Here is a 60,948-nt window from a genome sequence, read left to right as displayed (position 1 = left end):
GTACTCTTCAGGCATGTAGGATTTGATTGCATGTAGTCTTTAACTCTGGGAGTATCTCTTTGATGAAGTCTTTGACAGTTGATTCTTCCTAGAGATCTCCTACCTGGGTCTCTGGGACTCCAATGATTCTTATATTGTTTCTGTTGAGTTTATCAAAGACTTCTATTTTCATCTGTTCGCATTCCTTGAGTACTTTTTCCATTGCCTTTTCGTTTGTCTTAAGGTCCTTTTCCAATTTCTTCTGTTGTGTTGAGTTTTTCTGTATCACATCTTCCAGTACTCTGATTCTCTCCTCAGCTGCTGTTACCCTGCTGGCAAGGCCATCCATTGAGGTTTTCGGTTGAGCTACCGTGTTTTTCAGATATGTTATTTCAGTTTGGAGTTTTCTGATTTCTGTGTTTGTGTTCTCTTCAGAGCGATCTATGCTTTTTTGAGTTCTATGAACATCTTCCATATTGCTATTTTAAGTTCCTTATCCGAGAGGTTAATGAGGTGGTTGGAATTTATTAGGTTATCCGAGCTTTCGTCTTCATTCTCTTTGCATGGTGTTTGCCTGTGAGGTTTCCCTATTGTCACACTTGTAATGTGGTTTTTCCTGCATGTTGTTTTGGAGTTCATTGGTTAGAAAGAGTGCGCAGCCACGAAGCAAAGCGGAGTACTCTTCTGCTGCCTCTAGTTGACAGTTTTTTGGGGGTGTGCTCCCTAGGCCTCTGAGGAGACCTTCAGGTATTCAGAAACACAGACAGGCACAGGAGAAGTTTCCCTTGAAGTCTTCAGAATGAACAAAGGCACAGCAGGGAGGAGCCTCCGCAGGCCAGAGAGCTCAGCTTATTGGACAGCGACCCCAACAGCCAGAGTTTACTCACTGGGCAGCTTCAAAATGCAGGTTTTTTGGGGGTGCGCTCCCTAGGCCTCTGAGGAGACCTTCAGGTATTCAGAAACAGACACAGGCACAGGAGAAGTTTTATGCTTATGATCATAACACATACATAAAATTCTCAGATGCATTTGGATAATGCATCTTAGTTTTGTTTATAGTCTTTAATCCCGGCATCCTGTCTTCAAATAAAACATTTAGAGGTTGAAGGTATGAAAAAATATGCATAACAATGTTTACCTAATTAGTTTGTTTTATTATAGTTATATCACTCTTTATAACAACCATGATTTACTTATTTAATGTTTAACTATCATATCACCTTTAGAAAAAGAGAAATAATATTTCACCAAATATAAGTAGAGGAAAAAGGTATGTTTTCTTCTCAGCTTTAATCTAAAATTGAAAGTAGAGGGGCTGGATATTAGTGGGTAAAGTGCTTGTTTTGTGCAAGGACAATCCTGATTTGATACCTGATACTCCACATGGTCCTCCAAGCATGCCAAAAGTGATCGATCCAGGTGTGCCTCCCCTAAAAGTTTTAAAATTAAATGTTTAAAATAATAATAGTAGAGGTTTGCAATAAATCTTGGTTAATATCAACTCATAGGTTATAACTTGTTTCATGAGGCAAATTTTTTAACTAATTTCAGTGGTATAGTTTGAGTTGAAAGAATGTGAACTCTCAAAACAAATAAGGGATAATATGCCTCAAAATAATGTTCTTTTAGAAGCATAAGGCAGTATACAGTTGCATTTGATGCCATCCACAAACAAAAGAAAGTAGGAATTTACCCTCTAAAAGTACAGTTAGGTACAGTGATGTCATGAATGTGTTAAGTGCTATAGAAAAGATACTGAAAGGCTTCAAGACAGGTAAAATCCTACAAATGTTGACTGACAAGACCTAAATAATATTCAGGGAAAAGGAAGTGTATGAAGTTGCTCATGATCTGTAATAAGGCAGAAGTGAGTGAAAAAGATGACAAAGGTTTACCTTTTAGATTGAATGATCTTCAGTTTGAAAATGTTTAGTTTTTTAGTTTCTAGATTCAGGTCTGAATCTAAAGATTAGCTAGTAGTTATTAATATCTGTTCATAATATCCAATTAAAGTAAAAACCTTAAAACAATTTTCTTGAAATTATTTTAACTTGAAATAGTTTAAAATTGTTGAGCCATGGTTCTAAAGACTTTATTCAATAATTAAAACAAATATTTGACACAGATAAAATGACAATGAAAAACTGTACAATACTTAGTATATTAGGGCAAATGTATACAAATGGATACTTCAAAAATAATGCCTAGGATAACTGATATTTTCAGTAAATTTTATGATGAGTATGCACATTACATATTATGTTTGTCTAATAAAAAGACTACACTTAAAATTCCATATGCTCAGGTGACCAATGGAAGGGACAAGCATAAAGTTACAGGACAAGAGAATCTCAAGTCAATGAAGCATTTTCTCGGGTAAAAATAGTTCTTCTAACTTGATAATGATTCAGGACTTCCTATAGCCTGAATTTTCCTACAGAAATAGAAAGATACTTGATCAATTTATTGAATATTAAGAACATATATCCTTAAAAAGTTGCCAAAAGAGAAACTTATTTGGTTAGTTTATGTGTTTTTTGAGCACCTACTATGAATCAGGCACTAGTAACACAGATGAGTACATTGTTGAAATATAAAGTCAAAGTGGTCTTTAGAAATGCTTTCTTCCTTGCCCCTGGGGCCCTTCTGTGGAAGTAATTCTTATGCCTTAATGACTAAGGAAGTCTGTTAAATAAAGGAGGAATTTGTATTTCTTCTTTAAAAACAAAAACTACATCAGGAAACAGTGGTTAGTGGGGTTTTTGTTTGTTTGTTTGTTTGTTTTAATTAACTGTTGTGATGCCTATTGGAATAGGGGAGTGGAGGAGACTGGATTAGGAAAGAAACTTAATTCTAGTCCTATTATTAGTTATGTGGCCTTGGGCAAATTACACATATCAGGATCTAAGTAACTAAATAGGAAAAAAAAGGGGGGGGCTACAGCTATAAAAAAAATTAAGAATGAAGTTTGGGAATAAATATCATCTAGTCCTATATTTTGCAAAGTCCTTGGTTCAGATGCAAACATGTCGATGCCTCCATGTAAAACTAATGAGAACAGTCACTTTAAAATAAAGGCAGAATCCAAACCCTCACTTCAACTTCCTATCTGACCTTAAAGTGGCCCAGGAGTTAGGATGCACAGAACACCATTTGAAATCCACTTTTCTAATCCAAACCTTCACTTTCCAGATGAGTAAACCAAGATGTAAGAGTAACAGTTTTCGTGTCCACATTTGATTTCCTAACTAGGAGAGCTAAATAAAACAGTTCATAAAATTTATTAAAAACACACATTGTCAAGAAGGAAGTTTTCTATTTCAATTCTCTCAGAGTAGCTCCTTTATGAAAGGGAAGTTGGAAATAGATTTTTAAGGCAGCCAGCCAGCAAGAGGCTGAAATGAACAACTACCAACCAGCTTGCAGGGCCTGCAGAGGATTGATGGCAGAACCACACAGACCTCATGTCATTGGGCATGAGACCATGCCCCAAAATCTAGGCCCTCAAAATGCAAGCCCTAGCAGTTTCAAGAGAAATACTTAGAAACTTAGGGATGAGTACAGATAAGTGTCCCACTCTCAGATATTCAAGGAGGAATCACCATCTTACTCAGACATATTAACAGAAGAGGACATATTGGACCTTAAAGTGAATAGTGCAGTTAAAAATCACTAGTTTGAAGTTTTTCAAAAGCATCATCTTCATAAAGGGAATTCCTCTTGACCACTTAATATTACAAATTTGATATTCAATGAAAAAATGTTAAAGTACATGTCCAGTGCCAGATCTATATGTTGAGTTCTGTAATCTCATCTGATTTCATGGCATCAGAAAGGAAGCTGAGCTCATTGCATAAGGTCTCATAGCGGAATGCCATTCGGATCTGAGCAACATTTGTCTTTCGAATATCATTTCCTTCAGGTCCTTCTTTGTAATAATTTTGTCCCAGAAATTTTTGCTTTTCCTGAGGAGCAAGAGAAATACAAATAATAAACTTTAGATTCCCTTTATCCACATACCAGTTTAACATTAGCCATTAGCCACAGCAAATCAGACAAGTCTTTCTGAAATAGATCCTCAGGACACCTTTCCCAATTGACCCATTACCAAATTTAGTCAGCTTATCTGTCCTCAGGGCTATTGCCCTAACTTTCACATGCATTCCCTCTTTTCTTACATTCTTCTGTGATCAGAAAGAAAACAGGAATTATGAGATTTCTGGCAGTGGAGAAAGGAAGGAGAAGGCATTAAGTCTACAAAAATCCTCCTTAGAGTTGACAAGGGCAAATGGGCAATCCATGTGCTGATGGACATCATCAATATTTTGGTCACAGACCAGTGCTAAATTATTTCCAGATCTGTATCCTCATCAGAAGCACCCTAGCTGTAAAACAGAATTCATGATACCCAGTTCTCATCCCTACAGTGCTTGATTTAATCTAAATGCTAGTAACCTACTCAAGAATTACTGAGTGACAATTATTTGTCAGTAATTACTATCCCAGTTTCTAGAGTATAACAAAAAAATCAGTCTTGTATTAAAGGAAATTATTTTCTAGAAGGAAAGGAAAAACAAAAGATCAAACACATAGCTATATATCATTCATAATGTTATGTAGAAAAAGAGATAAAAGGAATGGAGAATAATGGCAAGTGTGTTTCTTTAGTGTGAATGATGAGAAAAGAGACTACTTTTGAGTAAAGACCTAAAAAAGAAGACAGCAGACATGTCTCTGATACCTTTCAGAATTCTTACCAAGGATATATCATGGAGACAAACCTATAGACCCTATTTGCTCTATTCAATTTAGGGTCTAGGCAGTGACTGACCCACAACAGGTCACAGGTATTTGCAGGGCAGGAGGGACTGGGGACACCTCAGGCACATCCTACCTTATGTGAAAGGCCACTCTGGAGCACACTGTTCCTTGCGATTTCACACAGGTCACAGGTGCTCAGCTTCCACACCTGAGCTGCGATTGCATATTCTTCCATAAGTGCCTCCTAGACACACACACACCCCAAGTCAAGCAAATATATTAGATGGCAGAACATCCATTATCCTATTTCACAGATTCCCAAAGAGCTAGAAACGTCAGGCTGGCAGATTTTATTTTTCCCTAGTACCTAGTTCCTGAATAATCAAGCCTTCAAGAGTGCTATCAAGCATACTGACAACTCTTTGAGGGCCAGCACTGAAAACCCATCCTGGGATCCCTGGCTATTAGCAGAGCCTCGCTTACTTTGGATAATCACCATTTTCATAAGATTGTCCCAAAATTAAAGATTTAGTAAAGAACAAAGAGCAAAAAAAACACTAAAGAAGACAAATCAGATGGCATCAGTGTCATCCCTAAAAGATTGGGTATCAGTGGTGCTTTTGGTTTATCTTTTGAGATTAAAATATATATATGAATCACAAGCCATTTTTTTTTACTACCTTTTCACTACACCAGTGCCTCTAGAGCAAATTGTGGTCCAAGGATCCGAGGAGATTCCCAAGGCCTCCTGAAAGATCCTCCCTTTTTCTTTTTTTGCTTTGTTTTGTTTTGTTTGGGGGCTATACCCAGTGACACTCAGGGGTTATTCTTGGCTATCCACTCAGAAATCACTCCTGGCTTGGGGGACCATATGGCATGCAAGGGATCGAACCGAGGTTCATCCTGGGCCAGCTATATGCAAGACAAACGCCCTACCACTGCTCTACCACTCTGGCCCCAGATCCTCCCTTTTTCAACTATGTATCTTTGGGAATCAAGGTTTTCTTTCCATACTAGTATTATATTTTTTAAAAACTTTTTCCATAGGCCTGAGAGATAGTACAAGACTCTTGCTTTGCATATACCAACCCAGATTTGATCCTCAGCACTGCATATGGTCCCCCAAGCACCACCAGGAGTGAATTGAGCACAAAGCCAGGAGTAAGCCTTGAGCACCGCTGGAAGTGACCTCAAAACAAAAACAAAATATGTATCCCAGAAGATTTCAGAAACAGATATGGAATTCAGCTGTCTTCTATTAAGCCAAATAATAAAAAGATACACAAAAATCTAAAATAATACCATTCTGGGTCACAGAGATAGTACAGCAAGGAAGATGCTTGCCTTGCATGCAGCCAAAATGGATTTGATCCCTGGCACCACATATGGTCCCTGAACCCCACTAGGAGTGATCCTGATAATGGAACCAGGAGTAAACCTCATGAGAACTGGATATAGTCAATAAACAAAACATATTTAAAAAGCAATGTCGGGCCGGAGATAGCATGGAGGTAGTGCATTTTGCCTTGCATGCAGAAGGATGGTGGTTCGGATCCTGGTATCCCATATGGTCCCCCAAGCTGCCAGGAGCAATTTCTGAGTGTTGAGCCAGGAGGAACCCCTGAACACTGCTGGGTGTGACCCAAAAACCAAAAAAAAAAGCAATGCCATTCTCTTTTCTTTGGGAGGTAGCTATTTTTCCTAAGAGTTGCTGTTTGTGTTAACATGTTAATATTATTGTAAATTAAATTTAATAGTAACTATGTAAATATGTATATGTAAACTAAATGTTAATATTTGTATCTTAAAATTTCTCAGTTACTACCAGTTACATATATTTTCATAAACCATCAATCTATGCGGGCCTCAGTTCTTAAGATTATATAAATATCCTGACACCATGAGCCTGGCCAACCTATTGCAGAAGACCAACTCTTCTAAGTGTGCAAATCAATGGCTGGGCTTCCAATCCTCAAAAATTTACTGGAGAACACAATGATTGGTCCTCGTTCACAATATCACCCTTTTCTGCCCTGTTGTATATGTAAACATTTTTATGGGATTATTATATTACTGACCCTACCCTGTTCGGTGATTGTTCCCTACCCTAGGTGTGACCTGGCATTCTGCTCCCACCATTGGGTGGTATCTGATCCCACCATTGGGTGGTACCTGATTCTGGGGCATAAAAGCAAGGGTCTGTGGAAGGTGAGGGGCTTTTTTCCTGGGGCCTATTCTTAGGCCTTTTGGCTTCAGCCTCTTCAAGGAATAAAGAGCTGTTTTCTTCGGAAGCCTGACGGCCTGTTGGCTTTCTTCCCACCGCATTCCCTCAGAACCACCGGCTGAACAGGGTAACAGACATGTGGTCCGAGCTGGGGGAGAAAGGCCTCAGCCTCCATCGCTCCATCAGTCAACCTCATCAGGGGCTGATTTGCAACACTGCCCCTCCCCCATGCAGAGATCCAAAGTATAATAATTGTCTCAATAAAGACAGTAAGTAGTTAGCATTTGAATATATATATGTCCTCTGTAGACTCTCCATTAGCCTCAGTTTTCTTTTCTGAATGCAACCTCACAATGAGAAATTGGCATAGGGACAGTTGTGTCCCCAGTTAGATAGAGGAGTAAGATACAGAGAAGTCAAGGTACTTTCCAGCACACAGATGTAGTCAATCACAAAGAAAGGCATAGAGGAATAGACGAAAGCAAATGAAATGGTGCCTTCATGAATTCCCAGTGAGGTGGATTCTCCCAAGAACACTGTCTTCATGTAACCTCCAACCCACCCCCAAAAGCAGGCCCTCCCTGTGTTCAGGTTCCTGCATAGGGAATGGAGAGGCCAGGTGACACTAGGATGGTGTGGGGCTATCTCACCTTCGTGTAGTGGAACTGCATAGGGTCATCAGTGGAGAGCGACACATGCAGCCCCTTGTGCAGGAATTCCCTGAGAGGGTTTTTGGAATATTCGAGGAACAGACTGTTGTTGCTAAGAGGAGACATGGCAATGGGGATCTGAGCAAGGTAGTAGAGATACTGCAACACGGGACTCTGCAAAACAATCACCAAATCAATGTGACCAGCGTGGAGGGGCAAGAGTGGAAAGTGGGGAAGCAAGAGCAGATGCATCTTTCAGACAAAATCAGGGACCTGGGCAGGGTCTGTACAAACCTCCAAGCAAGGTGGGGGTCCCCAAAGCCAGAATCCCAGAATCTCTCCCATTCTCACTTCTCTGTTCACCTCCCTGCTCCCTCACACGCTCATATCTTCCTGGGACTGTCCTGTCCACCCCTGGCATGACTTCCTCTGGGCTCCAAACTGCATGCCCTGCTCAAGGCAGAGTGCCAAGGCCTGGAGATGACCCAGCCTGCATGCCATGTCCTTCCCCCAAGGCCCTAATTCCAGTGGGCCAGACTACAAGGTCGTGCTTAGACTGCCAACATTCAAGCCGAGACTGTATACACACCCCAGCTCCTCAGAACTGAGAAGGGGTAAAGGTGACCTGGCTATAATGGTTTTCTAAATTTATTTTTATTTTATTTTAAATAAATTTAAATTGTACACAGTGCAGAATATAGGGCTCCTATACAGGTGAAGAGGTTGGTGTTGAAAGATTGTATTCCTAAAACCCAGTCATGAAGATCTTTGTCTTTCACAGTAAATTCACTTTTAAAAAAAATTCAAAAGAATTAGAAGTTAAAAAGAAATTGGGCTTCTACTTAGGCCAGAAATAGGGCCCCTAGTTAGACCACTCTAAGATCAGGTGGGAAACAGATTGAGCAAACATGGTTCTGGAAATGATCCAGCATGAAGGAGACTGGAGGCACGGTTCAGAGCCACACTGTACATGGAAAAACTGGTTTGTCTCTGCCCCACACAAGTGCACTGAACCAGCTTATAGCAGCCCAGCCAAAGTCCAGAAAATATGCCTTAGGGACCAGGAACTATTACAGCATTTAGGGTACATGCTTAGCACGCACCAGACCCAGGTTAAATTCCAGGCAGCACATGGTCCCAACAGTATGTCTGGATGCAGCCCTGAAGAATCCCAGCAATACAGGGCTGGGCCTAAGCAGTAGCAGATCTTTGGGGTCTTGCATTGAATTGCAAGCCTAGCTAGCAGAGAATCACTTTTGGGGTCACTAAGACTCCTGAGCACTACGCGAGAGCTGTCCTCCTCTCCAAAACACCATGTTAGGGATAAAGCAGAAGCCATATTTCTGTGATCATTATGATATGCAAATTGTGAATATGTTCTGGGAAAAATGATAGGAATTAAAAATAGTAAAATGAGTGCCGGAGTGATAGCACAGTGGTAGAGTGTTTGCTTTGCAGGCAGCCGACCCTGGAAGGACCTGGGTTTGATCCCCAGCATCCCATATCGTCCCCCCGAGCCTGCCAAGAGTGATTTCTGAACGTAGAGCCAGGAGTAACCTCTAGGTGCTGCCATGTTTGGCCCAAAAACCAAACCCCCTCCCCCCCCCCCAAAAAAAGAAATACTAAAGTGATAATACTTGGTTCTATTAAAGTAAATAGCAATACAGGGCTTTTTTTTCCTACTCCTTTTAATTCAAATTATGGTATTTGATGATATTTCTTTCAGAATTAAATATGAAATCTAGATGAGTGCAGACAGCCTGGCTCTGTAGTATCACTGGCCTTAGATTATTGAGATGGAACAGGTGGCCATCACATGGGGAACAGAGAGCCCAGGGCCCACCCCTAGCAGGATGGCCTGATAGCAGCAGCCCAGTTACCTTCTTGAGAAGCAGCCCATGGGAAATGTTGTCGGCAGTGAGAAAAGCAGACACCAGATGGGTGATGGAGCCCGCCTCCCCGCAGTGCGGCCGGAACAGAAATGTGCTCAGGCCTCGCTCCCTGCAGGAGAAGTAGAGTTTGTCAGGAAGGATCCCTGGTATACACTGCCTAGAGCTTAGGGCCTCTCCAGAGGAGACAGGACAGCAGTGTCAGTACCATTGATGGGGCATTCTGGAAACAACTCAGCCCAAACCTCAAAATGTAGAGACAATGCAGAGACCTAGGGTTCCTCAGAACAGAACAAAGAGATGCCACCTCCTGAATACAGGGGAGCCTCCAAAGAAGAAATACTGCCTGTCCTGCCTCCCCACAAACTACCCTTTCCATACTCTCCAGGCTTTTCAGTCTGGATCCATGGACCTTCAAAATCATTTCACAGGACTAGAGGACATTTGATTTGCACATGGTCAATCCAGATTCAAGTACCTCAGATGGTCCCCTTAAACCAGCCAGGAGTAATTTCTAAGTATAGCCCCAGGAATAACCCTGAGCACTGCCAGGTATAACCCCCTCCCAAAAATAGAAATCACCCACCCAGGATCTCTGGGATAAAAATGGGCACATCTGGAGTATAGCCAGAGGGCAACACTGAGCATGGGAACCCCATGATCTACCAAGCGGAAAGGACACAGATGCTTAGGGCAGAGAATAGCCTCAATCTCCCAGGTGTGCTCATGTTGAGGACAGCAAAAGCCAAGCCTGTGTGACTACTGCATGGAGGCTCTAGGAGGACTTGGGTTTTGTGGGCTCTATTCCCTGTCCCTATCACAGAGCAGGGAGGGTAATTTGCAGAGTGACTGGAGGCCCATGGAAACAGTAATGGATCATAAGAAACAGTGCATGCAAGTGTATGCACATCCCACATCAGGTGTGAACAAGAACATATGGGTGTTGATGGGCAGAAGCAAGTGTGCAGGCAGGGGGAAGAGCTACAAGCAGTAGCTCATCTGTTGTCAGTGACATGCCTGCATGTCCTGTGGCCTCTTAGGCACCCACCTGCGGAGGTTGTTGAGCACCATGATGTTGGCATACATGTAGTACAGGTAGTAGCTGTAGGGTGGGTTCTGTTCACTGGTCCAGATGTCTGGGCTGGGGCTCTTGTCAGAGAACATGTGGTCGCTGTGCTTAGACTCATCATCGACACTGTCGAATCCTGTGACCTTTGCAGGAAGAGGAGTCCATGTCAGCCCAAAGCAGATGAGCTGCCAAAGGCCTTATATTCAGGCCAGCCAGCCATTACCCCCTCATCTATCTCTCTGAGGCCCCAGTCAGGGCAGCACAATAACTGATATTAACTGATAGCTTTGAGTAGGGAAGGAACAGGCACTGCTCATGGACCTACCACACATCAAGCCCTATACATAAAGCCCAACTACAAATACAAATACAAAAATAAACAGTCAGCATGGGCCTTGAGAAGGGCAAGAGACAAACCAAATCACAGTGCTTTGAGAGAGAACAAGGGGGTAGGCCCTGGATTCTTTGGGCTATAAATGGAGGCTACCCTTGGGTGAAGTCCAGGTGTGGCCACAAGAAACCAACTGGGAAGCTCTACAAGCAGGCCACTGTGAACAAGTGGACCTGAGGACCACTGCGGGGTCCAAGCCTGGTTCTGGAACAAGCTTTGTTCCCCAGTTCCTCCCTGGGAAGAGCCTTGAGAGGGGCAGGGACACCTCAGGTTATTCACATCTTTGCTGCAGCTACATCCCAACAGAGCCCCAGGGGGGGCAACTTATAATTTTATAAACACATCACAGAGACAGAGATGTGGCTCAACTGGCAGAACTCATACATGACCAAGAGCCAGACAGGCCCCAGGCTCATCTGCCATCATCACATATTCCATTCCTATCCAGCACAGGACGGGGGAAGCCCCAGAACTGTAAGAAATGGCCTCTATAACAATATGGAAATGGAAACTTAGCTTTCTGGGCCGACATGCATCCATGCCTGAGGCCCAGTGGCAGGTTCTGAGAAGGGAAGCTTAACTTGTCTGTGTTCTTGAGTTTCCCCTCCTTATTCTCCACTATCCCACTGCCTGGGTACCCCAGCCCTGAGCTTACATATTTGAGGAAGAGGTGAAGCTCTCGATGGTCTTGGGGATTGATGGTAGCCTCGAAGAGGGGCAGGAAGATGTTCTCCAACATCTTTCCAAAGCTTGATAGCAATTTCTTAGACCTAAATATGTCACTGGAAGAAGCAAAGACTAATTAAATTAAGGGAGACCCCAGATCCTGTAGTCTGTGATAGCTGAGTTCTAGTCATTTTTTCAGGCCACTTGTGTCCTCACTTAAAACCCCAAGAGAGGAGTTGGAGATATGTCTTGAGCCCAGATCCTTCTTCCTGTGCACTGCCAGCTCCACCATACTCAGTGCAAACTCAGATCTATCTCTGCCTGTCCAGGGAAACCTTTAGCCTGAGACCACTCTGAGGGTGAGCCAAGGGAATCAGATAGAGGAAGGCTCTGAGAGAAAAGTCAACAGATGTTCCAGCAACCAAATGCTTCTGGCCATCTTAACTATCCTTGGTGCTTGTTGGTCTTTTTCATGTCTACAGACATGTAGACATGTCAACTGTCAACACATTGGCCCATTTACCAGGGGCTTAAACCTACTGCAGTGAGGGCCAGAGAGGTAGTACAGCAGGTAAGGTACTTGCTTTGAATATGGCAGAAGGGTGGAATTTGATCCCCTGAACCAAATATGGTTCCCAAGCACTGCCAAGAGTGATCTTTGGGCACTGCATCAAGAGTAAACCATGAGCATGGCTGGAAGTGACATACCACTCCCACCCCAATGCAGTTACTGCAGTAAACCAATGATTTCCCATATTAGACCTGTCAACCAGTTATCAAAAATCATTGTGATGCCCCAGGCACCAATCTACCCAAAGATTACAATACTCCCCTCACTCAATGTATTGGCAAGAGAGCCAGCGAGGACAGTAATGGAGTGAGTCACATTGGGATAGCCACAGGCAGGTCACAAGGTTCATCCAAAAGGTCATCCTCCACCCCCAGTGAAAAGAAGGCAGACAGGAGCAGATTGCCATCAGGCCTCATATATATTCTTCAAAGAACAGGATTTTGACACCAAGACCTCTTGGTCGAAGACCCCTGGCTGTGAGAAATCCCAAGAGAATAAAGGCCTATGCTGGCATAAACCTGCCCGCTCCTCAGTAGTGTAGACTCAACATCTCCTAAAAGTGGGGCTGTACCCTCCAAGGACAACCAAGACAGGCCCCTCACTTACTAGATTCGAGGCACCTGGATAATCCAGCGCATGTTGGGTGAGTAGACCTTGTGCTGGATGAACCAGCGCGCCAAGTTGGGCCACTCCTCAGGACTGCGGCCATAGATGGACAGGCGGGGCTCTGAGTACTGGTATTTGCTCTCCTCCAGCTCCCGGGCCACCTCCTGATACCAAGAGGAGTTCAGGTCAGTCTAGGAGCTTTCCAGTCACAACCTCCCCTCAACCTTACCCCCCATTCTCTCTCTCTCTCTCTCTCTCTCTCTCTCTCTCTCTCTCTCTCTCTCTCTCTCTCTCTCTCTCACACACACACACACACACACACACACACACACATCCTTCTACAATCAGCTAGATTCTGTATCTCCTTCTCTCCCTACTCTAGTCTGGGAAGATCTGATCTTTTTTACTCTTATAATAGTATCTTTATTTAAGTACCATGATTACAAACATGTTTGTAGTTGGGTTTCAGTTATAGAAAAGAACATACCCCTTCAAGTGCAGCCTTTCCACCACCAATGCCCTCCATCTCTCTCCTTCCCAGCTCTTGCCTGTATTCAAGACAGGCATTCTACTTCTCTCACTCACTACCATTGTCATGATAGTTGAGTGTAGTTATTTCTCTAACTGCACTCACCACTCTTTGTGGTAAGCTTCATATCAAGGGCCAGTCCTTCCAGCCTTTATCTCTATTGTTTCTGGGTAATATTACAATACTGCCTTTTATTTTTCTTAAATATTACAGAGGAGTGAGGCTATTCTGTGTCTTCTGATTTATTTCACTCAGCATAATCATTTTCATGTCTATCCATGTAGGAAGGTCTGATCTTTATCTCCACTATCTGGAGTGCTCAGCTGCAAAGAAAGCTCTTTTTCCTAGGAGGAAGGCCTGAAGTTTGCTCTTCACTAAGCAGATCTAGACTTGGCAACAGAAGAGTCTCTAGGCAAAGCTGTCTGTACCTCATAATGTTCCAGCTTCAAGAAGAGAGAGGAGAGTGCCCAGATGCCTTATACCAACCATATTCTGAAGTCTGATGGTCAAGGCACCAGGATACCAAGGCACTGTCTAAGCTATATGGGGGGTTAAAGATTCAGGGAGGAGCAAAAAGAAACAGACCACACAGGGGCCTGACCACCAAACAACACTGCTGCCCAGTCTTAAAGATGGGGTTAAGGAGACTGGGGGCCCACTCACCTTGACCATCCGAGCAAAGTACTCTCCTCCTAGGTAGTTTTCTGTTTTCAAGTACAGGTCACGCAGCTCACTGGCCCCCACAGGGTTATATTTGGAATTGAACTTGTCAAAGCGGTGGAACGTCTGCCGACCCTAGAGAGAGAAAACCCCCAATTCAAGTAAGTCCCTTGTTGTCCTACATTTGTGGAACTGTCACCTCTCCAGGTCTTCATTAAACATTATATAAGAAGTGCATAGAAGTTTTAGGGCCAGGTCCATGAGCCAGCACTGGGCAGACTAGGGGTCCCTTTAGGAGACCCCTATATGAGAACATATAGAGGCCTGCCCAGGAGCGTAATGGCTGAGTAAGCCAGCAGCAAGATGCTGAACAATCAGTCACAACCCACATCCTATCACTGCTTAAATTTTGTATGGCCCCTTTTTTACACTCCCTCTTCACTGTTTTGCTTAGTGGTTTTACAAAGATTTCCCTATTGTAAAATAGATGAAAAAACAACATTTACCACCTGAGTCATATTTAAGCACATAGTTCATAGCAAGAGCCTATTTCTGACATTGCTCAACCATCACTATCTCCAGAGTACTTTTTATGTTATAAAATAAAAATGTGTACCTCTGGGGCTGGAGAGATAGCATGGAGGTAAGGCATTTGCCTTGCATGCAGAAGGTCAGTGGTTCAAATCTTGGCATCCCATATAGTCCCCCAAGCCTGCCAGGAGCAATTTCTGAGCATAGAGCCAGGAGTAACCCCTGAGTGCTGCTGGGTGTGACCCAAAAACCAAAAAACGAGTGTGTACCTCCTAAATAATCACTTGCTTCTTTTCTTCCCCCTGATCACCCCAATTTTCCTTTCTATGTTGTAATACTAGAAGAATCATATTACATTTTCCTTTTGTGTATAGATCTTTACTTAGCATTCTTCATAGTTTTTCTATTTGGTAGTAAATATCAGAATTTCAATTCTTTAAGTAACAAAAATTCTCTAACATATACTTAAAAAAATAGCACTAAAATTTTAGGTATCTTAACATTGCCTGTTGTGCATGCATTCATTCATTCATTCATTCATTTCTACCTTTTGGTCATGGCGAATCACATATTAAGTTATGCAGCTCTGCTGAATTCCAGCTTTCAATTCTACCTAGAAACAAAACTGTTGGAGTACCTATTCGCTACTTAACATTTTGAGTGTGATACTACTGTTTTTCACAGTAGCTTCACTATGGTTCAGTATTATAATGTCTTTATAATGTCAAGGACATTCTGGCATTCCCAACTTTACAAACAGAAGTGAGTTGTTTCAAGGTATATCACACCTACAATGGAGATTTTAAAATAGAATTCTGAGTTCTCAGCTCAGTTCCTCAGTTCCATCCTCTAGCCTACTTCCCTAGCTGCGACCAACCCCATTAGATTCTGAAAGAAAATGACCTACTACCCCATGCATAGAAGAGAAATAGCTACACAGCCTTGTATCTCCAGCCATAGACATGACTGCTCTCTAAGAGGGTTCATGCCCCAGTCAGAATTGCTTGAGATACCTTATTCTGAGATACTGAGGCAAAAGCTCACTCACCGCATGGACATCAAGTGAGTCCACAGTGAGGTCATAAGGGTCCATGTGCAGGCTGTCAAACACCTGGCGCAGGGTGATCTTCTGGCCACGTTTCTCTGCCACTGTCCTGTCTGGCTCTGTTTGGTATGTGTGTTTGATGAAGCGTAGCAAGTGCTTCTGATTCATGCAGGCGGCGGCATGGATGTGCGTGTCTACCTGCAATGCAGAGCCAACTGGGCCCATTAGATATGTACCTCTCCCAACCCAGCCATCCCATAAAATGAAACAGCAGAAGATCTTTCCAAATGTAGACTGAATACCTTGTTGCTAACAAACGGTAGCATCCATTTCTTCAGGATAAAGCCAAGCTCTTCAGACCTCAACTCTTACCTGACACTACCCAATACTACTTACCAAATACCATTTCTTTGTCTATGCATTGCATCAGTCCAAGACGCTTTTCTGCTTCCTCACCAATCTCGTCTTCCTGGACATTTCCTAGCCCCCACTAGTAGGAATACAGTCCCAATACACAACGATCCCATGCCCACGTGGGAACCAAGCACAGGGTCTCTTTTATCTAAGTCCTGACCCCTCTACTTTTCTCCACTGGGATCAATTTGAGGTTATATTCCATGTCTGATACTCCTAAGCCCCAGTTCCGACCCCCGAGCCTCATACCTCCATACCAAGTGGATGGATCAAGGAACAAATCAACAGGAGTGGGATAGGTTCCAACAGTTTTCATGACACACAATCCTGAGAGCCCTACAAATTTTCTATAAAAACCAACTTCCCAGGACTGAAGCGATGGTGCAGCGATTGGGTGATTGCCTTGCATGTGGCTGACCCAGGACAGACTGCAGTATGATTCCCCAGTGTCCTATATGGTCCCCCAATCAAGAGGAGACTTATGAGCACATAACCAGGAGTAACCCCTGAGTGTCACTGAGTATGACACCCCCCCCAAAAAAAAACAACTTCCCAATGGTCCCCTTTGAAACCCCTTGAAATCCCAAAGCAAAGTCCCAAGGAGGGACAATTATGGGGGCATGGGGAAGCAGCCACCGACACACACCTTACCCTGTTACACCACTACACACAAAGTCCTCAGGCCTGGAATAAAGCAGGACCTTAAGCCATATAAGGATTCAAATTGTGGGGACTAAGCCAAACATTTCGAACCAAATCCTGAAGAACAGAAATGAGCCAGCCTTGTCCCTACTTTCCCTGGAAAGGCACCAGAGAGAGTTCCATCAAATTTCACTATTTCTTATGTGATCTCTTACAATTATTTTTCCCTAAGTTTCTGGACACTAAGAAGAGACGCAATACATTACCTCACAATTGGCATGTAGATCATTTTAAACTAATGGAAACCAAACCCTAAGGAAATAATTTTAGCCCCTACTTCCACTCCCCTCCTGTTCCAGGAATCATGCTATCACCGAGTTCATTTCTAGTGAAGAAAAACTGATAGGGCAGAACACAGACTGAGAATAATGTGGCAAACAAATCGTGTTATTCAGGTTTCTGGGTCCCACCATCATTGCATACTCAGCTCATATTTGGTTATCAAACATTTGCTCTCTTGGGGTCAGAGCAGTGACATAAGAGGTAAGGCATCTGTCCACCTTGCCCCTGCTAGCCTAGGACAGACAGTTCGAGGTTCAATACCCCTGTGTCCCATATGGTCCCCCAAGCCAGGAGCGATTTCTGAGCACATAGCCAGGAGTAACTCCTGAGCATCACCGGGTGTGGACAAAAAAGCAAAACAAAATAATTTGCTTTCATGTCTCTATTAATTGTCTTCCATGCCTTTGATGTCCCAGACTCCAACTCCATTCTCAGTCTCAGATGGTGTATGCTCCCTACAGTGCCTCTTTCTTTAAGATATTTCATGCCTGTGTAGCGAATATACTGCTGGTTTCTCCTATTACTCTATGGTTGACTTAATCCTTTATTCTGGCTTAAAAGAAGGGTAAAGGAAGGTCAGGGAAATTTTTCCTCACCAACTCAAGTGATACTGTTTTTTCTCTTGTCATCTTGACCTCTCCTTTCAGTCCCCTCAGTGACTTGAAACTACCAATCCTTTCAAAGCCCCCCCTTAAGGTTTGGTCTGGAACTTCTTATACTGTCACTTATGTTCTTATATCTCTGAAAGGAAACTGACCCATCTCTGTGCTATTATCTTCCTTCTTCATACCAACTCTCAATTCACATCAACAGCCCATAGCATTGTATTCCAACCTGTTAGATTTTGCAATAATATTGGATTGGTAAAGATAAATTCAGCCACATCCTGGACCAAGTAAGGATTTAAAGTTCCCCTGAGATATAGGCTCACTGACTTCACCATCAAATACCTGGACTGGTTCCCTGACAAATTGTGTAAAAGTAGTCTCTATCCCTGATCAGTTTAACCATATCTGTTCCCCTTGATGTGGGGGTGTGGGGCAATGTTTTGTTTTATTACAAATTGACATTTATTTTGTATGTTCTTGGCTGATGCACTGAACTGTAGTTTAGTTTGAGGATATAAATGTGATCATGGTCTTGAGTTCTGGGTTGGGGATTTGAGGTCCCAATCCACTGCAGTGTAAAGGGAGCATAAATAAAATTTGTTGTCCATCTCTCCTATTTGACCTCAATGCTCTCATGGATGCAACAGTAGTTCCATTACTCTGGCCAGGGATGTGATTCAGCGAAAGCTTGAATGTTTGTTCCCTAGTACCACAAAGAATAAAACAAAACAAAAACAAAACCCAACCTCCATAATTGTATACATAGCTGCAACTCAAATGTAATCCCAAAAGTAATCTCTTCATTACTGGTTTGGAACTCAAAATAGAGAGTGTCCAGAGTTTTTACAGGCCAATAAATGAGAAATCTGCTCCTCCTGGTTCACATGGAAATGTGAAAACCATCCTCACTCTTACCCTGTTTCTAATCCCTATGCCAAACATCCCTTTCAGAATAGTCTACCTAACATCCAAAAAAAGTTCAGATCCTTACAATATTGTCCAGTCGTGCCATACTAAGTCCAAGTCTGCAGGTTCTCACTCCTGACTTCAAACCGGCTTCAAGACTGCTCTTACCATTCATTGTTTTCTTTTCTCTGGTCAATGCATTCTCCATACAGAGAAGTTAAAATGGATTCTTCGTAGGCAAGTTGATTCTGTTACTAATACCATTATGAGAATCAAGGCTTATTAAAATGACAATTATTATCAACAATATAATTATTAAGTCCTACTCTCCCTTTCTTGGTTATGTTTGTTTTGTGATTTGGGACCACACCCAGAAGTGCTCAGGGATACTCCTATACACTGAAAAATTACTCCTGATTAATTCAGGGGACCATATAGGATACTGGGATCAAGCCCAAGTAGGCAGAGTGCAAAGGAAATGCCCTACCCACTAAATTATCCTGGCCTTCCACTCTCCTTTTTTTACTCTGCTCTAGTTACAGGACTTCTTTCAATCATTTGAATGTCATTTGCCCTACAGGCACCCATCCTATAGAAGCAGGTCTATTTTTAATTTGATGAGTTACCAGAAGGCACATTGAGGACAAAGACTCCCCTTCCATGACCCAACCAGCCTAAGGAAAGAACCTGGTGAAAGTGGCTAATATCTGAAGGTATTAATATGCTCATATTGCACTAAACTCTCAGCCACGTGCCACCAGTCATCAGACTATTCTTGGAAGTGATTCGTATACCAGCTGGGCACTCAGCCAAGACTAGAGGCACTGACCCACGCTAAGGAATGCTGTCAATGGCTGACTAGACATCTTTAAAACAATGCCAAGCCAGATGTTTGATCTGTGAGCCTCTCTGAATGTCATACCATAGGCTATCATATGCCAGCCCATACTGTTGGACTCATTCACTGGGATGGTTGATGCCAGAGATAGACCATGAGACATCTGAAATATGAAATAATTCAACATACCAAAGCTAAAAATCACTCAAAGTACAGTGTAATGGCTCAGCAACTTAGGACTGAACAGGGCTGGGCTCTTGTAGTTAGTCAGGAGGAAGTCAAGTCAGTCTTACTATCACTAGTCTTCACTCAGCTACTCAGCATGATTCAGCATATTCTGCCTTTCTGCTTGAATGCTCTCATATACCAACAATGCACCATAGGCACGTAGCCTGTTCTTAGCCCCAGCGTCATAAAATCAATGGGACAATCCAGAAAGTATCCGATGCATATTCAGAACCTCTAAGATGATTGCTCTAGGAATAAGTTTTACAATTCATTAGAAAGTCAAAGTGCATTCTTTACTTTTACCTAAAATCCAGGTCTAGACAAGCTAGCAGTTTCTATATCTCTAGATATATCTCTAGAAGACATCAATCATTGATGATGTCTTCACCAAGTTTCACTCTTTACCAAGCTCCAGGGTAACCTGGTCAAGTTTAGCCCAGAAGATGAAACCTACTCATTCTCCTTGACACTAAAACTAACACTGATAAAGCCTTATCCAATCCAGTTCCCAAGCTACATACACATGTTGCCTCTTGTTTTAATTCTGAGCAGAAAACAACATGTCTGGTATCCAATACTGCCCAATTATACCTCAGGGTGTCATCACTCAAGGCCCTCAGTGATGTATGTCTCAGTTTCACAAGTACCACTTGGGCCATAATAGGTTCTGCTGACAAACATAGATCTAGCTTGACCCCAATGCTCTGATGGGCACCTGAAAACATAGAGAAGCCCCTCCTAAACCATCTTGGACTCCACAAATTCATCTCTGCTCCCATAGAACAACCTCGGATAGTCAGGCAAAGCTGCTATATCCAGGAAGCAGGAATGGGTAGACATAGGCTGACTCACAGATGATTTGGTCTATATTCATGGTCTGTATTCATGAAGGCAGAGAGCAGCCCATGGGGGGCACAGACAGGGGGCAAGGCCACTGCCCCAAGAGCACATACATCAGCAGATTATTAGAGAGAGGGACCTAAGGATAAGCCCTGTCATGTAATCACAGTCCCCCTCCATCTATCTTGATGATCCATACATCGAGCAGCTAATTGGCAAAGGTACACCACTGAGGACCTGCCACAGAAGCAAACTATGTTAAAGCTAGTGTTCTCAGTTGGGTCAATCTGTGTATTCACACATGCAAGGACAATGCAATACAGGCAGGCCAGCATTTTCTTACACTCCCATTTGGACTCAAGCTGGGTACAGAGCAAGGAGGTAGATGAAGCTAAGAGCTACTGGTACAGGCATGGAGGGTCTGCCTGATGGACACCTGAGGCTCATGGGAAAGGAAAGACATTGTTTGGAGATACAAGGTAAGGCTGTTTGGGCAGTGTTTTTAACACACATCCTTTCCCCTTCTTAGAGCCCCAACCTCAATACTTTTGCAACTACACAGGCAATGAATTTAAGCTTACACTCCATAAGCTGTGGATACCACCCAAGTGGAGTGTATATAGGACCCCCCTGATATTAATGGTTGATACAAGTGTCTCCTCAAGGGGTCTTTATTCAGGCATTGCTGGGGTGCCCATCAAGCCATTTAGGCCCTAGGTGGCCTAAATTGGGATTTCCCAGAGAAGCCTCCCATTTTCTCATCAAAACAGACCCTAGTGCTAGGTATGAAAAATAGTCTTCAAGTTTTCTGCATCTGGAACAGAGGTCTCTGGGGCAGGGCCAAAATGAACTGGCTGGACTGTAGCCCTACCTCCTTCTACAATGTCAAATTTCCACCTCCTAACTCACTGTGTAACCCATTCTGTCTTAACCCATCTCCATTGATAATTCCAGGGGGCCCTGAATGACAAGAACCTCACACACCTGAGAAGGCTCCTCTTTTTCCTCACCTATCACTCTTTCTCCAATAGCCAAGTTCTAGCAACACCACATAGAGGAAAATAAGATTCAATCTCCCCCTCTGCCACCTTCCCTCTGCTAGTATGGCATGCTGGGGAGCTCTGCCTGTGGGGCAGTATTTTCCTTCCCTCACTCTTCCCCCTAACTGGCTCACTCACCCTCCTTACATGAGTATGACACTAACCACATAAAAGAAGCAGATAAGACACTTCTGTATACAGGAAGTGACTCATATTCAACATTAAACTCTCTATGCCAAGGGGTCAGAGAGAAAGTTTAGGAGGTAGGGCATTTTGCTTGCATGTTAACCAGCCCAGGTTCAATTATGGCACCCCATAAAGTCTCCTAAGCTCATCAAGAGTAATGTTTGAGCACAGCCAGGAGTAACCCCTGAACACAGCCAAGTGTGGCCTCAAAAGCAAAACAAGCAAAATAATTTTAAAAACCCTCTACATGGGGAGCATGGATTCCCTTGTTCAACTGTATATTCACTTAAAAGAAGAACAGCAAAGACTGAAACCTGTGACCATGCTATAATTGTAGGCTACCTTGTCTGGATCAAGGCTAAACACCCACTCAGAGGAGTGAGGACTAAGGGCTAAGCAGGTATTCTTCATTAGACACACTTAATTTTAAAAGAAGCAGAGCCTGGGTAGAAGCAAAAGTATAGGGGGTAAGGGCATTTCTCGGTACACAGCTGAACCAGGCTCAATCTCGGCATCTCATATGGTCCCCCAAGCACCACCAGGAGTAATTCCTAAATACAGAACCAAGAGTAACCACCGAGCACTGATGGGTGTGGTAAAGAAATAAAGAATGAATAGAAGGAAGGAAGGAAGGAAGGAAGGAAGGAAGGAAGGAAGGAAGGAAGGAAGGAAGGAAGGAAGGAAGGAAGGAAGGAAGGAAGGAAGGAAGGAAGGAGGGAGGGAGGGAGGGAGGGAGGGAGGGAGGAGGGAGGGAGGGAGGGAGGAAGGGAGGAAGGAAGGAAGGAAGGGAGGGAGGAAGGGAGGGAGGAAGGAAGGAAGGGAGGGAGGGAGGGAGGGAGGGAGGGAGGGAGGAAGGAAGGAAGGGAGGGAGGGAGGGAGGGAGGGAGGAAGGAAGGAAGGAAGGAAGGAAGGAAGGAAGGAAGGAAGGAAGGAAGGAAGGAAGGAAGGAAGGAAGGAAGGAAGGGAGGGAGGAGGGAAGGTGGTCCATCCAAAGGGGCCTCTCTCCAGGATGAAAGCAGTACAGCATCTATCTGGAAAATCTCCTAGTCTAACTCAAAGCCCCACCACAGGCTACACCCTGTTTGCTAAGGAGGGGAGCACATTCCAGCAAGTTCCTCATGTGAACAAAGGTTTCGGCTTAGAGATCAGGTAGCTGAGTTGCAGCATGCCTGATACAGGAGGGCAACCTGCCAAGCTCCCTTCCTCACAGGCACATGGCACTCTCCTGCCAGCCAGGTCCCACAGAAAACTAGTTCAAGGCTGGTTTAGAGTGTACTGTAAGGGGTTGGGGAGACAGAGGGGAGACAGCAGAAGGGGTTCTAAGCACTGATCCCCTAACGCACCTTTCTCACATTATAGAAGTCTCGGTGGGGATTACTCTTCAACTCTTTAAACTCGGACATTTCATTTAACATCTCATGAAGGCTGAACTTGGATTCCAGAAAGTTTAGTCGCCGATGACAATATGTTTTCCTGCAGATTGGGAAGGGGAGAAAGCAGAGTTGAGGAGAAATTGCATCCAGTTCTCCAGTTTGGAGACCTCCGGGGTGTGTGGGGAGTGACCCTTGAACTTCCCATAGAATGCTGAGCTTAGAGACCACCCGTGAGGGCTCAGGAAAGTGAGCAGAGGAGGATGAGACCTCTGACAAGTTTTTGCACCTGGAACTTCCAGTGCTTAAGAACTGATCTTGAGCCTTCTCTAGGGCAGAAGGGTGTCTGGAACACTTTAGCTAAATAAGGGTCTGGCTGGTCCTGATCTGTGAATAGCCCAACAACCTATTGAGGCAGCCTCTGCCAGTCTCCCCTTTTTTATTGATTCCTTCTTTCTTCCCTGCATCTATTCTCAGCCGCCTTGCATCCCTGATGGAGCAGCAACACAGTCCATCTTGAGGCACACCCTTCCCACCTTAGCATGCTAAGAGCACACCCCAACCCTGTCACCAAGTTTCAGGACAAGAAGCGGATGGTGTGCTTCACTTGCAGAGAAGAAGCTCAAAGGTTTCTGTTAAGGAAATCTTTGGGGAAAATCAAGTGTCCACCAGCCCATGAAGATGCCTAGTAGAGGACTACTGGTTCCCTGCTCCCATGCAGAACCCTCAACTATCTTCTGACTTTTGGTGCCCTATGAACAGCAGCTCTCTAGCACCCTATTATCCCAACTTTTATAAAGAGCAGCTGTGTCCCTGAACACACCAACAACAGAGCTGAACTGAATCTCGGGGTGAAGGAGAGGTTCATTGGCACAAGGAAATCCAAAAGCCACAGTTCACACAACTCCTGAATAGCTAGACTTTCCCTCCCTCAGAGGTTTGCTGAAAACCACTCTGCCCAGTGGCTGAGGACAGCCTCCCAACACTACCCTTCCCCTCTGACTTCACTCAGTACTCCTCCAATAAGCCCTATGAATAAACTCCAATACCTCACTACCCTCACCCCAGGCATACATTTCTCTCCTCTGGCTGGTACCACACCCATTTCCAACAAAACCCAAAGACAAGGAAGATAAAAGTCAAGGTTCCATTCTCCATTTCCCCACCCTCCTGTCCTGGCAGATACACCCAGCACACAGTGATCACCATGGCCACCAAAGCATCAGCTGGTGAAGCCAAATTATGGTATTGGGCACCATGGAGCTCTGATACACAAGTCCAGACTCCTTGAGTTCTTTCCCCTCCAGAAACAGGGGATCCTGACACAAGGACCTTCATTGCTCCTTCCTGGCCTCAACAATGTCCAGGGCTGGAAATCTGCCCAGGAAGAATAGGAACAGCCATTCTCTGGTGCACAGGGGATTGATAGAAATTACACATGCTTGCAAAAGGGACCTATAGTGGGACTGGAACTATAGCACAGCGGTACACGCAGCCAACATAGAACGAATCCCGGTTCAAATCCCGGCATCCCATATGGTCCCCGAGCCTGCCAGTAGTAATTTCTGAGCACAGAGCCAGGCGTGATCTCTGAGCACAGCCGATATGACCCAAACCAAAAAAAAGGGACCTATAGTACCAGCTCTAAGAGTCTGCTAGCCTGTGCCAGAAAGGTGTTGCAAAAAATGCACAAAGCACTAGAAAAAGGGGAACCTGATCTTCAGAGAGTGACTAACAAAGATGAAAGCCCAGAGCAAGAGGTCTGGTAGGCCTTTCCCAATTCTATGCACCCATACCGCAGAGACAACTAGGGGGGCTAAGTCTTATGAGGAACAAATTTCTATGGAACAGCCTTACGTGGGGCCATCTGTGATGAGTGCCAAGATGTGGCTCATGTCCACGGTGTAGGTCTCTAGGTCAGGGTAGGGAAGGCTGTGGGGCTCCTGGCGCTCCAGCATCTTCTTGTCATCATATACGAAGAGGATGCCCCCCTGCATCCGAACCAAGTAGCCCAGGTTGGGGGGTGCATCATCCAGACAGTAGGGGTCTTCCTCAGGCTTTGGGGGAGGGTGGAAGTCTGCAACATGGAATAGAATAATGACAAAGAGGGTTCAAATGGACTTCCAAGATACATTCTGGTGATTCTAGTCATTCTCTTCAAACCCTCCACCCACTTCTTGAACCGCTGCCAGGTGCTATGCCTCGATTTCCCTTGTCTGCTTCTCCTTAGCCCTCAGTGCTAGATAAAATGATTTCAGGTCTTATCTTGTATAATACAGGTTTGTTTTTCATTGCTACCTAAAAATAGTCCCTGACACTGGTGGCAGGAAATGTGCACTGACTGGTGAAGGATGTTGGACATTGTGTGACTAAAACTCAATCATAAATAACTTTGTAACTGTGTATCTCACAATGATTCAATTGAAGCATTTATTAGGAGGAAGAAGAGGAGGAGGAGGTGGAGGAAGAGGAGGAGGAGGAAGAGGAGAAGGAGGAGGAGGAGGAAGAGAAAGAGGAGGAGGAGGAAGAAGAGGAGGAGGAAGAAGGGGCCGGAAGCGATAGCACATCAGTAGGGCATTTCCCTTGTATGCAGCTGATCTAGGATGGACCTTGGTTCAATCCCTCAGTGTCCCATATGGTTCTCCGAGCCAGGAGCAATTTCTGAGCGCATAGCCAGGAGTAATTCCTGAGTGTCACTGGGTGTGGCCCAAAAAATAAAACAAAACAAAAGTCCCTGACATATGGCAGTAGTCATTCCACGCAAATTTTTTCTTTTAAATGTATGCATGTTATTATTCTTTGCAGCACTCAGTACAATAGCTATGATCTGAAACCAACCTAGATGTCCAAATACTTATAAGATCATCATGAAGATGTGGGATATATCCATACTGGAATACTACACAACTGTAAGAAATGATGAAATCATGCAACTCACTGCAACATGGATGAAGTGAGAAGATATGTCAAATGAAGTAAGCCAGAAGAAAGACAAACACAGGACGATCTCACTTATATTTGGTATATAAAATAACTGGATAAGGGAATGCAATGGTCTAAAGGGGGAATGCCTAGATCACCACTGGTCCAAGAGTCTAAAGAGAAGAAAAGAAATCAAGTGGAGCATTGACAGAGGTTACAAATAAAGATAGAAACAGGGAGCAGGGATGAAGGAAATTCAGGTACATTGGTGGTGTTAAGGAACGATAAAGATAAATTTCCAAACCACAGCATCAACAACGTGAAATAACGAGGCCCAAACTTTAACAATTAAACTTAAGAAGCTGGGCCCGGAGAGATAGCACAGAGGTGTTTGCCTTGCAAGCAGCCGATCCAGGACCAAAGGTGGTTGGTTCGAATCCCGGTGTCCCATATGGTCCCCCGTGCCTGCCAGGAGCTATTTCTGAGCAGACAGCCAGGAGTAACCCCTGAGCGCAGCCGGGTGTGACCCAAAAACCAAAAAAAAAAAAAAAAAAAAGAAGCTGCTTGTCAAAATGGCAGGCTTGGTGGTGGGTAAGGAATCTACGAACATTAGTGAAGAGCAGTTGACACTGTGATGGGACTCATGATGGAACATTGTCTAAAATCCAACTATGAATAACCTCGTTAATCATGGTGCTTTAATAAAATAAATATTTTCTTTTAAAGTTTATTTATTTATTTATTTGGTTAAGGAGGGATTGATGTAACTTAGAAGCTAGTCCGGGGTCTGTGCTCAGGAGTAACCCTGGCAGTACTCAGGGGGGGCTTTGTGGTACCAGGAATTTAAACCACAGTTAGGGTGACTGCAGCTGCATGCATGGCAAGTACCTTACCTCATATACTATCTCTCCAGCTCCCCCACTCAAAAGCTTTCATTGACAGTGATAGGGGGAGTCTGGGTCACACTCAGCAATGTTCAGGACTTACTCCTAACACTGTGCTCATGGTAACTTCTGGTGGGCTCCTGGTCAGGGCATATGAAGCACATAGCTAGCAGTCCCCATGACAGCTGGTTGAATGCACACACACACACACACACACACACACACACACACACACAGAGAGAGAGAGAGAGAGAGAGAGAGAGAGAGAGAGAGAGAGAGAGAAGAAAATGCCTTTGGGCTATTTCCTGGCTTACAATTGAGTTAAATTGAGTCAAACACTTCACATTTCTGATTCTGTCTGCCCCCCTGAGGGCAGTGTCCCTGGTCTTACTTATTAGGGTGTAAAGACTTCAATAGTGGGCATAGGGAAATGATCTACGAATAGTAGATCAGCACATGAATCATATACTCATTACTCCTCTAACTGGCTTCCCTGAGTATGGGGATTGCCTATTTCTGCACAAGAAACAGGTTATAAAAATAATAAGACTGAGGGCCTCAGTTCTATACCTCAGCTAACAGTGCAGAGCACAGTTGGCCAGCAGCTCAATAGAACAGGAAAAAAACCTTCGGAACCTCGACACAGGATGCCACCATGGTGAGTGACTCTGGCTGTCCCTATCAGTGCTCAAAACAGACCACCTCTATCCCAGAGTAGTACATGTCCCCCACCATCAGGCACAAGCAAGGCAGCTTAAGACTCCCAAAAGCATGTCAGTAGCTTGTAAATTGAAGGGGTGGAGGCAGGGTGTCACCACCCCCATATGGATAAAGGACACATCTGGCTGTCATCCCATCTGTTCCAGGGCAAGAGAGGTTGGATTCCTTCCTACCACAAGGAAATGACCCCAGAGGGCTGTGGTTTTTCAGGTCCAGGTGGTAACATAGACTGGAACTACAGGTGTTTTGAGAAGCCAGAGTCACAAGACTTGCCTTGTTCTTGACACCAAGTGTGGGAGTGGAGGGGGTCAGGACTGCAGGGCACCAGGCTCCAACACTGGCACAGGACTTGGCATTCCATCACACTGTTAAGATCCATATTCCTGCTCTCTTAATTAGCTTTCCTCTCTCCTTTCTTGCCTGAACTATATATCTATCCCCCCTGATCTCACCTCCCCCAACTCTGAATCAAACACCTAGGGCTACCATTTGTTAAATCCACTCACTCAAGGTCCTTCTATGTTAAATATTCACTTTATGGCCCTGAGATTGCACTAAGGATACCCTTACATTCTCTTATGTAATTCTCACAATAGGCCTGTGTGATGGAAATGGAGTGACAGACAAACTGGAAGGAAAATGCACTTAGACTCTAGTGCAGATGTACTTGACCTCACCCCCTGATGTAGATGTGCCCTCTGGGTCTCCCTGCATCCTACTCACCCCCACCCAAATTTCACATAATGTCTGACCATGGTGTCTTAATATCCTTGGGACATAGAAGACTTCTAAGGCCAAGGACTATCTTTGCTTGGCACCAGAAGAAGATTCCTTTCTCTCTTTCTTTCTTTTTCTCTCTTTCTCTCTCTTTCCTTTTTTCTTTCTTTCTTTATTTCTTTTCTTTCATTTGGCCACACCTGGATGTGCTCAGGGCTTGTTCCTGAATCTGTATTCAGGGATTGATCATTCCTGGCAGGGCTCGGGAAATCATATAGGGTGTCAGGGACTGAACCAAAGTTAGCCACATGCAATGCAAGTACCCTACCTACTGTGCTATTGTTCTGACCCATGTATCTCTTTGCTTCTGTAGCTCAACTCCATCTAATCTGAGGCCCACTGTGCCATAGAAACAATCTTCAGGGGAGCCTGCAAGCATCAGCATAGGAGAAAACTTGTGCTCAAACCACCATTTGGGGAATATATTCAGTCAGTAGACCAGACCAAAACTTGACACACCCCTGGGGACCCCACTCCCTCTTCTAGCTCCATACCCGGTAGACCTTCTTCTGGAGGTGCAATGTCAGGCCGCCGGTGGCCCAGGTATTGGGCTGTGGTCCTTGGGAAGCGATGGTAGGCAAGCCTGGCATACTTCTCCCGGATCATCAGGGCCTTAGCAAGGCTCTTGGCTGCCTGCTCATAGTCCTCCACAGTGATCTGCAGAATGGTGTGAGCAGGGAAGAGATCACACATCAGGAATGAGACCACTGGTCTTAGCAAGCAAAAGGTTGGCAATTGCATAGCAACAGGGAACTTGAGTTTCAGAAGTGGCCCTACAATGCTATCTGGTAAGATCAATGTATTGTGCCCAATTTTAAAGACACTGTTTTATAGGCAAGACCTGAGTGACTCTGGGGAATCTGGGAATTGAAGTGTGCCACGTGTCCAGATGTGAGGACCAACCCTATGAAAACTTGGGGATTGAATCTCTCAGAACTCACTATGGTGGATATTTGACAGATGTTGTCACAATCAGCTGCAGGAGAACTGTGTTCTAGAGACCCCACTGGGAGAGGGTCCTGAATAGCTGGAAGGGGTCTCCCTCCCAGTTCCTTAGGTGCCTTCCCCCTATGCTAACTTTGTTCTGCATCCTTTCTTTGTAAGAAATCCATATCATAAAGAAGGCTCTGTGTGGGATCCCAGAAGTTCTCCTAGTAAATCACAAAAGCCAGGAAAAGTCTTGGGGACCCCTGACAAAAGAGATGAGTTAGGGATGCCTCATGCCTGCTGAGTAAGCCACCTGTGTGAGAAGGCAAAGTCTATACCACATACCTGAGATGAGCACTCCCATTCTAATGTGAGAAAAATACCTGAATCCCTCAAAGCATCTGGGTGATCTCAAAGGAATCTCTAGGAGCTCCACCTGCTGCTAAGTCAACTGTAGGCTTCTGAGTCCTATTAGTCAGCCCAAAACATCCCAACCACAAGCTGTGTTACACACCTGACATGTGTTACGTGATTAGCCCTTTTTCTGTAGACTCATTGTGACCCATTTGACAAGTGGGGAAACTGAGTCACGGGGTGCATTAACATCCTTCCCATGCAATTCTTTTTATCCTTGTACTAAATGTTCCCCTTGCTTTTTATTAAGGAAGTAATCTTTCCTTGCCTAACTCCAAGAGTCCCTAAGTTCATGTGTTCATTCCATTTTATACCTTTTATTTTCTATTGTTTGCTTTTCTGGAAACAGTAGAAGAGATAAGCAGGTTAGACAAAAAATGACCCTGCCATTAACTAAGGCAAATACTATCTGTGGAGCCTATGGACTCTATAAGAGATTCAGACCATGGCTAAAGCTATCAGAGAGGGGCTCAGGATTCAGTAAAACCAGTAGCTACATGTTCAGTTGTAGGTGCTGAGGTTTCATGCCCAGGCATAGAGGATAGAGGGTTTTATGCCCATGAATAGACGCCCCCCTGGGGGACAAGGTCATCTACAAGGTTAGCCACCTCATATATACCCCTAGTTCTCAAAGGATTCATTGTTCAATTTACAGGCTTCAATGTCCCAAGACAAGCCAACCAGGTGACTGATAGAAAAGTAAGTTAAAACACATACCCCCACACACACATATACCCCAAGGACAAGGACCCAATAGTTCTACATCCAGCAGTGCTCAATCAATCAGGCCACATGATTTATTATAAAGGATGGTTGAGCACTGCTGGTAGTTCCCCCAGCCCCTTGAGAATTGATTGAAACCTTCCCAAAATTATAAAAAGAAATAAAAATAAAAAAATTTAAACTCCAGGGCCGGAGAGATAGCATAAAGGTAAGGCATTTGCCTTGTATGCAGAAGGATGATGGTTCAAATCCCAGTATCCCATATGGTCCTCCGAGCCTGCCTGGGGCGATTTCTGAGCATAGAGCCAGGAGTAACCTCTGAGCACTGCCAGGTATGACCCCCCAAAAAAATTTTTTTAAACTCCAAAACAATTCTTTATATTGATATAGCATTACCTCGAGTAAAAAGTCAAAAACTAAAAAGACACGGTACAATGTATAAACTACCATATGAATGAAAAATAAATAAACTGTAAGCTTAACTGTAGGTACAGAGGCTATTTAAGTGAGAACACAAAAATTAAAGCCAATGTGTGGTTACTTCTGAGGAGTAAAAGTGGGTGACTTTTGTCTCTTTTAAATTTTATACTTTTTAAATTTTATACTGTAGACAAAGATTTTGTTATACAAAAATTTAAAAATACTAGGATGAAACTGGTAAGTGTACATCACTTTGCTTCCTGAGACGTACACTCTCTTTTCTAAAACCACTTAAGCATCGAGGATGGGAGAAAGCTCATTAGTCATGAATGCAGTCTTATTTGTATAAGAACCCAAATTTAATACTGACAATGCATGCTATGACTTCCCAAGCATCAGGTGAGGCCCCCAAGCACCATAAGGATGGCATGGAAGTCTCCAGAATTATCAAATTCAAGTAGCACTACATGAGCAGGCCATAATAAGAAAACAATTAACCCATTTGTCAGATGTCACCAGAAGTGACTTCAGAAACCATCACCAACATACCTCCTACACCAACACACCCAGCACTGCTTGGGGACATCCCCAGAAAGAAACAAAAGGAAAGAAATGGAAAATAACAAAGCTAACTGAGGTATATATGGTAGGTTGAGGGCCAAGAAATTGGAACCAAACTTAACCCTGACACTAATTTAGTGAAAGTTTTTTTCAAGAAGAAAGCAATAGAAATACGTCAACCAAACAGGCAAAAGAAGTCCATTTGCCATAACTGGATTAACTGACTGGATATAAAACATGGATTGTTATTATGATTCTCTCTTCAAGGTTGTGAAAAAGAAAGACTAGGGGATGCTGGAGAGGGGAGGGTCCTAGTCTGTGTTTAATACACTGACTTAAGCCCATAGGAAGAGTGGAATCTGCAATAATTAATTTGAGGCAAACCAAGTAGTGGCATGAGGCAAACCAAGTAGTGGCATGAAGCAAACCAGTTAATGGCATGAATTTGAATCTATTCTCCCCTAGAGATCACAAGTTTACAAGTCAGAAAGGGTATTCTAGAACCAAATATGGTTGGGAACTCATAGGTTTCCATAGACTGAGTCAGGCTTTAGAGCAGGCATGGACCCCAGGGTGCAAGGGGCCTTAGTGCCAGTGCATGCAAATTCACATATAAACACATCCATGCACACACATATGCATACCCTTGAGCATGTGCACGCATATAAATACATTCATGCTAACATATACACACTTGTACAAACACACTTATTCATATACAACTCACATAATATACACTCATGCACATACACACACACACACACACACACACACACACACACACACACCAGAGAAGGGAGTGGGAAAGGTCTTACCCCAGCACAGTAGTCCCCACTGATGGTCACCCTCTGGAACTCGGGCATGGTATAGGGCACTGGTGTGGGCTGTAAAGTGGCTCCTGTGATCACAGGGGCTGCAGGAGACATGGCTGGGCTGGCTGTCGGGGGACCCTTCCAATCTGGCTGCGTCGTCGGCATTTGCAGAGACAGGGACTGAGACCGAATCATCTTGAAACTTTTCTTTCTAAAATCCAAGAGTAAAGAAAAGGGGAGACATCAGCAGAGGCTGGGGTCCTTTGTTATACTCATGGCAATGCATTTTGCTGAGACCACTGCTGGCCCAATTATATTGGCCCACAGAGACATCATATTTGTGCTTCTCCTCCCCTACATCTTTGCCTGAGCCACAGAGCCATAGAACAGACTTGCAGAGTCCTCACCCTGCAGTCACTAAGAACTGCCAGGCACTGTGTTTGCTGGGAGTATTGAGAAAGACAATGCCTCAAGAGAAGAAAGAGCACCCTACAGAGCTTTTGCATGAAAGGTCAAAAGAGGTGAGAACAGAAGGACAAATATCAGCAAATATCTCTACATGCATGCATACTGCATGCTCTCTGCAGATAACCCCAATCTAAGCTTCAGCAGATCAACAGACTTAGGAAGCCCCCCTGAGACTATCACATTGTACGTCCCAGACTAAGTGAGCACTGAAGCCAAGAGAGAATATGACAATCAACTAGCCCCACCTTATCGTTTAATAAAGGAGTCAGAGATGGCAAAAAAGCTTTTGCCAACTTTCAGAGCAATATGGCCAATCCTTTCTCCTCCTCCCTGGTCTCTGTTCTGCCCCGTCCCCCTACAGCTCCTTCTTCCAGTCTGACTTGGGTCACCCTGGATGACGCTTCCAGGCAGGCATAAATATGCACCTATTTTGGGAAAGGGATTGCTCAGAATTTACTACTTGTCCCTCTGGACTTGTCAGCACTCCACCAAATGATGACTTCACAAACTCTTGGGAAAGTGGGCACAAGGTTGGTTCGAAATGCCACAAGTACATTTGCAAAGCAGATTTGCAAGCATGGCCCTTATTGACTAACATTAGTAATCAACACTTCTTATGTCACCACCAGGCAGATTTACTGGCATGGAAGCCACCAGAACTTTTCCTCCTATGTCTCCTTCCATCTCCCCTGGAGCATGGTTCCCAGCTTTGCCTCTGAGCAGAGTTCCACACCAGAAAACCTCATGATCTACTTGGCTCCATACTGCTGCCTGGATATTGATCTCCTGTAACCTAGGCCTACAGTCAATAGCAAAGATCTCAATGACAACCCTCAGAGCTCACAGACCTCCCCTTCTTCTTCAGGTCCCAGTAATGCCTGCAAGGGGTGGAGAACCCTGGGGATCCCTAAATGGGCCTTATTTTATTACTCACCTAGAAGCAGCTGTCTTCCTCCTGGCTCTCAGCCAGGACTCTTCCTAAAGCCACTCCTGTTCAGTAACCAGAGGACTCCCAGAATCATACACCCATCACTTGGTGAGGCTCTCTAGCCTTTATTTGTCCACCTGGATCATCACATCTTTGGAGACAAAACTGTTTGCACTTTGAAAACAGAGGCAGCTCCTTTTCAGGAGTCTGCTTCTGCCCTGCCCCTGTCTCCACGTAGCAGATGCTTTGGGTGGTTCAGGAAATACTCCAAGTTCTGGAAGCCTTTGGTCAGACTTTCCCCACCTTCTGTCCCTCCATCATGTGGACCTGAGCCTTCATCATGTGGATCCTTCCCTGGGATGGTGTCCATTCAGATCAGTTATACCCTGCTCAGAGGCAGATTTGAGGAGTGACAAAGTCTCTCCCAGAATCTTTGCACCCTCACACCTAGAGAACAAGTATTGCTCTGGGCACTTCTCACATTCTGATGAGGTTTTCCGGGACCTGTGTGATTATGGTTGCTAGGTCACTTTATGTCCTGCTAGGTCACTTTATCTCTCTTCCAGCTGCACTCCCACAAGCTGGACACAAACTGCCTGTGGACCAGTCCTGCCAAGGAGAAGCAAGTGACGTCTAAGGTGAGCAACAGGTCCAAAAGTCAAAACAAAAACCACCACCATAATTTGAGGGCTAGGCAGCAAGTAAGCCAAGTGCCTCCCATCCTGGTATTGTCATAGGAATGTCCATTTCCCTCCTCCATAGTGACTCCTGGCAAGCCCCATTTGTTATCTTCCTAAAGACACCACTACAACTCCAACCTTAGTCTGCAGCTGAGTGGAAGATGGTCACAGGTGAATTCAGTGAACTCAACAGGCATTAGGAACATGCCAAGCACGTGTCAGGGGATTGAAGCAGTGAGGGGCAGATAAGGGGATCCCACATGTCTTGAACCAGAGCTAATCATGATTCCTGTTTCTTAGAAAATGGGGAAATCCAGGTGGAGCCCAAGAAGAAGGTCCTTACGTTCAGTAACTACTACTGCCTAACAAATGACAGCTTGGCTTCAAATACCAACCAGGTAGAAAGGCACCACTGAGAGAGCTGTCTGGAGAAGATTGCTGCGCTGGAGTTCTATGTTCTGGGGTGGAAAGGCCAAAATCAAGATGCCAGACATGACACTATGCATTTAAAACCTACATCATATTATAAACCAGTGTCACTTCAATGCACATGTTTCTTAAATGTTGGTCACATTTGGCTTTTCTCTAGACATTCTAGGAAAGAAGCTGCTTCCAAGTCCAGAGTATTTGGCAGAACTCCATTCTGGGGAACTGAAAAATAAAGAGCCTGGCTCCTGCTGGCTCACTGATATATGCTGTGGTCCTCTCCGACTTTAGAGCCAGACATGGTACAGTGGTCAGGGCTTCAAGTCCCCCTTAGATTGTCTCTTACTCCCTGCCTTAGTTCATGTGATATGACCAGGACTCAGCCATACTCAGGCTGGAGTTAAATAGTTAAATGCAGGATATTTTTGGAACCATTTCCAAAACCTTGCCTACCACAGGCTTCATAGTTTCCATTCTACATGAGCAGGGCTCAGTCCACCAAAGTGGTGAACAGCATTTGAACAAACTGAACATGTGTGTATTTACATGTTGATCTTTCTTCCCCTCTCAAATCTAGCTGAAGTCAAGACTATACACATCATAATATGAAAGGAAGTCACCATCAATGGTCTCTGAATCACAGAAACATGGAATCTCCTAATTGGAAGGGACTTCATTTTTGTTTTATTTGTTTGTTTTGTTTTTGTTTTCTTGTGGTTACACCCAGCAGTGCTCAGAGTTTACTCCTGGTCTGTGCTAAGGTCTATGATGCTATATGTGATGCTGAAATTCATAGAACTATAGTTGGCCAAGTTCAAGGTAATTGCTTTCCCTCTGTACTATCTTTTCAGCCCCAGGAAAAGACTTTTATTCTTCTCCTGTCTCATCCTCTCACTGGGGCTGGCTTTCATTGAATCTCCCTGATATTGAAGAGCCTGATAATAAAGACATTTCTGAAGAAGACTATTAGCATTCAATCTTTTATTCAAAATGCATTGACCATGTACCAAGTCCACCTGGCTAGCACTAGGAATGCAAATACAAAGTGAATGACAGCTCTGTACTCTGCTGCTATGTGAAAGCTTTTCACTGGGACAAGTAAAGAGGTATCTGTCCTTAATCCCACCTGTCATGCCCCATGGTCACCCTCAGGGCACCAGAACAAGCCAGCTCACAGCCACAGCTGGTGCCCCTCCTCCCCACCCACATGTCCATCTGGTAAATGCGCCCTGCTGCCAAGTAGCTGGCAGCCGCAGCATGTGTCGAGTTGTGAAGGCACCAGCTGCAGGCCAAGTGCCCAAAGGGCCAGGAAGTTCCTTGCTCTCCTCAACAACAGAGACCTCTTAGCCAACCAGGTTCTAGCACCAGCCAGTAACTCACGTGCGCTGTTGTTACAGCATCTGCCAGGTGTCCTCCTACTCGTGGCCCTTGCCTACTCCAGTGATAAGTTCTTCACTTACTTCACCTGCTCCCAGCCTCCTCGGTTCCTGGGGTCTCCATAGCCCCTATTTTTAAACAGGGATTCTAAGACAAGCGAGTTTATCTTAGCCCTCAGGGCTCCCAAGAGACTTCTTTGGAAGTAGACTTTGGAAGCCCATTGCTCCACTTGTGAGTTCCAAAAGAGACACCTCATTTTACTCCAGGGTGGGTCAGTGAGGTTGTAGGGTCAGAAATGGTTTCCTGCATAATTCCCAAAATGGGAGCATCATGAAATCCCTCAGATTATTCTGGCAGATTCATTACTCTGAAGGTAGAAATCACATACACACACACACACACACACACACACACACACACACACACACACACACACACACACACACACCCGCCTCCTGTCACTGCAAACTACCTGAGTCCTCAGAGAAGTGGGGCGGGGGGGCCTGGTGGAGGAGGAGAGCCATGGAACCAACTCTGATTGAGGTTTCTGCCAATGATGTGGGCTGCAGGGGCACATGGGGATCCTACTGCATGAACTCCCAGTGACCAGTAGCCAAAACAGCTTTGAAAGGCATAGCTGAAGCCCACAGATGTAGACTCACCCTTTACCACTACCTTCTCCCTCTTTCCACCCCTTCTCACCTCTCCCCACCTGCTCCATCCCCTTCTTACCAAACACCCCAGAGGCAAAATGAAGTCCAATCTTCATTATATTTCAATTAAGTCTTTCACTTTCTATTCTTAAATTTAAAAGCAGATGTCCTGACAGTTCCAAATGAAGTTCCTAGGTCAATGGTCTTGAATTTTAAAAATCACCGGGACCAGATTTAAGATGCTTCCTAAAACAGCGTGTTTCACACTTATGCTGTGCTATGCTCAATTCCTAATAAGGATCTGTGTATCTATTTTACAAAAACATACTTGAGGAGATGTCTATTCTGAAAATATGCACTTTCTTGATAGTCTGTTCTGTTTTTTGCTATTATAAAAGAGACTATGGGAGCCAGCATGATAGAGCAGCGGTAGGGCGTTTGCCTTGCACACGGCTGACCCAGAATGGACATGGGTTTGATCCCCATCATCCCATATGGTCCCCCAAGCCAGAAGCAATTTCTGAGCGATAGCAGGAGTAATCCTGAGCATCACTGGGTGTGACCCATAAACCAAAAAATAAAAAATAAAAAATAAATAAAATAAATAAAAAAGACTCTGATGTGGCTTTTACACATGAATGCATAATTTCTGCATCTTAGTCAGCAAATACTGAACATAGTTCAAAGTTCTCTAAATGACTCTGGGGCATTCTTGTGCAATACAGTCACCATCTTACAGGTGTTTCATCCTAAGACTGCTGTGCTTTGAACACTTGTGTTTGCTTCTCATAATTACTTTGCTTCCTCCTTCAATGTTCACTGCCAAATAATAGTAACAAAAACAGGAACTTGGATGGTGTTTGAACCACTGTGTTACGCAGTTATGCATATTAGCAATTTCATTTTTCCAAATAGATCCCTTAATTATTCTCGTTTTACACCTCAGCCTCCTACAGTTAAATGTTTTACCCACATAGTAAGAGAAGTTGTCATTTGAACCTAGTCTGACCCAAGACTGAGCTCATCACTGTCATATGTCACATATGTAATTCTACCTACAAAAGTTTAAGCTCTTCCTAATTTATGTTTCTACACTTCCAACAGAACAGAAAGTAAAAGTATGACTGTCATTAGAAACCTGTGTAAAGTAAGAATAAATAGGACTGAGAGGGAGAATGATAGTTAAAGGGGAAAGTGTGATTAAATGCTTGTAACTGATTATAATGATAGTTGCAGAGCTATGAGAATACTAAAAACTATAGACATCCACATCAGTTGTATTGATTACATGGTACATAAATGTTATCTCAAAAAAGCTCTCTAAAAAAGAAGAAATAGGATAGTCAAAGGAGCCCTAGTTAGTATTTTGGTCACTTAGAAATTTTGTGGTTCCAACTATGCTTATGTGAGGTAAGTGAATTGTTAAGAAATAGGATGAGATTCAAATCAAACCTCAGTGCCAGGAATGGCAAGGCAGCAGAGTGACTGCATTGTGGATGTGAGGCTAGTATTTCAATCCCAGAATCACCCCCGAATGCCAGGGAGTGAGCCCAACTGTTGTTTGTGATTCATTAGTGTCATAACCAAGTGTGTGAACTCTGGCACTCTACAACCAAGTCTGTGTGGTTCCTGGTGAACAAACTAACAATAATAAAGGAAAGGGAAATGGGAATTTCATTGGCTTAGCAACATTAAACTTATCCAAAGTATATGAGAACTTGAGTTCAAATGAGTATGTCAATGTTTACATTAATATTCTATGTGTACATTACACATTATTATCAGTCAATGGTGAAATATAAATCAACTTACCCCATCAATACTGATTAAGGAAGCTATGAATATATATGTGATATATACATTTCTAGTGGAGTATCATTCTGCTACTAAAAAGGATAAAATCATGAGCCAGGGAGATAACTCAAAGGGCTGAGAATATGCAGGAGATTCAGGTTTGATCCCCAGCACCATGTGGCCAACTGAACATGTTCAGGAGTGACCCCAAACACTATATTGAGAGAAGCCCCTGAATTCTGTCAAGTGTGGCCAACAAAGAGTAAAAGACAAAATCATATCTCTGGAGGACAAAATAGACATAGCTTAAGATAATCTTGCTAAGTGAAGTAAGTAGGGAAATGAAAGACAATTATTGAATGGTTTCACTAATATGTGGAATATAAATTAAATAACGTGGTGAGAAACAACAAAACTATTCTAGATTCATTGAAAACAGTAGTGGCTATCAGAGAGAAAAGGGAGAGAGGTGATAGAAATGAGCAAAGGACCTTGCTGGTGGTGGGATAGGATGGAACTTGTCAGGTAAGATAGGTGAGTATCATACCACAAAGAGGTATAAAACTAAACCCATAAAGTTCCATAATACTGCCAACCAAAGTAAGTTACTAGAAAAAAAGAGAATCAAGCACATACAAACTAAAAACCTTCCTCAAGAACCAGAAATATGCCAGTTTATCAGAGGAGGCAAGACAAAAAAGGACCTTTTTCCCCTCCAAACTGGAAGCTTCATCATTAAGATCGAGTTTGAAACACAAACCCACAGACAGAAGACCCTATCCATAGGCCTCCACAATCCTGGGCAAGTCTAGAGTTCCTAAGTTCCTGGGGAAGCTGCCTATCAGCCATCATATTCCAGAAGGTAAGAGAGGAGCCAGAGATAGTCTGGGAACTCTGTCTCTCCTCACAGGACATCTGTCCACACCTGGATATTTGCCTAAAGGTGCCTCTGATGAGCATTGAAACTAAAAGAAAAGAAGTGGGGGTGCTCATCTCCAGGAGACATTGTTTATTTGACAGTGACAGGCAATTCTTTGGTCCTATCATATTCAGGAAGGAACACTTCAATCCTGGGGAGTCCCCCACCCAGCATCACTCCCACTTCTACAGATGCAGAAATCACAAGATCTGTCCTCAACTAAGGCAAGGTGAATCTCAAGGTTATAAAAGTAAGGTTATTTGGAGACTAGGGAGATAGTACAACTAATTCCAAAATATTTATGTCAGTATAAGTTGATAGTGCATTTGTTAGGCAGATACCATACATGCACTTGACCTGAGTTCAATTCCCGCCACCAAGTGGTCCCCCAAGAATTACGAGGTACAGCCCTGGAGGCCCTCAGCACTGCTAGTTTGGTTTGGGTATCTCCAGCATCACAGACCCAAGAACCATTGCATCGTTGGACTCTTGCACTGAACTCCTGACCTGCTCAGTCAAGAAAAGTCACTAGGGCACCTGGAGCACTGCTTGTGAGGCAGACAAAAAAAAAAAAATAAGAACCTTAGAGGTTTTAGTTCCTCCTCTGTCATGTACTTGCCTTATATTCTTATGCAAGTTAATTTAACATCTCTGAGCCTAAGTTTCCTAACCTATAAAATTGGTTCATGAGACTATCCACCTGGGGTCAGAGCAGTGATGCAGTGGTCAGGCCTTGCTCACAGCTGACCAAGGACAGACCTCAGCTCGATTTCCCCAGAGTACCATATGGTCCCTCAAGCCAGGAATGATTTCTAAGCCTATAGCCACTGGGTGTGGCCCATAAACAAAAACAAAAAAGGGGCCAGAGAGGCAGAACAGTGGTGGTGCTAAAGGTAAGGCGTCTGCCTTGCAAGTGCTAGCCTAGGACGGACCATGGTTTAATCCCCTGGCATCCTATATGGTCCCCCCAAGCCAGGAGCAATTTCTGAGTGCATAGCCAGGAGTAACCCCTGAGTGGCACCAAGTATGGCCCTCCCTCCAAAAAAAGAGAATATCCACCTGGTAAGTCTGATGGGAAATGCAGAATCCAGCACTTACTCCTGTACAATCTCCACAGCAGGAAATGGCACAAAATGGTCCCTATTACATGGTGCTACCACCAATCAAGGCACTGCCTCAAGTCTTCCACCCATGTTCCTCCCTCGTTTTTTCATTACATCCCTGAAAAATAGATACTATTCACATATAAATGAGAAATAAACTAGGCCCAAGAGAACTTTTCTCATTTGCTCAGTTATGAACAGCAGTCAAACATTGGTCCAAGGACCTGTGTCCAGTGAGCAACCTGTCTGTGGTGGCAGTAGAGAAGAAAATTGTCTTATCTTAGCCTATTTCAATGCTTTCCAACTCAGTGTAAGTACTAAACTAATGGGTAGTGCAGGGGAAACAAGTGCTGTCCTTAAAAAGGACTTTCAGAGAGCCAGAGAGATAGTACAGAAGGATAAAGGCACTTGCTTTGCACACACTGTTGACTCCTCGACACTCTATTGTCTCTCAAGACCTGCCAAGAGTGCTCCCTGAGCATAGAGACAAAAGAACGGCTGTGTGTGGCTCAAAAAAATAATAATTAAAAATAATTTTAATAAACTTCAAATCTGGAGGAGAGATATTATAAAGAGTAAGGCATTTGCCTTGCATGTGACTAACCGGGTTCAATCCCTAGCACTATGTATGGCCTCCAAGGACACCCCCGCTCAAGTAATCTCTGAGTACAAAGCCTGGAGTAAGGCTTGAGTACCACCAGGTGTAGCCCCAAAACAAATGATTTCCAGAAAAATAGGTCAGCTGGGTACAAGGTGAAACCAATGCAACTTAGTAGCTGGGATGGAACAGACTATTCAGAGAATGTCTGGTACTGCAGAGCATTCTTTAAACTTGGAATGAGAAGGCTCCCTTTTCACTGTAAGCCTGACAATGCAAAGAGAACAATCTTTGTCACTCTGTTATGCAAATTGGCATCAGAAACGTTCTATTTCTATAATTCTTTTAAATGCCAGAATCTTTTTCTTATTATCATTAAGAGTTTATAAGCTTCATTTTGAGTGACACATAGAAGATTCTACAGACCATTCCGCCTCTTTAAAGCAATGTAGAAACACGGATCAAAGTTCTGTAGCCTTTAAAGAAGACTATGGCTCTGATCTGTGGCCACCACACCTCACCCAGCACATGACTGGCACTCAGAATTGTCCACTTGCACCTATACATCCCAATAAATCATCAGAGGAAGTAAAGCACCTGCTTGATGGCTGCTGAAATTCTGTGCTTAGAAACTAATCCAAAAATAAGCAAATACTGAAATTCCATTTTACCAAGAAAAAAAAGGTTCATCCCTAAAAATAAGGAGATTCCTTGGATGGACCAGATAACTGACCAGGTCTCAGAAGAACCTTAGAATTCCACCATGCCTGAAGGTAAGATGTATAGAGTGCTGGGGTAGGGATGGAGATCTTCTTCCCCATGCCCATCATATGTAATTATTAAGATAAGCAACAGTAGAAAAGTGGTTCCGATATTTTCAACCAAAAAGCCTTCAACGCATGATGAATTAAGTGATCATGGTTAAAAAAATAGTCTCAACTCACAGGGGTAGGCTGCTTAGCATAAGGAAGGCGAATACACCCCCCTGCTGGGTTTCCACCTGGGTATACACAAGAGCCAAGGCCTGGGGACAAACCTTTTGGCAGTCTCCAGCGACTTCTGCTCTGCCAGCTCCTTCTGCAGTTCTCTTTCCTTGGCCTCCTTCTGCCCAATGGGGCAGTCCTCGGGGACGGTGAAGAGGGAGAGTGCATCTTTACTGTCCTCTTCTCGAAGTACTTTAGCAAATACCTTCTCGGCCAGGAGCCGGACTTGCTCATCCACCTCAGAGATGTTCAGCTTGGGGAACTGACGTGGCATCTCGGCTAATAGAGAGAGAACAAGAATCAATCTCAGGGGTGAACGGCCTGAGTGACCAGTGTGGGAAAGGAGCTAAGTAAGAACCAATGTTACCCCCACCCCCATCCTCACTATCAGCTGTCTCCTCAGAAACTCTCCAGATGAAACCAGCATGTTGATTTTCTTTTGTTGTTGTTGTTGTTGTTGTTTTGTTTTGTTTTGGGGTCATACCTGGCAGCACTCAGGGGCTACTCCTGGCTCTATGCTCAGAAATCGCTCCTGGCAGACTCGGGGGACCATATGGGATGCTGGGATTCAAACCACCGTCCTTTTGCATGCAAGGCAAATGCCTAATCTCAATGCTATCTCTCTGGCCCCCCAGCATGTTGATTTTCAAAATCAGTTTACTAAGAGGATAAGAAGCCCACTCACATTTCATGAGAAAGCAAATGTTCAGAGTGAAAGATATGCCTGGCTTAGTGTGCCTCCATTTCCCCAAAGTCAGAGACTATGTGCTATTGCAGCATCCTGCCCTTTCTCACTTTGCTTCTGTGATATGCAGGGAAAAGAGAGGTTCCAGCACCATCACCACCTCCTGTAGACTGTTCTGAGGTCCTTCTGGGTGCAATGAGAACAAACCTCATTTCCACTCCACCGAGAGGAGACTCAAAGCCCAAAGGACTGGCTTAATGATTAACAGAAGGTCCCGTGAGAACTGAGCCCTAAAGAAAGCCACCGCCTTGATTACATAAGTGTAAAATAATTGTTAATGATATTTTAAAATGTTGTTTTAGGGGCCAGAGCAATAGCACAGTGGTAGGGCATTTGCCTTGCATGCGGCCAACACAGGACATACCCTGGTTAGAATCCCAGCAACCTATATGGTCCCCCGAGCCTGCCAGGTGTGATTCCTGAGCAAAGAGCCATGAGTAACCCCTGAGCGCCGCTGGGTGTGACCCAAAAGTCAAATAAAATAATATGTTGTTTTAGTCACCTCATATCAAATTGCACTCTTATTAATGTCAGATTTTTATTACAGAATATTTCAACCCCACACCTTCACCTTGTGTTCACTTCCCTCCATCATTTTCTATGGTACTCACTGACCCCACACCCACACCCACCCTATAACCATTAGCTCAGTTCTGTAGTTTAGTTCTCAGGTTCTGTTGTCTTTGGACACTTGTTATTCCATTACGAGGTTTCTTTATACTCCACTTATAAGAAGATCCAGTGTTCATTACAGTACTATTCACAATTGCCAAAATCTGAAAAGAAGGTTTTTCTCCCAAGCCCTCTGGAGTTTCTAACAAAACACAGCAAATCAAATCAAGGTTTTTGGGCAAGAGACTAAAGAGATAATTCAGGGGAGAAGTTGCTTGGTTTTCTTGCTATACAGTATCAAATATGGTCTTCTAAAATCCCCTAAGCCATGAATGACCTAGGAATAAACCTTGAAGTCAGAGAAGCCCTCCAAAAAGTTTTAAGAAACAAACACAGCTGAAAACTCATTTCTTTAGAAGATTTCCTTTAGGTACCTCTTTGCATCCTTATTCCCTGCCCTCTTGAGCTGTTTAAATCACTCATTTAGGTTCACTCTTGTCTTTCAACATTGATATAATACACACTTATGAAGTACACTCAGCCCAGTGCTTTTCATTTGTTGACTTAGATAATCCTATTATTCTCATTTTCCAGGTGACAAAACGAAGACACACAGGACTAATTTGCCCAAGGTCACACTTTTAGTAAGTGGCGGACTTCTAAGCATCAACATTTTGCTTTGCCACCCTTTTCTTTGCTGAGCCTCTGTTTAGGAGTTGGGATTCAAGTACCTGATTTCCAGGTCTGTACTCTCAGCTACTATGCTGTGCAACTTTCTGTCTATTTGGGTGATCAACAGGTCCCTCTTAGTCTTCAATATCCCAATATAGAAGGGTGAGTAATGCATCATTTTTGACACACCACCTGTGCAGGAATGTCCCTAGAAGAGATATTTCCTGTCCACCTGTGACCAAAGTTTAAGGAAGGCTGAGAGAAGTGGTTTGTCAGTTTGGTGGAGTAAGACAGATGAGGCCATTCCCAGGTGAGGAAGCAATTACAGGGAGGAAGGCCCCATCCTTCTCTGCATCTCACAATTTTCCCCTTTGTGAGATACAGGGATTAGACTAAGTAGTCTCAAAGGCCCTGTCAGTTCTAAGTGCCATAATTTTAGGTACCATAGAGGTTTCTAGAGACAGCAGAAATCTTGCTACTCTGGTCTCTTCAGCATGTGGGCCTAATTCATTGTACAAACAGGAAGGACAGCAGGCTGGTAACGGGCAAAGCATGTCTGTGGCCCCATGACTATGAAGCCAATTTCCTACCTCCCTCTACACCCAGGGCCAGGCCTCCCTAGGCTCTCTTGCCCTCCAGGGCCTGAGTGGGAGGGAGTTGGTAAGGAGAGCCATCTCAGCCAGCAGATGTGTAGCAAGCATCAAAACAGCCTGTCATCTGTAAAGAAGAAAAGGAACAGAGCAGACAGTGGAGATTTCCACATTGAGATAACAGAGAGAAGAGGAAGCTGGAACCCATCAAAGCAGAGTGGTTTAGAGAAGAAGGTGACAGGAAAGAAATGGGAGAGAAAGACAAAGAACTTAACCCAGAAAGAGTCAAGACGGGAAGAACTAACTGGGTCTCTCCCCATCCTCTGTCGCCAAAGCACAGCAGCCCAAATACTCGAATGCCCTCACAGAGAGAGATACCCAACAGGCCCCAAGTCAGTGGCAGTATCATAAAGCATCTGTATGGATGGAGTTGCTTCTAAGAAATTCTAGAAATTGCTTCTAAGAAAAGAATTTGAAGTACAAAATGTTTTTCTGTAATCTTCATAGAAATGGCTTCACAACACCCAAATTAGAGCTTATTGTTTAAAAATAATTAAGCAAGCAAGATCAAAATGATCAGGACAACACATTCAAGCTCTAGAAATTATCTAGCTGGGGAGATGGCTCAAGGGGCTAGAGTTCTTGCTTTGCAGCACAGGGCCTGGATTCAATTAGAAATTGAATGTTTATAACTCATGTTTCCCTGAGTTATACCCAAAAAACAAGCTAAATGTGACCCCCCAAAAAGGAGTAGTGCCTAAACACCACCCAATGTGGCCCCAAAACCACCCACACCCAGCATCAAGAAATAAACATGTTTGTGTGTGTGTGTGTGTGTGTGTGTGTGTGTGTGTGTGTGTGTGTGTACGTACACACACACCGCAGTCAGCATGCTTGGAGCTTTCTCCTGGCTCTGTACTTAGGAGTTATACCTGGCAATGCACAGAACATCTTATGTGTTGTCAGGGATTGAATCCAAGTCAGCCCATGCAAGGCCAGAGACCTGCCCACTATACTACCTCTCTGCCTCAATCAAAATTTTATGAAATAGCATTCAATAAAAGGTTTATATGTAAAACTGTCCTCATGCTATAATGCAGTAATAGAAAATGCATCCTCTTATGAGCAAGGGATGCAAGAAAGATGCAGGTTCAGATGATGTCATGGCCTGTATGAGACAATATCTGATTTTGATCATTAATGCTGCTGTGATCTCATTTTTTTTTTAAAAAAGCACAAAGCAGTGTGACAGAAAATCAAAGAACCTAAGAGTTTATAAAAAAAAAAAGATGTGGGAAAATTCAGCTTTTACAGCCTAGATTTGAGCAATTAGGGTCCTCTCCCACAGAACCTATCCAAATAGAAAGGTCTAAAAGGATAATACCTAACCCTGTTTGGGCTATCACCCTACACGGAGTTGCCTACCACCTTCTTCCTACCCCTACCTCTTCCCTTCCAGGGATCCTCAAACTTTTTAAACAGGGGGCCAGTTCACTGTCCTTCAGACTGTTGGAGGGCCAGATTATAGCAAAAACAAAAATTATGAACAAATTTCTATGCACACTACATATATCTTATTTAGAAGTGAAGAAACAAAATGGGAATAAATACAATATGTGGCCCGTGGGCCGTAGTTTGAAGACCATTGCTTAGACACACAGACTTGACCCAGCCACAACCCAAAGACCTTCTCAGGGGCATTTGGGGGATCCTTTGTGTCTGACCACACTTCGGCCAGATTTTGCCAGCATTTTCCAAGAAACACTTTTCATTTGTTCAAAAAGTAAACATACTTTCAGAATGCATCTTTCTACCAAAAGATCTATTCTTTTTACTCAATTAAATTATGAGCTTAGACCTGTCTCAGACCTGGATCACAAGAGGTTACTACCTGTTGCTATTTGAGCAGATTCTGCAATAACTAAGGAGCTGCTACATCAATAGCACCTTCCCCCGGTTTATAAGACACATCAGACATTGGAGCAAAATTTCCCATAAAAATCCTTTTCTTTTTGTAATCGTATGTTGACTGGGGTCTGGGGTCTGTCCAAAGCTTATATCTAGGGCTCACACATGTAGGCAAGTTCTCTATTGCTGAGCCACATTCTCAGTCCTAGGATGCCTTTTGGTTAACAACAACAAAACCATATGAATCTCCTACCAATTTATTCTCAGTGTCTTAGTAATTGGTGATTATTTTTTGCCTTAATAGGGACCCATTTAGGGTATTTTTCTACTGGGAACCTCAGGTGCATGTGGTCTTCAGGACATCCTCAAGTGCAATGCCCACCTGCTGCCCCCGGCCCAGGTTTCATCTATCCCTGGGACTATGTTCTGCCAGGCTGCACACAGGGAGGAAACCCCAGGGCACAGTGGCCCTGCAGCTCTTCAGTTCCAGCTGCCTCATTCAAACCTGACTTTCAACTGTTTTGCAATTGAAGCCGGCAGGCTTTGAGGTTTAGTGAAGGTGTTGCCGGCATCAGCCAGTGATACAGCTTATCTCACTGTTCCATTCAACACCCTCCCATAGACATGAAGAAGCATCCCAAAGTGAGAAAGCTAAGAAACAAACTCAAATTTGACCACCAGTGACCAGTGACTTTTTCACAGTCCTTGTGATCCCCTCAAGAAAGGAAGAGTGGGACCTCAGAAATTCCCTTCCTGATGCAAATAAAGCCATTTCCTGCTCTGGCCAGGAGCCTGTCCTCAGAACCCACAAAACAGAGGCGCCACCAACCTGAGCCTGCCGCTGGAGTGTCCATGGCTATTGCAGAGGATGCCACCCGGGCGACCCTTGGGGGAGTCGGGGACGGGGTACTGCTGTGCTCCCCCCCAGATGGCCACGCTGAGTCAGTGTAGAAGGGTTGGCTGGATCCTGTCTGCAGCTCCTGGCTGGGGCGGGAGGTCTGTGCTTTGCATAGCTGTGAGCAGCCTTGAGCAAAAGCAGGAAAAGTCTGGGCTGGAAATGGTTCCGTGGATATGAAATGTAAGTGGAAAATTTCCAAGAGTCTCAGGTTATGCCAGTTATCCACGGCAAAATGGCTGCTGTCTCCTGAATGCAGAGTCCCGGCCTGGGCACAGCCCTCTCCGGAGTGGAGACTAAAACCGCAGCTGCCCCGGAGCAGGCACGTACAGTCAGCTCCCGCCAGCCGCCAGATAAGCCACACCCTCCCGCCAACGTCCCGGCTCCTCCGGAAAGCAGAGCCATGAAGTGTGCGATACCATCACCTGGTCCGCTTCCATTCCGAACCCCCACTTCAGGCCTGGCCTAGGTTCCTTTCACTGAGGGGATGCATCTTGGGCATAGCCCAAGCCCCTTCCAGAACGTCCCCCACAAGCCAACCCTCCTGAAGGCTCTTCAGGACTGGCTGGGGGAGCTCTGGGTTCAAAGTCAATGGCAGCTCCACCCCCTTCTCCTCCCAGAGAGGAAACCCCAAACTGCACTGTCTTTGGGTATCCCACTCCTTTCCTCCCTGCTCACAGGACATAAGACTGTGAAGTCTGACAAGTTCTACCAGTGTGTGTGTGTGTGTGTGTGTGTGTGTGTGTGTGTGTGTGTGTGTGTGTGTGTGTGTGTGTGTGTGTGTGAGACAGACAGACAGACAGACAGACAGACAGACAGACAGACAGAGAAGAGGGGAGGGGAGGGGAGGGGAGGGGAGGGGAGGGGAGGGGAGAAGAAAAGGTGGGGGGAAGAGAGCCCAAGAGGGAGAAGGAGAAGGGAAGGGCAGGGGAGGAGAGGAGAGAGTGAGCACTAAGTCCAACTGATACGACAGAACCCACCCAGATGCCCCCTTCTTATTCACTTCCCACGGCTGCTCTGGCTCACACAAGGGCCTCCAGCTCTGAGGCTGAGACTTTGCTTCCTGTGACCATCAGCATCTTCTTCTCTTCCTGTTGGGGGAGGGACGGCACTCCCTCGAGTGACCCCCACAAGTAGTTCCTCCCATGGGAAGTGGGGTGAAGGAAAACAGCATCTTGGGTGCAAACCTTTGTCCACCCTTTAGCTGCCCTGTAGAACGAAGCGAACTCTATGCATGTGGAAAGACCCCAGCCCTTCAGATAAGTCATACAAATAATCAGATTTAGATTAAACAGGTGTTTAACTAATTGCTCTCTATAAATGCCTATAATAATGTTTTAATGTTTTTACCCACAGAAACAGCTGTAGAATGTGTTTGGAAAACATGGACCCCCACTACAGTGCTCACTATTAGAATGCTTTAACATCTTAATTTCTATTCTATTATGTTTATAATAACCTTTTAATGTTTTTGTTCACTGTGATTCTTAGAGATATAGTTTCACATTACAGTGATATATTCTGTTGGACCTCTAATACAGTGCTCATTAGATAAAGTCTAAACAGATATTTTAAATTATTCATTTTCTATTTGATTATGCTTGTTTATATGATCTAATGTCTTTCTCCATAGATATTCTTGGATAAGGCTTATGAATGCCATGGATTCTGTCTACAGTGTTCAGGCATTGAGTATGTTTTTGCAATTTAGTTTCAATTCATGCTAGTTTTCTACTGTATCATATGCCTTTGTTCTCAGTTTTCCTTCAGGAAAGGAACCCGATGTTTGAGACATGTAATACAATACTCCAAGGTGTAGACTCCTTTTACAGTGCTCATCATCATATTACTTAGTATTCTAGCCTTAAATATTACAATTGTTTTAATAATGTTTTATGTACATTCTAAGCCATGTAGCCTTTTTCAGCAAGTTGTCCTCCATCAACATTAATTACCCCCAAGGAACTGGAAAACTTTTCCACTGGTATGCCAGCTTTATATTTTGAAGCGCTTTGACCTGTTCCACCTGGGTCAGTTTCTCAAATGCAACCTATGGATCAATCTTTGTTCACCTATGTGTGTGTCAGTGTGTACGTGGTGATCACCTCTATGTCTGTTTAATGTCTGCCTGTATTGTACATAATGTCTATGTTGTATATAGACCTTCCTTCTGGTGTATATAGCCCTTTCTTTCTACCCCTCAACTTACCACTTTACAAATCCTCTTCTATTATTTGCTTTACTCTTTCACTCCTCATCTATTGTTTCTCCCTAATTAACTCTTTTTACCCTCAGTTCTTAACTCCTCAGGAACCCCCACCTCCAGCATCTCTAGCCCAACTCCTGTCTTCACCCCAGGAAGAAGATGCTGCCACTGCTGCTCAAGTGTTCTCAGTGGCCCCTTTTTCTCTCCACTCCCTTCACCATGGACTTCTGGCCACAACTGGTTTCAGCTTTTCAAAGATTCTCTGCTCTAGGAAATTTCCTGGTCTGTGACTGTTGCAAGCTGTTTTTCTCAGACTCCACAAGACCATATTGCCAGCTGAAGTTGTGATTTTGAATTTAATCTCCCCTCAGACTATTTCAAAAGACTTTTTTTTTTTTTTTGGTTTTTGGCTCACACCCAGCAGTGCTCAGGAGTTACTCCTGGCTCTGTGCTCAGAAATCGCTCCTGGCAGGCACAGGGGACCATATGAAATGCCAGGACTCAGACCACCATTGGTCCTGGGTCCACTTGCAAGGCAATCGCCCTATTGTTGTGTTATCTCTCCAGCCCCTTAAAGGGGATATGTATACCTCCTTTGTATATTTCTTAGTTGTATTCCCTCAATAGTATAATTATTGTATATTTCATTATGTAGATGTTTCCTCCCTCCTCTTTCGATTTGCTAGTAGGAATTTATAGTAGATAGTATAGATAGTATCCTTTGAGTTTTGTGTTTGATAAAACTAGGTTATAGAGATTGTTTGATTTGTTGTTATTTCCTCCCTAGGTTCCAATAATATCCTGTGGCACAGTTCTTTTTGCTTAGACATATCAAAATGAGGAATTTTTAGATACAGAGAGGAATTACTATCTATTAGGAATGGGAACTCCAAATTTTTTGGTTACAGAGGGGCCTTCCACCCTGGACATTTGCCATAGAACTTGACTTGGGCTTCAGTCACTCAAACATCAGCCGATCACCCCTGAACCTTGGGTCCCAGCATATTTGGATCTGGCAGGGTTTTCTGCATCTATTCCAGGATTCAGCCTTCTACCAGGACAGGTCCTAGAACTGCCTGGGTGGGCTCATATGCCACCCTAATGATGACTTGGAAATCAGCAATGAGTTGCTTTCACCTAATGGTGAGATGATACAAGGAGACACTTAAAGACACCCTAACTTTGACATAAGATTTGTGATAACATCACAATTTCTAATTACTGAAGCCTGACTGCAATAACCATGATTGAGGATGACCCCATGAAGAAAGACTTTGGGGTGAGACAAATTAGTATACCTGGAGCCTGTAGTTGGTCTATAGCAGGATATTTCATGGATAGGGTCTCCCTGTTTTTAGGCCAAAAGTACTGTCTTACTATTTTTCCCAACTTTTGCTGCACATATGTAAAAAAATTACCAACTGTTTTTATTTTGTTTTATCTCATATTTCTTCATTTTTCTATAAAGTTAAAAAGGGGGAGGTATTGAATTAACCCATTTCCATTCTATTCCAGGATATGCTTATTACTCATTGTTATGTTTTGGATTGAAGCATCCTTTGGATTGGTCTCTTACCCTACCTATTCTCCACCCCAGGGTGGTCTTCTACTTCCCATTAAAGACCTAGGTCTCTGGGACAAAAAAAAAAAAAAAAACAGTCAAAGGGCAATTTCTGTGATACCTCTGGAATCCTGTGGGGAGAATCCAGAAATGGTGAGTCAGTTGTTTATTGGGAGGGGAATTCAAGCCTGGGCCTGAGTCACCTCCTCATGACAACTGTGAGGTTGCTCCTTCCTGAGCAGGCACAACAGTTCCTGGATCCAGGTTGGACACCCTCCCATGCTGTCACTGAACTTCAGCTACTCCAAGATTCCCTCCATCCTGTCCTCACAGCTGCCTCACCAACTGTGCTATCCACAGGCTACAAGCAACACTGAAGGAACTGTCTACTCACTGAATAGTTAAACAGATGTAAAGCTTAGAGAGAAAAATACTCCTATCCTCAGAAGGGAGGAGAGGTGGAATCCTTCTACAGGTGGGTTTAAGGGTGGGAGGTGGGCAGATAGGGCCGGGGTGATAAAAAGGAGCACCCTAGCAAGTACATCTGAGAAGCTATTGGAGCACAACACCTCCAAGGAACTTTTTGATGCATGCTTTAGCAGACTATAGTTGGTCTAAATCAACATATCCTAAACTGTAATGTGTGGTACAAAAAAGGTTAGAAGGTCTGGGAAATAGCACATATCCTAATCCCCATGGGGATTTGTGCACAATTCCAAACACATTTGAAGTTCTGCAGAAAACTAGGTAGCTTTGTTTAACCCAACACAGATATCTGACCCTGCCACTATTGCCACCACAGGAAAAAACACCTATTAATATCCTGTGGCACTGACTTTGGAAAATGCCTTAGACTTTGAGCCTTCTTTCTCCACCCTAGAGAGGCCCAGCTGTGGGACTGAATGAGAACCATTTCACTGAACCCAGTCAGAAATGACAGAGTTCCACTGAGGTAGCACAGCTCAGGGAGATAGCACAGGAGTCAGTGTCTCATGCTCTGCATATGTGGCAGCCTATAGCATCCCCAGCACTTCATGGTCCCTTGAGTGCCACCAGGTATGGCCCTAGAGGTCTCTGGCATCACAGGACCCTAGTGTTCAACTACTGACCCATTTGGTCAAAAAAGGCAGGAAGGAAGGACTTGGGGCTCTGACTTGGCAATAGAACACCTGCCTTGCTTGTGTGTGGTATTGGGTTCAATTTCTGCCACAGGGTACACTTAATTACATAACTTTGGGCAAGTTACTTAGCTTTTCTCACTCTGTTTTTTAGGGGTTTTGTTTGGGTGCCACACCAGCTGTGCTTAGGGCTTACTCTTGGATCTGCACTTTGGGGGCCGGAGAGATAGCATGAAGGTAATGTGTTTGCCTTGCATGCAGAAGGATGGTGGTTGGAATCCTGGCATCCCATACAGGCCCCCGAGCCTGCCAGGAGTGATTTCTGAGCATAGAGCCAGGAGTAACCCCTGAATGCTGCTGGGTGTGACCCAAAAACCAAAATATTATATATATATATATTGAACTTTGGTTGGCAACATGCAAGGCAAATAATGCCTATCTGCTGTACTAACTCTCCAGCCCCTTTCACTCCTTTTTATTCTGTCATTTGGTGGATAATAGCAATATCTACTTCATAGGTTGCCATGACAATAAAAGAGTTAGTATGTGTAAAGTGCTTAGACTAGTACCTGACACATAAAGTACATCATATGTGCCAGATACTACACATCTACAGCCATCCTGGTCATTGTCATCATCATGCTGGTAGATACAAGAGAGCTAAACTGGAGAAATAGATAGTATGTTTCATCTAGACACCAATGCCTTTCATTGAACATTATTTACTGAGCATTGTTCCAAATCAGGCACTCTCTCATACTCCCATTTGGAAGGAGAAAAACCTTGTATATATGTGAACCGAGATCAGAATGAGAAGTGATCTTCTCATATATGCGTGTTAATTTTTTCTGACCATGCATAGCCAGTTCTAGTCATGTGCACATCCTCTTATGCCCCTGATACATGAAAGCAGGGGCAGAAGACTGCTTAACTGCAACCAACACCAAGAACTAAGAGATGGGGCCAGAGAGATAGTACAGCAGCAGGGCATTTGCCTTGCAAGCAGCTGATTCAGGATGATGGTGGTTCAAATCCCGGCATCCCATATGGTCCCCCGTGCCTGCCAAGGGTGATTTCTGAGTGCAGAACCAGGAGTAACCCCTGAGCATCGCTGGGTGTGACCCAAAAAAACAAAAACAAAACAAAAGAAGAACTAAGAGATGAATAACATGGAGATATTCATCTCTTAGTTCATGAACCAGGAAGGCCAATGCATATCTTCAGGGGATAAAAAGGTACCTGCCTGCTTAACCTTAAGGCTACATTTCATGTGTTCAAGATATTTTTAAGATCTGGGTTTGATTTTAAGGCCGCCGGAAGAAGGATTCCCAGAGTGTAGAAGGATGAGGAGAAGGAGGAGAAGAAGAAGGAGGAAGAGGAAGAGGAGGAGGAAGAAGAGGAGGAGGAAGAGGAGGAAGAAGATTAAAAGAAGGAGGAGACCAGGTCTTTCAAAACTCCCCTTTACTTAGCTGAGTGCTACTAACCCCTCACCCAGGAACTCAGAAGAAATGAGGTTAGGCTGAAGGCAAGGCTGAGAGTCCAAGAGTCTCCCATTAAAGCATCAAGCAGCAGGCCTTTAGGGTTGCAGGCAGACCAGACCAACTGCCCCATGCCTGCTATTAACACTCCAGGAGGTGAGAGCTGACAGGGGCTCATTGGTGCCACTAACACTCAGCACTCTTGCTTACAAATAGGAGAGGAATGTCCCCTATGAGGATGCCAGCTCCCTTCAAACCTGAGGATGGCCAAATTCTGCTCACCACACCCCTAGAGACAGCCAACAAGGACTCAAGTCTGTACTACAACTCCTAAGGCTTCCAGCTCTCACTCAGCCCTTACGCTATTATGTCACCACTCAGTTTCAGCCACACGAAGAACCTCACAGTTTGAGGATGTGACACTCTCTTTGCAAGTGCCTCTCAAGATCCCCCCAGCCCGCCCAAACCTCTGCCAGTCTACGGGAGCAAAACAGCAACTAATAAGTTCAAGGGCAGAAAAGAGGTCCAGACCGCAGCGCTCCTCCCTTTGGCAGGGAGTCAGAATTGAGGATGAAGCCTCAAACGACCCCATCACAGTCATCCTGGCCATCCCCGGCCACCAGCAAGCAGGAGGGTGGCCTTTAGCCTTCAGCTTCACTTCGGGTCAGTTCTCAAGACTGTGGAAACCTGTCTTGGGACTAGGGGGGCAAGTCCAAGGTCCCTGATTGTCCTAAACCTGGCGACTTCAGTGGAGGCCGACAGGGAGTTGGTGGTGGCCGGTTCCCCCCCGTAAGGCCTCTGGACAGGCACCACCAGGCTGGTGCGGGTGCTCAGTGGGAGTGATCTCTGAAAGGGAAGGCTGCAGCTTCAGGAACTGGGGCGTCGCGAGCCCCTCCCCCATCACGAGATGGGGGGCCCGGGAGCCCAACCAAGGTCAGCGGCGGCAAACCCCACTTCCTCACCCGCTGCGGTGGTGGGAGGCGCCCTGCCTGCGGGGTATGAAGCAGTGTGGGGGCCTGCGGGCGGGCGGCCCTTAGCAGGTGCAAGGCTGAGCCTGGCAAGGGCGCAGTCTGTGAACCCCAACCCTGACCTCAGCCCCGCCCGACTCCGGGCGCCGCCTCCTAGGCAGGGAAGGGCGCGGGGCTGCCCAGCTGCCACCTACCTGTGAGTGAGCCCGGGAGGAGCGAGGGCCCGACCAGGGGCCCTGCCCGTTGCAGCCCAGGCCTGCCCACCGCTCCCGGGGTACCCAAGCTGCCCGCACCCAAGAAAGTGGAGGAGGTGCGGGACTGCGCAGCCCCAAGCGTCCGCCGCTGCATTTCGGCTCTTACTCCAGGCAGGTTCCCCTGACCCCACCTTCCTGCCACCTCCGGGACCCCGGGACCCCTCCCAAGGGGGTCGCGATCGTACCCTCATCCTCCACTGCTCCAAGGCTTTTCCCCAAAGTAAGATTCTGGGGTTCCGGTCCCCTAAAGGTGACTTACTCCCTGCAGCCGAATGGGCTTCCGAGCTTAGATTTTCTTCACGGTGTGGGGCTTGGATCACCTTCCTGCCCCTCCCAACACACATGCACACACGGAAGGAAGCTCTCTCTCTCTCTCTCTCTCTCTCTCTCTCTCTCTCTCTCTCTCTCTCTCTCTCTCTCTCTCTCTCTCTCTCTCTCTCTCTCTCTCTCTCCCCCTCTCTCTCTCCCTCTCTCTCTCTCTCTCTCCTCTCTCTCTCCCCTCTCTCTCTCCTCTCTCCCCCCTCTCTCTCCTCTCTCTCTCCCCCCCCCCCTCTCTCTCTCACCTTCTGCTCTAGCTGCTGTGACACTGTCTTTTCTCTGTCCAGAAAGACCTGGTAGTGACCACGGCCGGTGGCTTCCTGGTAGCCTCTTTACCGGCCTATTAGCCTGGACACTGCTGACCACGCCTCCCTCCTTGGACCGCCAGGGTTCCAGAGGTGCCCACAGTCAGTCCCCCCTCTCTCCCCAGTCACTGCAGCCTTTCTGCTCGCTCTCTCTATATAGAGTGCTGGCTTTTTATTGGGGAGGGTGATTGGGGGAGAGATCCCAAGCCCCACACACCCTCATTTTGTTCTTGCAGGACTATGACCCCGCTCCGGTTTGGGAAGGGAGGATTGGGGAGGGGGGGGGGAGAGGGTCAGTGATTTTGTAACTTTATTCTGTTTAGTTCTTTATTCGTTTAGTTCTCACTCACAATGACTAGTTTTGTTGTTGTTGTTGTTTTTAAGTGGAGTTGGGTTCATAGGTAGTCAATGTGATTTGAACAACCTGCTGCTACTAGGGACTTAAAAAAATTAATGTTATTAAGAACCAAAATTTACAAAATATTGATAGTTAAGTTTTAGATATACAATGCTCTGATGATGATCAATCCCATCATCAGTATCAACTTCCTTCTATCAGCGTTCCTAAGTTCCCTCTGGCCTCACCGGAGCCTGCCACTTTGATAGACACATTTTGACATTTGGTTGTTGTAGTTTGGAGCTCATGCTTCCAGAGTTGTTGACTCTGTAGTTGTAGACTCTGTATCACTGGTGACTCAGACCTCACGCCCTGCCCAGAAGTCTCCCTGCAGATGGTACCTCTAACTTCCTAGGATGTCCTCTCCCCTGGTTCCTAATCCTATGGCCAGATGGACACTCAAACTCCAGAACCTACATTTCTAGTACCAAAATAAAAAAAAATACTACCAAGACCGCTTCTCCCCATTTTCCAGAGTCACTCTTGTGTACTTCTTTCTCTCACCTTTTGCCAATTTGTCACAAAAGGGAAAAGAAAAGTACACTTTAATGAATACCCACTAAGTATCCCCACTGTGCCCAGTACTTTCACATATTTGTCTCATTAAGCACCAGTTCCATTCTTTCTGCCTTCCAGCCTGATGTTTACAGTTTACTTCGTTATAGATGCCATACATATGCATGGTTTTACATTATTATGTATTCTAAAGTACATTAAAAGAATATTATGGAATAGAGTGATGAAACCATTTCTCATTACTCCATTTGCAATGGGTGAAACAACGTGCCTTCTTTTCACTTTAAAGTTCTGAGCAAAATTTGTTTATTGAGAGCAGCATGATTAAAAATGGCTTTAAAAATCTTTTTAATATTTTATAAGGCTATAAAATATGCTTTCAAGTTCTGTTAATGGCAATGCTTAGTCCTAATGGGTGTTAGTATTCAAAAATAAAAGATCTCACCAAGATAAATAGGCCCAAATAGATGAATTCTACCTTTATAGTATACTGTGTTCATTAAGTCATACTTCCAAATTTTTTATTTCATCTGCCAATTTTTCAAATTTGAAACTCCATTCAAAAATATTTTTATCTATTTGACCTCAATATTTTCATAATTCTTGCAAATATTTATAATAAAAAGAATTTTTTAACATTTTAAACATTTTTGAAGTTTTATATAAGCATAAAAGTAAATTTCTCAATTTTGAAGACTGGGGCTAGGAAATATAATTCAACAGGCCATACATGCTTCTTTTTTATTATTAAGATCATACTCATGGAAACAGTTCTGTATGTTTTCAAAGTGTTCATGACAAGAGCCTTCGTTTTATGGTCTCTGGTGGTTTTTTTCTCCTTTGATTTTGTCTGTTCCCTCAAACTGTTTCTCTCTGACTCACTCTGTCTCACCTATGGTGAGATTGTTTGTATTTGTGTAAGAAATAGTTTTAAGGCCCGGAAAAATAGCACAGAGGTGTTTGCCTGCAAGCAGCCGATCCAGGACCTAAGGTGGTTGGTTCGATCCCGGTGTCCCATATGTCCCCCGTGCCTGCCAGGAGCTATTTCTGAAGACAGCCAGGAGTAACCCCTGAGCACCGCCGGGTTGGCCCAAAAACAAACAAACAAAAAAAAAGAAATAGTTTTAAATTCCACAACTTAAGTATCTTTTCTTGGAGTCTATCAGTAAAACTTTAAGTAAAATAAAAGCTTTTTAATATAGAAAAAATAGCTTGAAAAGCTGAAATACTTGTCCTAAACATGAGAGGTTTATCCGCAGTACCAAAAGGTCCTTTAATTACATTTGGGAACATTCCTTGGCACATCATGATGAAGCCCCTATGCATGTTTGAATAATTGGGTGGGTGTAGCCCCAGGAAAAAATAACAAAGATTTTCAGACTTTCTACTTCTTATTGACAACTATTACAAATATCCTATACTAATTTTTCTTCATTCTGTAAAATTTTGTAAGACTCTAACTTCCACTTCTCTATTGTTGCAGTTTGTAAATGAATGGTGCAATTGCTGAATTTCATATACAGCTTCTCACATCCCACCCTCCAGTTTTGTATTTCACAATTACTCTTTTTTTATTTTATGGAAATCTTTTACCAGATTAATTCATTGTTGAAAATTTGTTTTTTTGCTATAAATCTGATCTTTTTTGTTTATTAATATCTTTAAGCACCTTGGTTACAAACATATTTGTAGTTGGGTTTCAGTCATAAAAGAGTACACCCCACTTCACCAGTGCCACCTTCCCACCATCAATGCCCTCCATCTCTTTCTTCCCCCACCTCTTGCCTGTCTTCGAAATGGGCATTTTTTCTCTCATCACTATCATTATCATGATAGTTGTTGGTGTAGTTATTTCTCTAACTACACTTCACCAACCTTTGTGGTAAGCTTCATATCATGGGCTGTCCTTTCAAGCCTCATCTCTATGGTCTCTGAGTATTATTACCATACTATTTTTTATTTTTCTTAAATCCCACAGCTGAGTGAAACTATTCTCTGTCTGTCTATCTCCCTCTGACTCATTTCACTGAGCATAATAGTTTCCATGTCCATCCAACACATTGGTAGCCTTAAACCACAGCCTGGCTTACTGAATAAGTTATTATAAGTATGTGTTTTCTTTAGTAGTTCACAAACAGTGCTTCTGTGAGTACTATCATTGTAAGGTCGAAAACCCTAAGGTGAAACGTATTGGTCATTTATATCCCATTTGGCCAATCTCTACAATACAGAGCTTGTTTTAATCTTTCCTTCAAATATTCAATGTCTTCTGTGTGCCTTTGACAAATGTATTTTTATGTGCAGCCATCTTATCTCTGCAATTCAGTTACTTTTACATTGATATATAGAACAGCACTTTTCCCCAATGATAGTGACTAATATTTTGTTTATTGCTAAGTAAAATAAGTAAAAAATGTGATTCAAAAGAGTTCTAACTCTATTCAATGCACTTAATAATATACAAGAAACATAACTAATTTTATCATAATACTTGGTCTATCCCCTATCAAAAAAATACCCAAATTTGTAACATTTTGTCTTCTTGCCCTTTCTTTATAGGACTTTCATGTCTTGCTGATCATGATGGAGTTGTTCATACTATAGTTAAGTAGATTCATGTTTCAGTAGACTTTAAAGTTGTTCAACTTAGCTCCCATAGGAAAAATCCATCTGTTTGTCTAGTTTGTGTGGAAAGATCTCATGGAAACCATAAGTCAAATATACCCAGAAATGGTTTTGTTTCATCACCTAACTCATACCTGTTCTACAGGCCTTCACTGCTGGGACCCAGCCAGCTCAATGTTCACTCCCCATCAGATAGATCACCCTGGTTTCCAGGGTTACCCATACACTTCAAGATCAGTTTAAAAAAAAATGGGGCCAGAGAGATAGCACAGCGGCATTTGCCTTGCAAGCAGCTGACCCAGGACTTAAGGTAGTTGGTTTGAATCCTGGCATCTCATATAGTCCATGCCTGCCAGGAGCTATTTCTGAACAGATAGCCAGGAGTAACCCCTGAGTACCGCCGGGTGTGGCCCAAAAACCAACAAAAAAAAAAAAGATCAGTTAAAAATAAGTGTGCCTTATATTATCTCCCACAAAGGTCCCTTAGTGGGAGGCTAAGAAAGATAAAGGCAGGCCAGAGTGGTAGCACAGTGGTAGGGCATTTGCCTTGCAGGCAGCTGACCCAGGACGGATGTGGATTCAATCTCTGGCATCCCATATGGTCCCCAGAGCCTGCCTGGAGCAATTTCTGAGTGCAGACCCAGGAGTAACCTGCTGGTTGTAACCAAAAGAAAAAAAGAAAGATAAAAGGTTCTCCCACCCTCTGTGGAGCTCCCCCAGAAATCTCCCTGGCAGTGAATAGTACATTAAGAGCTATGTGTAAAAAGCATACCCACAGCCTACAAAAGTATTTGTATGCTTTACCATGATAACACAGCACAGAACCCCATGTGGGTAAAGTGTGAAATTGTAATCCTGAGGACTCAGTTGGTAATCGTTACCTATATAATCTCTCTGAAAAGAACTTCAGGGTGGAAATGCTTAGAATGTTGAACAAGCTCAAATAAACAACAAAATGGACCATGAATAAAACACAGAGGATATGATAGCATAAATGAGAAAACTACAAATAGAAATGTCAGAATTGAAAAACTTGGTAGATGAAATGAAAAACCTCTACAAAGCCTTAGCACCGAGCAACAGATGCTGGAGACAGACTTAGTGAGCTGGAATAAATATAGAAAAACTACAGACAACAACAGAAGATGAGGAAAAGCCTCAGAATAAACAGTTGCCAAGAGAACTTTAAGATGAATTCAAGAGGAACAACATAAGAATCATTGGAATTTCAGAAGGCCAGGAAGACAACTCCTATGAACAGTCAAAGATATCATTGCTGAAAAGTTCCAGAGCTAAAGAGTACATGTACTGACATCCTGCAGGTCTGAACAATATCAGCTAAAAGATCCAAATAAAAATACTTTAAGACACATCCTAAACAGAATTCAAAGCTCATAGATATAAAAAGAATACTGAAAGTAGCAAGATCAAAAAGTGAAATCACATATAAAGGAGCATTGTTAAGATTTACAGTAGATTTTCCAAACAAAACTCTCTTGGCCCAAAGACAGTGGTGGAATACAGTGAAAAAAAAAGTCAAAGAAATGAATGCCGGAAATATTTTACCCAGCAAGACTCTCATCCAGATTTTAAGGAACAATACAAAACTTTATGGATAAAGAACAGCTCAAAAACTTCATAGATTCAAAACAATCATTTTTTATACATTTATTTATTTAGGTTTGAGGGCCATACCCAGAGGTGCT

The 60,948-nt window shown here is 44.0% G+C and overlaps 1 protein-coding gene across 2 annotated transcripts; it reads right to left on the bottom strand.

The window, feature by feature from the left end:
* Positions 1 to 3,140: 3,140 nt before the first annotated feature.
* AMPD3 (adenosine monophosphate deaminase 3) lies at positions 3,141 to 55,730 on the bottom strand. Of its 2 annotated transcripts, none has more exons than XM_049781007.1 (15): positions 55,645 to 55,730; positions 42,128 to 42,353; positions 32,149 to 32,356; positions 28,783 to 28,945; positions 24,843 to 25,062; positions 22,959 to 23,088; positions 15,575 to 15,769; positions 13,999 to 14,130; positions 12,807 to 12,970; positions 11,619 to 11,745; positions 10,552 to 10,715; positions 9,495 to 9,615; positions 7,615 to 7,788; positions 4,874 to 4,984; positions 3,141 to 3,944 (listed from the first exon to the last, which is right to left on the bottom strand). In XM_049781007.1, the coding sequence occupies exons 2-15, from the start codon at positions 42,346 to 42,348 to the stop codon at positions 3,768 to 3,770; spliced, it is 2,307 nt and encodes a 768-aa protein (XP_049636964.1). In that variant the 5' UTR covers positions 42,349 to 42,353; positions 55,645 to 55,730; the 3' UTR covers positions 3,141 to 3,767. The 2 variants fall into 2 exon arrangements, with proteins under 2 accessions (XP_049636964.1, XP_049636963.1); XM_049781006.1 differs by lacking the exon at positions 55,645 to 55,730 and adding an exon at positions 47,431 to 47,459.
* Between the last annotated feature and the right edge of the window lie 5,218 nt (positions 55,731 to 60,948).

The sequence above is a fragment of the Suncus etruscus genome, chromosome 9, assembly GCF_024139225.1.
Source record: "Suncus etruscus isolate mSunEtr1 chromosome 9, mSunEtr1.pri.cur, whole genome shotgun sequence".
NCBI lineage: Eukaryota > Metazoa > Chordata > Mammalia > Eulipotyphla > Soricidae > Suncus > Suncus etruscus.
The sequence above is the reverse complement of the archived record's forward strand: the minus strand, read 5'-3'. Positions and strand labels throughout refer to the sequence as shown.

Excerpts from the sequence above, each read along its gene's own strand:
- AMPD3 (XM_049781006.1), bottom strand. The coding sequence starts at position 47,455 with ATGGACACTCCAGCGGCAGGCTCAG. Across the intron at positions 42,354-47,430 it reads CACTCCAGCGGCAGGCTCAG|CCGAGATGCCACGTCAGTTC; the intron begins GTTGGTGGCGCC and ends TCTCTCTATTAG. Across the intron at positions 9,616-10,551 it reads GTGCTCAACAACCTCCGCAG|GGAGCGAGGCCTGAGCACAT; the intron begins GTGGGTGCCTAA and ends CTTCTCCTGCAG.